This window comes from Pinus tabuliformis, chromosome 7 (assembly GCF_031772625.1).
Source record: "Pinus tabuliformis cultivar Carrire ecotype Pingquan chromosome 7, CPIR1, whole genome shotgun sequence".
Taxonomy (NCBI): Eukaryota; Viridiplantae; Streptophyta; class Pinopsida; order Pinales; family Pinaceae; genus Pinus; species Pinus tabuliformis.
Window position 1 is genome coordinate 523963937 of NC_142293.1, and position 72089 is coordinate 524036025.

Consider the following 72089-nt stretch of genomic DNA (forward strand, 5'->3'; position numbering starts at 1 on the left):
ATATAGATTAATTAATAAAATAATATGAACGATTATACATGTCTATTATGTCTAAATAATGAAAAAATGGATTATATAATTTTTATATTTCAGGGTATTGACCTTCTTAATTAAATAAATACACAAATTACCTAAGGTAACAAAATTCTTAGAATAATAGTGATTTAATACTATTATTTAAATTTAAATAATATTGAATGATAATATATATATAGATTATTATTAATAAGAAATGGATTATATAAATTTTATATTTTAGATATACCCAAATTAACTAATGAACTCTCTTAATATATGAACTAATAATAATGAATTATAGGTTTTAGCTATTTCTAAGAATATTAATAATTAAATTAGTGGTTTGACTAGGACCTCTAGTCAAATTAGCCGTTGGCATTATAGCCGTTGGAGTCTCTGCACACTCTATTTAATCAAGCTAAGCCGGATTGGTTCTTCAACTTGTCCTGACCATGAACCACACTGGTTGGTTCGAAACGCGTCGACAAAAGATTGGTTATGTGATTTTGCCGAAGATTTTCTAAACAATATCTCAAATCTATTTTAAAGAACACTACATCCCCTTATAAACTAATAGAATAGGTAATCAATTTTGGAAAATGAGTACTTGCTTTTCAATGTAACTTTATTTAGGTGCTACTAATCAATGCACAATAACAATGTGCCATATTATTTACAAACAATACTTTCGCTCCCCAAGACCACACATGGGTTTGATATACACCTCAATCCAACATTTATTTCAAATGAAACTTTAATTCTACCAGTTTTGGCATGCTCATATGATATGGATATTTTTAAAATGGCATTGCACTAGAATCAACTCAATGGAGAAGTCGATTTCCCTCTTGGGTGGAGATCACGATATTTCTTCTTTTAGAAAAACACAATTTAATTACTTTATTATAAGGTGATCTTTAATTCTCCCCTTACTTCTTTCGGGCACACTTCAGTCATATGGGCCACGTACAAGGCACACATCTCTTCTTGCTACACTTCTTTACATGCAGACTTTAGAAGTATCTCACAGAGATAAGTTTCCTCACTCCTTGAACTATTGTTTTTGGAAATACACGTGTGCTTCTACTAAAATTAAAGCTAGTGAGTTTTCGCTTTACTTCATGCATAATCCGAAGAATTATATCAATGCTTTGAGAGTACCTTTGTACTCATGATCATCATGATTAATATTATGTCTTTGTGTATACCCTATTATTGGATATAGAAAAGCCAACAAGATCTACAACTATTAAAGGCTAATTGTATTCAAACATTTTTCCATCATGAAATCTTCATTTGTTTTGGTTGTATATGGATAACTAGCAAGTTCTATATTTCTTTGGAAGCGCAATGCTGTTATTGGAAATGTGCTTCATTCTTGGTAAAATGAAATATAGTAGACATGATAGGAAATTTTAGAAGCTAAATTTCATAAATGGGTTCATTGTCCAGATTCACCATTTTCCATTTTTCCTAAGTAAGGATGTAACATGAGGTCAAGTGAAAATATTTTTAGTATAAAAAATATAATGTGTTATTTTTCATTGCTTAAATTGTATTTTTGAATGATAAATAGAGTAAATATAGGACCAAACAAAAATTTTAACCATAATTTTTTTTCTTCTAGATATATATGAATTTGATATGGACATAAATTACATGACAAATATTTTCAAATAGTTTATTTAAATTTCTTGTTGAAATATTTTTGAAAAGTATAATATTTAAACATCTAATTCACATTTTTATTTATAATTACTTTACAACACTAACAAGCTCACATATTTTAATTATAGCAGACATTATTTTTCTATTCAGAATATAATTTTTATTTTAAAGAGCTAAGAAAATTACACACCCCCACATAATAGGGTGTAGAATGAGCCTCTAGGTTCAATGATTCACCAAAATTTTGAAGACTTTGTAAAATTATTAGAAATTTGAATATTTTTACCAAAATATCATGAAATATTTTATATTTTTCATATTATTAGAAATTGGAATATTTTTACAAATACTATAATGATACATTTTATATTTTTCATATTAAGGGCTAGCAATATTTACCAAGGTTTCTCTACTTTATGATGAATACATTAGTTTTTATACATGGCTAAGTGTTTCCATTGAACTTATGCTTGGTTGATAAGAAATGATAGTCAATGCTAGTTTTTCTCCATGTTGTAATGTATTTTTTTGCAACAAACTTATGATTGTGCTAGAAGCATAGCTAGTATATGCTAGTTATCCTTAGTAGTAGGTGCTAGCTTTCCATTACCTTGTAAGGTTGTTATTGGCAATGTGTTTTTTCTTCATCTAGAATTAATGCTAGGTGTTGCCATATTTTCTTCATGATATAATGTTATTGTTCACAAAATAGTTGTGCTTGTGCTAAAAGAAAACTATTATTCACTAGTATCCTTTCATGGTGCAAGGTTGTCCTTCCGAATGAACTTCTTCCTGTATAGAAAACACATATTCATTTCATCCTACAACTTTTTAATGAAAATGTGCTTCTTTTATAAATACACTTTTTAATGACAATGTGCTTGTGCTATAAATAAAGTTTGTATGCATTAAATTTCCTTCAAAGTGTTATATTGATGTTGATAGTGTGTTTTTGTTTTTCCTAGTAGGTACTATCTTTCTTTCATGGTGCAATGTATTTATGATTGTTTATGATTGTGTGCTAAAAAGAACGATGGCGTGCATTATATTCCTTTCAAAATGAAATGTTATAGTGCATTTCCTTATGCTAGAAGGAAATATAACATGAACTAGCTTTAGCTTTCCTTTTTCCTTCATAGCGAATTGTTATTATTAGTAATTCCCTTGTGCCTATTCTAAAAAAAACTATAATATTAACTAGCTTTATCTCATGGTAAAATGTTTTTGCTTGTCAATGTACTTATGCTTGTGTCACAAGGAAATTCAATATATTCTAACATTCCTTTAGGTGGAACATTATTGTTGGGAATGTGCTTATCATTGCTAGGTATTTCATGTTGTAATGTCATTGTTCGAAATGGAGTCATTCTTGTGATAAAAGGAAAGCTAGTAAGAATTATCTTTCATTCAATGTGCAATCATTCTGATGGGAATATGTTCGTGCTTGTATTAAAAGAAAAACTAGCAAGTGCAAGCTATCATTCATAGGACAATGTGTAAATGATGAAAATTAGGATGAAATCAGTGTATAGAGGATTATTTAAGCCTTCCGTGTGGCCTTCTATTAACTATCAAAAGGATAGGACTACTGATGATTATGAAAGAAGAATTATATTCAAATATGATATTATTATTTCTTCTATATTTATTCTCGTCATAGGTGGGAAGCTAATATGTTTTATGATTCCTTAATTATGAAATGTTATTGTATTTATGATACTTTGGCTTATGATAGAGGAAAAGCTAGCTTCAATGTTGTTTTTGGAAATGTGTTTTTACTTGCAATGTTGTTGTTGGAAATTGACTTTTGTTTCGGCTACAACAAAATAACAATGCCTTAGATTTATTTTAGGCATATGAAATATGATGAAATGAGTGTTGTGGGAGTGCATTTTTCCTAATGATCACATTAGTTACTCTTTTCCCTTTTTATCATGGGTGGAATTGATTTAGAACTTATTCTAGAAGGAAATATATTAGGTTATAACTTTCGTTCATGGATATATGTTGGTTTTGGAAAGGTTTTTATGCTTACTCTAACATTAAGGGTAGCATTTATTATTTTTTCTTTACGTTGTTATGTGGTTGTTGGAAATGCACTTATAGTTGTTCTAGAAGGAAATCTAGTGGAAGCTAACTTTCCTTCATTGTCCAATGTTGTCATTAACAATGCACTTGTGCCTATGCTAGAAGGTACACTACAAGGGGTCTTATTCATAGTATAATTTTTTTATATATGGAAATAGTCAAGGGACAATTTGAAGAATGTAATTAATTCTTGAATTGTGCATTTTTTTAATCAATTCCATGTTTGTTTTTCTTTCTTTGTGTGAGCCTTTTTTTTTATATATAAAAAATTAATAAGATCTAAATTTATGGAATGAAATTTGTACTTGAATATGATGTGTTACTAGATTTACATTTTTTTTTCTCATAAATGTAATCAATAGTTATTTTTCCTTCACAATGCACTCTTATTATTGGCAATGCACTTGTGCTAGAAAACAAATATTAGATGATAAATTTCATTCATAGTGCAATGTTGTTGTTTGAAATGGGCTTATTTATGTATGTTTTCTTAATGTGTTAAGGTTGTTTCAATTAATGCACTTGAGATTATGCTACAAATTAGGTTCTATATTTCTATCACTTTATGATGTTTTTCAAAATAAACTTTTTCTTCTGCTTTAAGAAAAAATAAATTTCCTCCATGGTGCACCATTTTTATTGGTAATGTATTTGTGCTAGAATTATTACTCTACAATTGTTGGAATTGCACTTTTTCTTGTGCTATCATTTGCAATGTTTTTGTTAAAAAGTGATTGTGTTAAAAGGAAAGCTAGCACATATAATATTTACTTCATGATGTAGTGTTTTTTTGGCAATGAACTTGTGTTTTTTCCATAAATAAATCCAATGAGTACTATGTTGTGCTATATGGAAATTTAGCATATGGTAATTTTGCTTAATAGTGCAATTTTGTTGTTAGAAATACTATTCCTCTTATGTTGGAAGGAAATACGGAAATAGTGTTAGTTATAGAAGAAATATAAGGTATTTTACTTCTAGTACAAGCATAAAAGGCCACCAATTCTCTAGGCACGACTAGTTATGGTTAGGCTTTTTTTGTTTGTGTGTGCAGAAATCTAGAGCACATAAAATTTACTTCATGATGTAATATTTTTTAGCAATGAACTTGTGTTTTTTCAAGAAATAAATCCAATGAGAACTAAGTTGTGCTATATGGAAAAGTAGCATGTGGTAACTTTCGTTAAGAGTGCAATTTTGTTGTTAGAAATTCTATTCATCTTATGTTAGAAGGAAATATGGCAATAGTGTTAGTTCCAGAAGAAGCATAAGGTATTTTTACTTCTAGTATAAGAAGTAGAGGAAACCAATGCTCTAGGTGCAATTTTGTGGTAACAATGGTTATGGTTAGGTTCTTTTCCTTTGTGTGTGCCCATTTATTAGGTGTTGAGTAATATAAGACTATCCACGATGGTGTAAGAAGTGCATTTAAATGTTATATTATTTTTGGATCTCCATACTTGCTTGTGTTGGAAGGAAATCTAGTGGTTTCTATATTTACAGGTTGGAACAAGAAAAAAATATTTGTTCTCATAAATGTAATCAATAGTTATTTTTCCTTCACAATGCAATGTTATTTTTGGAAATTCACTTGTGCTAGGAAAAAAACATTAAATGATAAATTTCATTCATAATGCAATGTTGTTGTTGGAAATTTTCTTATTTATGTATGTGTTCTTAATGTTTTAAGGTTGTTTTGAGTAATGCACTTGAGATTATGCTACAAACTAGGTTCTAGATTTCTTTCAATGTATGATGTTTTTCAAAATAAACTTTTTCTTCTTCTATACGAAAAAATAACTTTCCTCCATAGTGCACCATTTTTATTGGTAATGTATTTATGCTAGAATTATTTCTAGTGTGCATTATCTTTCCTTTACTATGCAATTGTTGGAAATTCACTTTTTCTTGGGCTATCTTTTGCAATGTTTTTGTTAGAAAGCTAGCACACATAATATTTACTTCATGATGTAATGTTGTTTTACCAATGAACTTGTGTTTTTTCCATAAATAAATCCAATGAGAACTATGTTCTGCTATATGGAAACTTAACATGTGGTAACCTTGCTTAATAGTGCAATTTTGTTGTTAGAAATGCTATTCTTCTTATGTTTGGAAGGAAATATGGAAATAGTGTGAGTTCTATAAGAAGTATAATGTATTTTTACATCTAGTACAAGGATAAGAAGCAACCAATGCTCTAGGTTCAACTTTGTGCTAACAATGGTTATTAGGTTTTTTTCCTTTGTGTGCATGTGGAAAGCTAACCCACATAATATTTACTTCATGATGTAATATTGTTTAGCAATGAACTTATGTTTTTTCAAGAAATAAATCCAATGACAACTATGTTGTGCGATAAGGAAACTAGCATATGGTAACTTTGCTTAATAGTGCAATTTTGTTGTAAGAAATGTTATTCCTCTTATGTTAGTTGTAAATATGGCAATAGTGTTAGTTCTAGAAGAAGCATAAGGTATTTTTAATTCTAGTATAAGCATAAAAGGCAACCAATGCTCTAGGTGCAATTCTTTGCTAACAATCATGATTTATTAGGTGTGGAGTAATATAAGAATATCTGTGATGGTGTAAGAAGTGCATTTAAATATATATTTTTTTATCTCCATACTTGCTTAATGAAATCTAGTGGGTGCTATATTTACACATTGGAAGAAGAAAAAATATATTTCTTCTCAATGTAATCAGCAATTACTTTTCCTTCACAATGTTGTGTTATTGTTGGCATTGCACTTGTGCTAGGAAAAAGTATTAAATGGTAAATTTCATTCATAGTGCAATGTTTTTGTTAGAAATGTGCTTATTTATGTATGTATCCTTAATGTGTTAAGGTTGTTTCGAGTAATGTATTTGAGATTATGCTACAAACTAGGTTCTAAATTTCTTTCAGTGCGCCATGTTTTTCTAAATAAACATTTTCTTCTCCTATAAGAAAAAATACCTTTCTTGCATGGTGCACCATTTTTATTGGTAGTGTATTTGTCCTAGAATTATTTCTAGTGTGAATTATCTTTCCTTTACTATGAAATATTTGGAAATGCAAGTTTTCTTGTGCTCTCATTTGCAATGTTTTTGTTAGAAAGTGATTGTGTTAAAAGGAAAGCTAGAGCACATAATATTTACTTCATGATATAATGTTTTTTTAGCAATGAACTTGTATTTTTTCCAGAAATAAATCAGATGAGAACTATGTTGTGCTATATTGAAACTTATCATGTGGTAACTTTGTTTAATAGTGCAATTGTTTTGTTAGAAATGGTATTCCTCTTCTGTTGGAAGGAAACATGGAAATAGTGTTAGTTCTAGCAAAAATATAAGGTATTTTTACTTCTAGTACAAGAATAAGAGGCAACCAATGCTCTAGGCAAATCTCTGTGCTAACAATATTTATGGTTATGTTTTTTTTCTTTGTGTGAGTGGAAAGCTAGCACACATAATATATACTTCATGATGTAATATCTTTTAGCAATGAACTTGTGTTTTTTCAAGAAATAAATCCAATGAGAACTATGTTGTGCTATATCGAAACATAGCATGTGGTAACTATTATTGCTCCAGGAAACTCTCCTATCGTTGTTGCTCGGAGATCCCTGGTAACATATAAACATATAATCTTTGATATTGTTCTTAGAACTATCAGAATGGATGATGGTTTGGGTCAAGCCACATAACCGTTTCGACTATGTTTAACCCAAGACATGCATGAACACCCTCAGCCTACAAGGCTTTAGACCACTAATGCTCTATAGTTTGTAGATTAAGTGACTGAATGGAGAATACTAACCATACCAGCTGATACATACATAAACATATGATGGCCAGTTACAGAAAGCAAATGAAGCTTACAAATCTAATATATCAATGCAGAGATAAGATGACAGTTATGCGGCATTAGACATAAAAGAAACCTGAACAACGCATTCAAGTGCACGCTTAGAACAACATGGAAATTGGGATATTTAACATCTAACAGCAAAAGAAGCTTGTATTACTGAAGATGAGAAATTTGAGTGGCAGAGTCTTAACAGCCTCTGGAAGTTGAACCATGATTACATCTTACTTTGAGCTATTTATAACTCTTTACAATGCTCGAGCTTTTTAGGGCTTGAGGTGTCTTAATCTATCTCCACTATCTTTAACTGCGTGATTGCGTACAAGGATAAAATTCTCCTTCCATCACAAAAATGGTAATTTGTTCTGGTACAGGACTGCCCTGTTAGGTGGCTGGCTTGAATGTGCGAGTGAGGCTCCATGACTGTTTAATTCTATTTGCTTGTGTCATGCTATGTCCTTCCTCCTTTGGCCATACTTTCTATTAATTTAGTTTAGTGACGTCATTGTCATGATACTGACAGAGCCAACCTCCTTCCTCCTCGAGTGATTGATAAATAGACAGGTAGGAGGTGCATGGGTGGTTGGACATGCCAAATCGGAGGAGCAGAGTAATGGTGGAGTGGTTGAGGACAAGCGGGAGCGGCCCTGAATGGGGGTCATTGGATCGAATGACTTGGACAGAGGAGTTTGAGTGCACGAGGATTGAAGTAGTGGCAGGAGGAGAATAAGTCTAGACTATTGGATCTCGGGTGGACAGATCTGATGGTGAGCGGGCAGAAGAAGCGCTCGGTGGATAACAACTGGGTTGCAGTTTTCTAAGGAGGGAGTGGTTTCCATCGGGTGTTCATCAGGCAGTAAGTGGTAAAGGGTGGAGTCCACCCGGTGCCACTCACTACATGCCATGTAGCGGAGGGGGGAGAGAGAAAACCACCTTTATCAGGTGGGTACTCCTCTCCTTAGTCACCCATGCAATAAGAGCAATAGCTGTTAGATCTAGCACGAGTGATCTAACGGCATGGATCGATCGAGCATGTCTCCTCAATTGGGTAAAATGTGGGCCATCAGATTGGTGGGGAAATTGATGGTGGAGGGTACGCATGATGGGAAGGTAAGGGTTTTAAGAGGTTTTTTGGTTAATTTATTTAAGGTTGAGGCAGAAGAGGGTTTCGTTATGGAGTGAGGATTGGGTTAAGCTATGAGCATAATAGAATTCAAGTGGGAGAGTGGGGAAAGTAGAATGATGGCCCATGTGGGGCCCCTTCTAGGATAGCAAAGTAGACCATGTTCTTCCTTTAGTCTTCAAACTAGCTGCACCCCACCTTAGGGCTAACAGTAACCTTTCTTAATAGTGCAATTTTGTTGTTAGAAATGATATTCCTCTTATGTGAGAAGGAAATATGGCAATAGTGTTAGGTCTAGAATAAGCATAAGGTATTTTTACTTCTAGTATAAGCATAAGAGGTAACCAATGCTCTAGGTGCAATTATGTGCTAACAGTCATTATGGTTAGGTTTTTTTCCCTTCCTGTGTGCCCATTTATTAGTTGTGGAGTAATATAAGAATATCCATGATGGTGTAAGAAGTGCATTTAAATGTTATATTCTTTTTGGATCTCCATACTTTCTTGTGTTGGAATGAAATCTAGTGGTTGCTATATTTACAAGTTGGAAGAAGAAAAAATATATAATTATTTCTTTTGTCCTCGCATGAACCTTTAGCTCAATACCATGTGTTAGAAAACCTTATTTATAATTCCTCTACACCATGAGCCATTATTATTGGGTGCTAAACAAATTAAGGATGTAATTCCAACCTAATCAAAGTAAATATTGATATGTGTTTCTCAACTTTATGCTCTTCTTTTGCTACACAAGAATGTAAGTGATGTTAGAGTTTATTCTACCATAATCACAATATGTAATCAATTACAATCCTCATGGTTACAAGTTTTCATTTTTTTACTATTTTATTGGTTTTAGAATATTGAGAAGATCCATAATTGTGAAATAAAATAGTTTAGATATTATTTTTAATATTGGCTATTCACTTTTATTATGTTAGAATAGAAGGTAAAACTTTTTATTTCTTTAGGAAGAAAAAGCATGGAAACACTTAGTGATTCTTTTTTCTTTACATCTATTATTTTTTTTAATAAACTATTATATTTCTATTATTAAAAGTTAGATTGCATGGCCACAATCCTTTACATATGTAATTACAAAATTTCTTTTGTGATATCTACTACTTCAAAATTACAATAAATTCATAGTAGTTGTGCATTGATACCTTCAATATTTTATAAAAAAATGACCCGAAAACAAGACATACTTGCAATACATAGATAATAGAGAAACTCAATGAGCTTTTAACGGTCAACTTCATCAATTACATTTCATATGACCTCTTTTTTTTTTGCTGATGCACAAGCATTAGAGAAATATTGCTCCTCCTCGATATTAGGATATATATTTGCAAACACATATTCTTGAACATCCTCCAAGAGGCCAAATCTTAAGACCTCCACTTTATTGGACATTAGTTCAGTCTCCAACTTTGTGAATTTTCTTTCAAACTTAGCTTTAAACCCTTATAAATTTTCCTATACCAAGCTATATCTTGCCTCTCTTTCACTCTCCATAAGGTCCAAACTTTTGCAAACAAGGCCTATCCTTCCCATCAATAGTTTTAACAAATGCACCACCATTTTCCTCCACTTCACCAACTCTAGCTCCAAGGATTGGCCCTCTTCCAACTCCATTTCTAGAGGTTTCAATACCCATAGATGTGGTATGAACAACAAGATAAATGGAAGGGAGTTTACCAAAAAAACAAACTAACCCTTCTTAAATATGCGTTCCCCATAATTTCTTCCAAATAGGGGTTCTTATGTCTCTAATAAGACCAAATCTCCACACATCTCCAAATTTGTTGCATACTTATCCTTCGCCAAGTATTGGACCAACATCCCTTTGAGACAATTCATTAATAATGATGAGAGGAATTATAATTTTCCTTGCATCATTAATGTTCCTAGGTGGGATCCCATGGCTCCTAGGATCAATGCCATCCAAGTTTCGATTAGGGATCCCATAGCTCCAATGATCATTTTCATCCAACTGTCCATTGGGATCCCATAGCTCCAAGGATCAATTCCATCCAATTGTCCATTATCCTAGAATTAGTAAGCTTGGAGAATAGCCCATAGTTCCAGGGATTATCACTTACTAGTATAATTTTCATTAAGGCATCCAAGTGGTCTCTCCTTGTTTATCATGACAACTCCTTTGTGCATTCTTATATTAAATGCCTTTAATCGAAATTTCAAGTGGTTTCTACCTTTGATATCTCTTGGATCCAAGTTCATTTGCATTGGGTCATGGAACATGGGAAAATCCCTCATCATTTGCATTAATTTTGATGGTTTCACTTTCAAGCTCTACACCTAGGTTATCCAATCTATCTCCCTCTCCATTTAACTTAGTCTTAACATGACAAAGGGAGATTTCCTAAAACTTTTTCAATAGGAGTGAAATTCTTCTCACCATAGAATGAAATGAAGAGCCTTCAGATGATAGAGTCTTGGTGATCATTATAATAATAATCATCATAGTCAACAAGAATTTTAAGCTTTCTTATGCCCTTATTCTTAGCAATATCCAAGCCTTTCCACCATATTAGAAATTCTGTTGTGTTGTTTGTAGTTTTTCCTAAACCCCAAGGGTATCTTATCTCTCCATATTCTTCTAAGAAATATATCACCCTTCCCCTTGTGCAACCCCTATCCTTACATCTATATTTAGCACAAGTAAATATATCCATTTGACCATGCATATCCATAATTCTACTAATGATTCTCCTACCCTCATGAGCCATAATTGTTGGCCCCACACAAAATAAGTAGTTGATTAGGCCCTCAAAAAGGATATATTTCTTATGGAAATATCATCATTTCCCTTATTTTTTTAATACGAGGAAAGCTAGTGCTTACTTGGTCCTCCTAGATTTTCTTTTGGCACACTAAAAAATGCAATCACCATGATTGGATTTTATTCTATCTGTTAGATCTTACTTGTTTTAGAATAATCTAATAAACTCCATGATGGAGAAATATGAAATTTACATAAATATGTTGTTATTGCTTAAGTTTCACTTGTGCTTGATTTAGAAGGAAAGCTAGTGGTAGCTAGCTTTTCTTCATGAAGAAGAGAAAGTATACAACTATTAGTGCTACCTTTTACATGAAATGCATATTTAATGAAAAAGGATGTATGAATTTGAAATTTATTAGCCATAAACCTAATCTTGATCTGGTCCATCACAAGGAATGATTATGGTTTTTTGAAAAAGTAAGGAGGTTTTTCCATCCTACTAAGGCTAGTCTTCCATATTTCTTGGTGGCAATGTACTTGTTCTTGTGCTAGAAGGAAAGAGAGCTGCTACTATTTCCTTATGGCATAAGTAGAAGATGAAATCAATGTTTTTAGGGTGCCTATGTTTAATTATCATAGTTTCTATATTTTTTCCTTTATTTGTTCCCATTTATTGGTTCTTTAGCATCCTAAAAATATTGATGATGATCCAATAAGGTAATATATAAATTTAATATTGTTGTTCTCTCTAAATTTGTTCTTATATTGGAAGGAAATTAAGTGGTTTTTATATTATATTAACAAATAAGCTCAATTATAAAATTATTTATAAAGGCTTCCTTTGCCACCAAATGATCCTTTAGTATAAGTAAATGTATCAATTCATACATTATTACCAATAACCTTAGTTTAAATTCCAATGTATGATGAGACATGATTAATTTTTGCTAGGCAAAGTAAGGAGGTGATTCCATCTTGACCAATGATACTATTATGATATAGTAGTAGAAGTTGAACATGTGCTTATCCTAAAATGAAAGCTTGTGGCTACCCAATTCCCTTTTGGAATAATCACAGGATGTAATGAATGATATATGGGTGCTTTCATCTTGACAATTATGGAAATTAGGGGTTCTCGTTTGTCTATGTGTTTTATTCACATTCCTTTTTAATTTAAGATATGTTGACAACTAAGGATTCTTGCAAGTACTAACACCATAAATTGGAAATTAAAAAATGAAACAATTAGATGCATCTATCAATACAATCTCCTATTATATTTGAAATATGAAATATCCTATAATTCTGATAATTAGTGTCACTCAACCACAATATTGTTGAAGATGTGAATGAAAAGGACATACATCCATCTAATATTATGAACTTGAACACCAACATAGGTAAATTATAACGCAAAATCATGTGTTAAGTTTTTTGATAATATATTGAATGAATACTCTGTTTGATTGTGTACACACATGCAAATGTGAGAAAAGATATATATTTTTCAAAGGGGAGTGTTGATTGTGTATAAACAAGGAAATGTTTCATCTACATTTTCTACTGGCAAAAATATCTTTTTTCAATGTGGAGTGAAGGGTGAGGGCTTTGTATTCATATAGAGCTTGCAGGTAAGGTGCATGGAAGGATGATAAAGGAAGGAATAATATTGGCTAAAAATTCCACCTTACCAAATCTAGTGGGATTTAGACATACACTAGGAGAGCATTGGAATGGTACTGCATTTGGAACCTCATTGTCATGATCATCCCAAAAATATTCCTAATACAGGGTTGCATTTCCAATGAAATGGTAGTTAATGTAGATGAGAATGACATGGTTGAGGCCACTTTGAAACATTAATGAAATAGACATAAGTATTTGCATGGAAGATATACATAAAAATTATTAATGATGCAAGGTTTTTTATAAGTGTATACATTTCTAGGTTAGATGGCCAATAAATAAGTAGGTGAAAAACAAAATCTAAATGTTAAGAGTCAATGAAAAGTTGAAGTAGCAACCAAGGGAAATAGAGTGGTGGTATTTATATTGAAAAATATATAGGATAAAAAGATATGATGTAATAAGGTCATATAAAATAATTACAGAAGTTATAACTAGAAAAAAAAAGTTGGAAAATGTGAAAAGTACAAAGATGAAGAGAAATGAAATGTGAATTTTTGTAGTGAATTATTGTTGTCAATAATATATTCATGAGCATGTGCATAGGAAGGCCAAAGTAATTGTGAGAATGGATTTTGAGAGCATAAATGAAAATGATATAGTGAAATTGTCCTAAATTTCTTCCTTTTAATACAATGTAGTTTTGAAAAATAATATTAAGACCATAAATAAAAATGGTATAGTGAATTTATGTTGAATTCACTCCTCTCAAAATTAGTGATGTAAGAGAGTCATGTCCCTCTTATGTCTCCGTTCTTAGAGATATAAAGGACATTATATTTAATAATAATATTATTTCTAGGAAGGCATAGTAGAAGACAATAATTTTCAAAGAAATCCTTATAACTAATGATATTATTTCCAACATGGACAAGTCAAGCCAACACATTAGTAGCCAGAAAAACACTACGCATTAATTTTTAGGCAAAGTTAAATAAAATGGAACATTTTCATTTTTAATATTGTCTCTTCCAACTTAAACATAATGTTGATCTTTTTCAAATAAAAAATTTAATAAGCATAGTGAATATTTTTTTTCTAAAACAAAGACTATATAAGTATTTACAAAAATACAAATAATCCATTACTAATTTTTAATGGCTTGACTAGTGGAATATAGATATGGAGTTTGACAAAGAAACCATTCTTTTTATGTCTCAAAGTGAATGATCTCTCTTGAAGAAAAACTAAAGGAAGTAATAATATAATATATAAAAAGGTAAAAAGTGACTATCCATAATGACAATACTCTTAGGGAGGAATCTAAATAGAAAATAAAGTATTGGAAAATAGTTCTTTATACATTAGATGAAATATATAATGATTCATTTTGTAATTATTTATAGCCTTGGAAAAGGAAAATTGTTGGTGGCTATTGTTATGGGCTTGATGTGATATCTAGTGTTATGGACAGGAATGAGACTTTTATAGAGTGACATAGAAGCTAATATATGTTGAATCCAATCCCAACAAGTTAATAAAAATATATTGATATTAAGATCATGAAACAATTATGAAGGAGAGATGACTTAAAGGAAAGGGCCACCTCACAGATATTCTAAGCTAATGGAAGTGAGTGTCATATAAAGACTAGCTCAAATATTTTCCAAGATGATGAAAGTGAGTGTCCTTATAAAATGGCTATCTCAGAGATTTTTCAAGATGATGAAAGTGAGGAAGTGAGTGTCCTCATATAAATGTTGATCAGTGGAAGTGTATTTCTTAGAAATGTAATGGAATGATACCATAACAAAATTGGGCACTAAATTTTGATAACATGGAGTTCTATCTTTCCAAGTTAATATTATAGTTAAGGAAGTATATTGCAAGAATCCTAAGATAAAGTAATGTGTGTAGAAGTTTCACTTGATCTAGTTAAATCAATAACATAAAATTAGGTAGAAATGGTTTATCAAATGTAATTTTGTAGTTTGTTTTGAGTGTTTTTTGCATATCAATATTGTCTTTATATTCATATTACTTTATAAATAATTTTATATTATTTGTAAATATATTCAAATTTTGATTCAAATTTATGAAATCAAATAACAATACTTTATACAAATTACTTGATTAAGTATTTAGTTTTTCAATACTTTGTTTTAGATGGATTTATTTAATCACTCTATCAGATATGGATAATCAAATAACATAATGGAGTTGTGTTTTAGATTTAATGTATTAAAACAATATAATAGTATTAAAGGGTAAAAGAAAAATTTTAGCTTTCTGTTAGACTTAATTTTTCTCTGTAAAATATTTAGATAAAAAAATTCATACAAACAAATTTCTACCTATATTAAATAATTAAAATAAATTTACAATTACAGATAATTTAAATATCTTACTTTACATTTATATAAATAAAAATGTTTAACCAAAATAAATAAAATTTATCAATTTTTTCCAATCAAAATCCAAGAAATTAAAAAAAATTGCCATGCATGATTACTCTTGAAAAGTTCTATGTGACCTGCTAATTTATTACCAGAAAGATGACTATTGTGTAGCTGAATATGTGAAATTAACTTAGCGTTGAACAAACCATAGGCCCAGGGAAACTATTAGCACTGAGCAAAGCATAAGATTGAAGAGAAAAAGAACCATAGTGGGGCTTTCAGGGAGGACTATTAGCACTGAACAAAAAATAAGCTCACGACAAACAAAGCATAAGATAGAAGAGTAAAAGACCTACAGTGGAGTTTCCAGGGAGGATTAATACTACGCAGATCAAGAAGAATATGGTGACAGAGGCAATTGACAACAAGCACTAGCATGATAATCTTAGGGGTTCCAATCTATTTTCTCTGGAGAATTTGATGGCATTTAATTGTTCAGAGGGCCTGCCTCTCGAACAACTTGGCGTAGGCGACAATGTTTGGGCAAGGTCTAACATGATAAGGAATAGCCCTTCTCATGTCAGCCCCGTCGTTCCTCGTGTCAGGCCTTGCCCAAAAATGATCAGAAATGCCAAACTATTGCAAACGCAGGCCCTCTGACCATGTACAAGCCAGCAAATTTTGCCGAGGGGATGGCATGGAAAGTCCAAAATCGTCATCCTTCCGATTTGTCCATGTCACCTGCTTCTTGTTAGGCCTTTTATTATCAATCCTTAGTCAAAGGAAAATTGTGATTTTCTAAATTTGCGATTAAGATTTAGGTGTGGAAATTATAGAATCTGTCCATGTCACCTGCTTCTTGTTAGGCCTTTTATTATCAATCCTTAGTCAAAGGAAAAATGTGATTTTCTAAATTTGGGATTAAGATTTAGGTGTGGAAATTATAGATTCTACAGATATGTTGTGATTTTTTCAACACTTTTATGATAGGTAGTTTTGGGAATAGAACTTAGAATTTGGATTCAGGTTATGCTATAATGAAGAAGTTTAGGGTTACACTAAAATCTTAAGGTTTTAGTAAACAAAGTTTTAGTAAACTTTTTAAACTAATAACTAGGATCCCTAAATAAAAATGGAGACTTTTTGGACTTTCCCGTGGAAAAATTTGAGGTGAAATCTTGAATCTTGATTTGTGTTATTCAGCACCCTTGAAAGCCCCTATGGCACTTGCATTGCAGAGAATTGATCAACCTTGTGATTTCAATAAATTCCTGCCACATTTTAAATAAATTTGACCAGAAGATAAAAACTTCCAAAAAATAGCACTAAAGACAACTCCAATAAAAATTATAAATTCCATAAAAGTGACATAATTCTTCCAAAGTTTAGGTTGTGATACCTTGAAAAAGTTCCAAACCAATAATTAAAATCCCCAATAAAGATTATGGATTCCATAAAAGTAAAATAATTCCTCCAACATTTTCTATAATTGGTTGGGCTATTCCGAAAATCCCTAATTCAACTACAGCGTAGCTAAACCCGACCTGAAGCCTCACGAATGATGACTTACCATGCTGAGCAACCTGACTTGAAGCTTTAGAATTATCCATGCCAAAAATGAAATGATTATGAAAACTTACCAGACTGAAAACCCTAACCGGAGCTTTGCATGGAATGATGGAATGACCTTACTGCGAACCCTAACTCGAATGGATCAGACAGAAATGCATACGGGATTAAGGTTTTAAAATCTCTCGCTGCTAATTGATTATTACTTGATGCGTTGCCAGACCAGCCGACCCTAATTTATAGTCGCTGGGTAGGAAATAGAGCAAATCAAAGTGGTCCATATTGTGCCAACTCAAGCACTTTGAATTAATTAGTTGTAACTGACAATTTAAAACAATAGTTTTCATATCATTGATAGTAGGTTTTAGGTAGTAGAGAGTGGTTCTCTTATCATACTTTAAAATAGAAAATAATTAATAAAATGATTCCTTAATTAAATTATAATTTCGAAAAATAAATTATTATTTTAATTATAAATATTAATTAAATAATAATTGATTTAGAATTTAAATTATTATTATTTTTAATTATTATTTTAATTATAAATTTTATATTTACAATTTTATGAATATATTTTTTTATTATTTATAATTTTCATTAAATTAATTGAGATTTATTTAAGTTTACATTTATTAAGTGTTTATAGGGATTAAATCTTTTTTTTCTGACAAAATGTTTGCACTTTAAAAGATTTTGATTATTAAAATAGATCAAGAGTAGTTTAATTATTAGTTATAATTAATTTATAATTATAGTGATAATTATTATTTTTATTTATATATGATTTCAACATATCAAAATGTTTTGTTAATAATTATAATTATTGTTTTCTTAACTCATTTTAAAAGAGGTTTGCATGTCAAGAAATTTGATCCCTCTCAGGTGCTTGGTAGATCCAAAATGAATCTAGGGTAGTTTCATTATTAATTATAATTAATTATAATTATAAATATAAATATAAAATGAAGTATCTAGGTTAGTTTAATTACTAATTATAATTAAAATTATAAATGAAATTATTAGTTTTATATTATTTTATTATTATTATTTTTTTTAGTCAAAAATTTAAAGATTACAACATGTGTACCACACTTTCATCCAATGTTTAAATAGGAGTTAAATGCCATACTTTTCTACAGCTAATTATGTATGTAAATATAACATTAAACTAAGATGGAATTAGGCTAGTTTAATTTCCTCTCTAAATTGGTTATATTCCACTTAAATACTATGGGTCAATACCATGGATTCTTAATACCATGTTTCAATATCACCCATCATTTTTATTTTATTATTATTTATTTTTTATAAGGTCATTTTTATTTTATTAACTCTGAGTTTAGATGTTTACATTTAAGTTACACAACTCTACCATATTTTAATTTTAATTTGTCAAGTTTAAATGTTTACATTATGTTACACATCTTTAACATACTTTGCTAGAGATAAACTTAGGGACACTCGAATTCTATAGATTAAATTAAATAGAAAAAATTCCTTGAAAAGGGTCAATTTCTTTATAAGTTAGAAGACACCATTAAATAGATAGGCATGCCAATCCTAGAATTTTAATTTAATTATGAGTAATTACACCTACATGAGGCTCTATTTTGAAATGAGAATTTCCTAATTTTAATTAAATTATCAATGATTATTAGTAGCAATCATATAGATACTTATATTTACTTCAAAGATAGTTATACCTCTTTTTTTTTGTAAATCAATTTGTATTACCTTTGAACATCAAGCAACATCCTTGTTTTCATAAGCACACTATACAAGGATGCATTTTCTTCCTTCATAGAATCAAGTAGTAGGATTGTTCATGGATATTTCCTTCTTTCTTTTTCTCTTCTCTATGTCCATCCATCCTAAGAGGCCATCATGAAAAGATGTAGATGAGACAATGATGAAATTTTCTTGAGACACTTCCATAGTCAAATGATGTGGCACATTTGTTGTTTCCTTTTCCCAATCTATGATCTGATTTGTGGGTCTGTTTGTGCCCTCTTATTGATGTTTCCAAAATTATGTCTAAGTCTCTTACCACATTGATTGAAGGATGGCTCAACATGAGGCTGAGCTAAGTTTGAGGTGCATATTTGGCAATAGGTGATTGTTGTTTCTTTTTGTGAGCCAGGATGGTTAAATATCCTTTGCTTCTTTTTATATATTTCCATCTGCCATTCATTTTATTAGCATCTCAAGTCCTTGTGGATAGGGACACCTATTCTAAAAATGACTAGGCTACTAACAAGTCCTTCAATGAAAATACGTGTTGTCATAATCCATCTACTATGAATACACATTAACTCTCCATTTGAGAAGGATCTTGTCCACAAATCATTTTTTGAAGTCCACTTCAACACATATGTGAACAAATGAGAGGATTCCTTTAGCAATCTTATCAATGTTAATTTTGATGAAGCTACCAAGTAAGTTTCCCACATTTTTTGAGATATCTTAGTGTGTCATAGGGATGGGAAAATTGGGGAGCCTTACCCATACTAGAGTTTCTAGAGCACACATACAGAGAGGATTAAAATCCAAAAACGAAGGCTTAAAGGAGAGGTTGGATAGGCCCCAAACCCAAGTTCCTTGATCAAAAACCTTCTTCTAGTCTTCTAAATGGCTAAAGAGCACAACAAAAATCCCATTTGGGCATAAATGTAACATACTATTCTAAGACCAATTCTAGTCTACCCACTCATGAGGAGTAAATGTTATAGGTAGAAAAAACCATTGAAACCTCAATTAATAGCTTGTTGTTCATAATCCACAAATATGACCGTACTTATATCAGTTTTCATTTTAAGAGAAGGGGTTTCTAGTGAGTGCTTAGGAGAAATGCTAGTCAAAGATCCTTGGGGTTTGGAGGTGGAGGTCTTAGTTGAAGAAAATCCTTAGAGTATTTGGTTTGGGATGAAGAGGATACACATGAGACTTTGGTTCCACCTAGCACTCTTGATACCATATGAATAGTGGCATCCTTGATCATGCCATATCCATAGAGAGATTGTTGATCTCAAAGCTGCCAACCTCTACATAAGAGCAGAAAACTTCCATATGGGATTCTTACCTACTCATGTATCTTAGATACTAGTGACGAAACAAGATCTATAACTTTGGCTTGCAAACAAAGGGAGCTTCCTCAAATTGGTTTCAAAAAAGGTTCATGAGATCTGGGGTAAAACCCTCATATTGAGAATAAAAAGAGCCTTTCCCAACAAGAGGCCTTAAGGTTTAAGATTACCTCAAGCCTAGTGAAGGGTCTCCAACTCTTCTAACACAAACATCAAAGGCTAGTTTCGCCCAACCCATGGGTTCTACAGGGGTTCTTGACCTAGCTCGGGTCCTTCCTCTTCCATGTCATTCCTCATCCAACTTTCAATAAGAACAATAGATACAAGATCCCTTGTATGGCCATAAAAAACCATAAAGACCGCCATTTCTGAAGGGAGTAGACAACATCAAATACTGTGGAACCCATGGTCATGATTGTGACTTTCAAGAAGAATACCTAGAATCTGAGTGGGGAAAAGAGCGCAGGTCTCTGCCCGAAGGTCGATGAGAGACTCGATGAAAATTATTGTCTCGATCATCATGTGGAGGTAACCCATGAGCCGGGTTCCCTTGCCAACAAGAAGCACAATTATCGCATAGATCTAGGGTTTTTAGAGCTTCACTATATGAGGGTAATTATGTCTTATTTTCTTTTATATTTTTTCTGTAAGTTTGGTAGGAGTACATCATGTCTAATTTTTCACTCAGATGGAGGAGATAACACACTGTTTGAACCCAAGACTTCTTGTTCAGTGGCACTTCATTTCCATGCCCATTGCCAATTGAGCTACCCTAAATAGACTTATTTGCTTTTAATTTAATTAAAAAATGTTATTAAATTAAATTAAAATAAAATATTTTAACTATGAAATGACCTATACTATTTTGCACGTGTTATTGATAAGAGATGGTGTTAGCCCATAATATTGTAACATGTCTATTTGTAGATTAGGAATGTCCATAGTAAAAGTAACTCTCATTCTTCATAGGTTACCATTTCAATTCTCTCTACACTCTTGGGGTAAGGTTCTATGGTTGATCCTTTCTAGTAGATTTTTCTGTGGATTAGTACTCAGAACTATGAACCACATAGAAAAGGAAATGAAGATAATTATTACATATATATTTTATATAAAAAATAATTTTAAATTTTTTCTATTATAATAATTCTTTAATTAGTATGAACAAGTTATAAAAGTATTAATTTGCTTAAAATTGATAACATTATAACTATCTCACCTATATAAATTAAATGGTTGGTAGAAGCCCATAGGCATGAATCCATAATACCCATCAAAATCACATGACATATCACATCTTTAATACTAAAAACCATGTAATTTAGATAATTACAACTTTATTTTACATTATTATTAATTACTAAATAATCAATACATTTAAAAAAAGAGGTGACAATGTTTTTAACTATTTATATTATTAACTTGCAAATATAATTTTTTAAAATACTATGGGTGACCTATACAACATGCCCAAAAAACCATAACTTGTTCCATATGAATTTTTTTTAAATTATTCAATTTAATTAGAATGATACACTATATTTTGACATAAATCTTAACCTTTAATCTATAACTACTATTAAAAATATTTTAGAATATTCTACAAAGGCTAAAACCCTACCATCTAGCTAATACTTACTCATAATTAAATTAAAAATATATTAGAATTAATTTTATTAAAATTCGTAATATTATAACTAGCACAATTGTACAAATTTTATGGTTAGTAAATGTCAATAGTCATAAATCCATGACACATATCAAAACACTTAAATCCAAGGAATATTTTAGGGCTAATATTAGTAGGTGGGCTAATTTTCCATGCTTTTTCAAATAAAAAGATTTGCCCTTCCCTTTTTTCAAAAAATAATTTACCCAAATTTTATAATATAAAATTATTTCAACTTAAAAATTTCCTATATAAAGCTATATAAAATCATTAGAAATTTGAATATTTTACAACTATGTTTTCAAACATTTTACAGCTTGCATATTAGGGTGAATAAAATTAGCCAAGTTTTATAAACTTTAAGGTAAATGAAATTTTCCATGTTTACTTCATCAATCATATCACATCCTCAAATATAGTGATATGTGGGTAGGTTTAGGTGGTGAAACCAATAAGACAGCAATTCAAATCCCATTGAGTATATGGCTTGCCTTGTATATGGACACAAGGAGTAGACTACCCACTTTGCAAGAGTCTTGGATAGTCCAAGAAAAACACTACACAAATATATTGTGAGAGGCATGCCTTCCCAAGGACTAATAACGATTAGATAACCATATTTAAATTAAATTAATAAGAACATAACTTAATACTTACAATAAACTTACAATACTAAAGGTTTGTTAACCATGCATATGAGATTGTAAATAGGTTTTGTTACAATACCATTGGTTTATCAATACCATATACCAAAAAACCATAACTGGTTTCAAAAAAGAAATGTAAAATGTTTTAGACATTACATATAGTATTGACTACATAGAGTGTGGACAAGAGAGAGAGGAATAAATAGAGAGAGGAGGGGAGGGAGGAAGAAGGGGAGGGAGAGAGATGGAGTTCGAGGGCGCTGAGAGGGGGAGAAGAAGAAAGGCATAAAGGGATAAGGGTAGAGAGAGATGAGAGACAAGGGAGAGAGGAGAGGAGGGAATTCACATAGAAGGAGAGGAGAGGGAGGTAGAGAAAGGGAAGAGAGAGACGGAAACATAGAGATGGAGGGGGGAGAGTGGGAGAGAGAGAAGGAGAGAGAAGACTCGAGAGAGAGAGAGAGAGAGAGAGAGAGAAGGAGAGAGGGAGGGAGATATGGAGTTGGATAGGGGGAGAGAGAGAGAGGAAATAACAAATATATAGAGATATAAAGGTGTAGAGAGAGAGAGGGTGTGATAAGGGAGAGATAGAGAGAAAGTGAGCAAGAGATGAGAGGAGGGAAGAGAGATAGAAGGAGAGGAGAGAGTGAGAGAGACAAATATTGATGTGCAGAGAAAGGGAGAGAGAGAGAAGGAGATGGGGAGGGAGATAGTGACATAGTTGGACCACATAGAGGGAGAGAAAGGGAGGAGGGGAGAGAGTGATGGAGAGGAGAGAGAGATGGAGGTAGGAGAGAAAGGGAGAGAAGAAGGAAAAGATAGAGGACTTGAGAGAGAGAAGGAGAGATGGAGGGAGAGATATGGAGTTGGATGTGGAGAGAGAGGGGGGGAAGAAGAAATACATAAAGAGATAAAGGTGGAGAGAGAGAGAGGGAGAGGGCGATAAGGGAGAGATGAAGATAGAGTGAGGGAGAGAGTAGAGTGGGAGGGAAGAGAGGGAGGGAGAGATAGATCCAACCAAGATATGATATGTGTGTATATAAAAACTAACCTAGATCCATCTTAACATTAGATCTATCAAGCCCTCACAGTGATCAAATATATTTTGACTTGAAAAGAGGTTTGTGTGTCAAGCTATTTGATCCCTCTCTGTGATTGATAGATCTAGAGTTAAGATCCATCTAGACTAGTATATTCTATCAAATTATGAATACTCATTATGAGTTCAATGAAGGACTGCAAATTTAAATTTCAAGAGATGTAATTTAATTAGTAATTTACATAATTCACATTTATTGTACCAATATTTTATTTGTTTTAAAATAATGTGAGTTAAATCTGATATGTATTCACAATAAGTTTAGAAAATTATTCACAGTATAACAATTATTTCTCACTTTCTCAAAGGGTTTTGGAGGTGTGGGAAGATTAATTTGTTTGAATTGATCTCTAATGTTTTTTATGAAGATAGGATTAGAAAAAATCTCATTTTAAAAAGTTCACATAAATTTACTTTGATATAATCATAGTGTTCATCTCAATGAGAGAATCGTTTTATCTAAATAAGGTTTCAAATCAAAATTTATGTTTGTTAGTAGTTTTGGCCTATCAAAAGAGGCAATTCCCTAGTGGTACCATCTTTGATTGCCAAAAATGACCTCATCAACATTTACCTCATCAACATTTGGGAACAGCACCTGGTCAGATTTCCAAATCTCCTACCAGTTCTATTGAGTCTAGTTAGCCGCTCACCCTCCTTGTTGACTTGTGATGTTGACACCTGATTGCTTAAAATATATTATTATTCCTTTATAATTTTTCAAACAATTAAAATTAGTTAGCATTGTTGGCCTTCCTCTCCTTCATAGAGAGAAAAAGGGACTAGAACCCAATAAAGGGAGAGGAAATGAAACTACAGGCAGGACTAAAGACTCTTGAGCTGGGCTTTGAACCAATGGATAGCTTAAGTTGATTATTCCTGGCTGAGTTGGGAACCTTGATGTCACTGAATAAGACCTGAGTGGTCAATGTATTGTAAAGCTCTGGAGCCGGGATGCTCCAGGGAGAGCAACTAGCTTTATAGCTATGCTGGTGGTTGGGTGGAGAGCTTCCTTCATCATTAAATATTCCTAATTGGATTACAAATAAGTGTGCATAAATTATTTGTTATTATTGTATGTAAATAAATTTCTTTTTAGAATACTAGTCAAGAGTCAATTCTATGCAGAATTTACAAATTAGTGTGTTGTTATTAAGTTTGAAAATTTACCTGTGTATGAATAAATGGTTTTTTAGAACAATAGTGAAAAGTTTCACTATGAGCACAAGTGGTCAATTTGGTATGGTTCTCATAGTGGTAAATTTGGTATGGTTGGTGATGAAGAAAGTTAACCCCATAAATAAATACAAGCTTACATTAATAGAAAAAAACTGTAGCAAAAGACCATTGGATCACTGGACTCAACACTAAAAGAGTAGGGCTTGAAGGCAAGGGATAGATTTAAGAGAAACCCTGCCCTTCACCAACATTCATATTGTTTCTTGTTTTTAAAGAATACAATCAAGTTACACTATAACGAAAATAGCAGAGAAATTATCATAAATAAAACTGACTGGTTGAAGCATGCAAGGGTTGGTTTAGCCACATGGTAGACCGACATGAGCCAACAACCCTAAGATTGCTAGAAAACTTCATTAGTTGTGAGCGATAGAATGTAGACTCTAGTTAAAAACAACTTCTACTATTTCACAAATACAGGGATACATTTACATCTTTCTAATTCAGAAAAGGAAATTTTTCTTTTAACAAAATCTTTGGTGTAAACACACACATTACTGTAGATAAAGACAAACATTTGGTTAACATAATCCCAAATGCTCATTCATACGAGAAAACCAACTGTGCTTCATGGCAATTTCATTTAAAATCTTAGCAAGTTAAAAGGACTGTTGGGTGCAGTAATAAGTTATCCAGTGTCGAAAGTGTCTAAAGGAATATGGAGAATGAATAGTTCAATTTAAATACCACAATAGAGTGCTCACGGTAGAAACCCTTGAGCCTCATAAAAAAATTACTCATATATCTTTTGGGTCTAGATAACCATGACTTGTTAATAAAAACCCCTACAGAGGAATTCGAATCCTAAAGCCTAAACCATCAAAGTAATGACTTGGCAAAGATGAACACCCCTCAGAGACAATATTTCTACCTGGATGAGAGAAAGTGGAAATAAAAAGAGACCTTTGAGAACGTGAGGGGTTGCTTGATGGACAACTCAAAATGATGGAGGGTAGAGTTAAAACCTGTAACATTAACACATAAGTGTATGAGTACCAGGTAGAACTAATAAACCATTTGAAAACCCTGTTAAGTGTGAAATGAGAAGATAACCGGAGGGTGAAGGGTGTTGGTCCAAATCGATTCCTTGCAGCAGGAGTCACTGTTACTGATGATGGGTCAAGCAGCAAACAAAAAAATTAGTTGCTGATGATGGGTCAAGCAGTAAACAAACAAGAAGCTCATAACCAGTCTTTATACCTATCTGAGAGCATATATGATTTTGAGCGTGGAAGGGTCTTTCTGGGAAATGGACCAGCGATTGTCACCTCCATGTGTAACATCGATACTGGAAATCTTAAGTGAGCTCGTAAAGCCATAATTGTTCAGTGAATTTGGTAACTTGGTGCTAAATCGTATCTAAACCGGCTGAGAGGATAGCAAAAGATTAATACGGTGTCTGAAGGGTATTACAGTAGTGCCATACGGTCTGACTGCATGTCCTCACCGTAAACCAGGCATTAAAGACCCGTTAATGTTGCTGTCAATCACCTAAACTGATATTTAGATAAGTGGGAGATCGCAAGCATGTGCTAATGATTTAAATAATAAAACCCTTAAACAATGAGTTAATGCCCACCCAATTATCATAGAAAGCGACAGTGTGGTAGCAAAGGAAGGCGCGACTCAAAAATGAAGTTCGAATGGTATAACATATGAACCTAGAATATAAACCACTCAGAGTGCACTAATCAGTATGTAAACATTGTTAAGACTAAGTGTGATTAACTGTGTGATTGTTGGTGAATGATTTGGTAATTAGGATAATTGCTTGTTTTTTTTTTTAAATCGTAAAAAAAAAGTTTTGCAATCTTTTATTTTATCTCATTTTCATAAGTTCCATAGCTATACCCCATTAATCAAAGGATTCATGAGCATGTGAGTGATATCAAATCAATCATGGAAGGTTCACTTTTTAGGCTTTGGCAAAACATAAACTAAAGGCATTGCCAAGGTTGATTGATCATTTTCATCAATAGAAGTTTAGGGGCCTTGGAAATTGAAAAACCCCATGTGAATCTCAATAGAGATGAAGGTTGGAGTATTATGTCACTGCCAAGATTGATTGATCATTTTCATCAAGAAGTTTAGGGACCTTGGAAATTGAAAAAAGCCCTGCAAATCTCAATAGAGACGAAAGTTGGAGTATTATTTTATGTTTTTTTCTTATTATTATTTATTTTGTTTATAACTTTTATTATTTAGAATATTAATGGTTATATAACAATATTATTAATTTAATTTAATAGTTTTTCTTCATTTCATTATTTACACTATTTTATTCATTTTGTTATTTGTTTTTATTAATTTATTATTTTTATTTATTTTAAGTTTTTTGGTTTATTTTTGCCCCTATTAATAATAATTAACTTAATTTCATTGTTAATTAAGTTTTGAATCTGAATATTTTATTTTTAGTTTATGGATTTTTTTTACTTTTTCTTTTATTCCAGGTAATTTTATTATTATTTATTAATTGGATTTTCAACTTTTTATAAGTTTTACCTTGCTTTATTATTAATTTTGTTCTCACATATATATATATTCCTATTAACTTTATTTCATTCTCATATATTTATTTTTTAATGTATTCAGCTTGATCTAATTCTGAAAATTTGACTAAAACTTAAAAATTATTTTAGTTCCTATTTAGTTATATTATAATCTAATTCATTAACCTTATAAATTAAAATATTATTAAATTAATTTAATTCTTATATTTCAATCTAAATTTTTTGACTTATTTTATATCTTACTATTTTGGCCCAAGTCCTTTTACCATTTTAAAATTAATTTTCACATTATTAAATTAATTTAATTCCTTTGAATTTTGACTTGATCTACATCTTAATTTTTCCCCGAGTCCCCTCTAAAATTATTTTTCAAAACTAAAACCACACTAGAACCCTTCTAAAATTGTTTTTCAAAACTAGAACCACACTAGAACCCACTAGATGGTTAGAAACATGTCCACAAAAGGTTTCCCATGTCATTTTCAAGTAAATATAGCTCAACCATTAAAATAATTATTTTGGTATTTTCATTTTTAGTGAGTGCTTTTTCTTTTTTTCTTTTTTGGTTTATATATTTTTGAGATTCCTTTTCTCCTATTTAAAGAAGGATTATTAAAACATTTAGAACTTTGCTAAATTAATGTCAATTATAGCTAAGTTATATACATAAAATGAGTGGAAAACAATGGCATAATCAAAATATTTCTATTATGATATGGATATACCTTATCAATATAATAATTAACTAGATTATAATTTATTTTATTATTTTTATAATTAATTATAAAAAATTAATATATGAAGAAGATTTTTAATTATGGAGATTCATGTCATTGTTTGCAATATTATAGGCTAATATCATAACTTATCAATACTATATGTATGAAAAATGATAACTCATTGGACAATGAAATATATGTCTACTTTACTAGTACCATAGATTATCAATGATGATGATAATAATGTTTAATGTCCACTAAGGCCAATGTACACTATCACACCTTAACAAATATGAGTTAAAAATCATAGCTCATTTCACCATAAAAATACCTTATATATATTTTTTATTTTTATTTCACTTTATAACATTTTTATTAATTAAATTGAAAGGTGAAAAAAACATAACTAAAAATGTAGATGAATGTCTACCCTTTATCTTTCTCTCAATATTTTGTAGACATTAATAATTATTATATTAAAATTGAAATAAAGTTAGATGATTGAAAATCAATTAATATGAAACCATTAAATTGAATATATAATAAAGTCAAGAGGATAGCTCCAAGATAAGAAGGAGAGAGAAGGGGTGGCAAACTTTTGATAATGGATAATATTATTTTCTGGGTTTAAATAGCTATGGGGATTTGAAATAGATTAACAAAACACTCATTCGCCATCAATCTAAAACCTCATGGACTCTATAATTGATACTATTATTAAAATACAAATATTTAGTTTCAAATATTTAGGTTTTCATATAATTTTTATATAAAGCATTGAGATTTGTATTTGATATTATTTTGGTAATGGAATCAAAACTAGTCATGTTATTTGTAAGTTAAATATTTTATTTAAAGATTATTGATTATTATAATAAGAATAAAATATAGTTATAGATTAAAAATAAATTATTAAAATAGGAAAAGTGAGGGAAACAAGGAAGGTAAGAGGGTGAGAAAGGGTGAGAAAGAGAAAATGAATGGTTATATGAAGGAAGAGAGATGTTTTTACTGCTAGTTGTGTGGGTCTTAAGGATAACATGTGAGAGATGTTGGAATTCCATGTCCTATAAACATTTTGACTCTATCAAATTACAAAAAAAATTAAATATAAATATAAATAAAATAAAATAAAAGTTGAATTAAAAAATAAAATTAATAATTAAACTAAAACTCACATAAATAGCAACATTTTGATTCATTCAAATTACATAAATATAAAAACAAAAATAAAACAAAATTAATATTGAATTAAAAATGAATTAATAATTACAATTAAAATTGAGATAAAATAGTGAATTAACCATTAGCGAGGTTTTAAAAACTTATGATTTTTCCAATGGTATATATATATATATATATATATATATATATATATATATAAAATTTACCAACCTAGATCTATCTTAACTATGGATTACCAAGCCCTTAGAGGGATCAAACCTATTAAGGTGAGAAACCTCTTTTAGGATGAAAAGTGATTTGACGTTTAAGTGTTTGGTAGATCTCAAGTTAAGAGAGGTGTAGGGTGTTCTTAATATTCATTTAAAGAAATTCTATTACTCTTAATATATATTATAAGAGATAGATATTAAAATAACTACAAGTAAGCATAAATATATTAAACTCATACAATATGATTGTTTTATGAAATTACATGTATATATTATCATTTAAAATATAAGTAATATAATAATGTGAAAGATAATTATATTTTTAAACTAAAGTGTTATAAATTTGTATTAAAAAATCTTAGATTACAAGGATAGGACCTTTACATATTCCAATATTCCTTATGGGTTTGACATTGAGCACAAAAGAGTTCCCATGACACAAATTATTCACTCCATATTCAACTAAATATTCTCCAAAAGACCCCGAGAATACAAAAAAAAATTCATTTTGTTTTTCACTATAATTTTATTTTGATCTAGAATGACTTCTTCTTTCTCTTCGAGAAAAAAGTTTTCCTTTCTACCCACCATGAATCCAACCCACATTTTCTACAAATTCCCTTGGGTCGTTCTTCAACAACTGCATGGTATTTTTCTTGAAACCTTCCTCATCCACCTAATTTTCCCAAGAAGTTTCCTTTTGAATAAGATTGCTTGTGGTTTCCATAGGTAATCCATTTTCGATGAGGGTTTGGTGCCTTTTTACTAAAGTTGCATCTAGGGAATCCTTAATGGGAACTAAAGGAAACACATTGGCAAGTAGATTTTCCTACTTGGATTCTCTCGGAGGAATGTGATTTCTTTGAATGAATTTGCATCCTTCTTGTCTTGTGGTTCTTTCTTGCCCTGAAGCTCTTCTTATTTGAATATCATATAGTGGTCATCTTGTGCACCTTCCAACCACAATCATTTGTATTATGGGGAAGCTTGGGGAAATTTTTATTTACATGCCCCATTTCATAGCATTATCTACACCAAAATGAGATATTTTCATAGTTGATATTTTGGACCCAAACATAGTTTTGAGTCATCAAATTAATCTTGGTGGGAAAACCCTTGCTAAAATCAATCTTCACACAAATGCCACCATAAGTAGTCTTGAACTTTTATTCTGTTTCATGACTGATAGAATTTTCCAAATGCTTTCCCAATGCAAGAAAGCTATGTGTGATTAGAGAAATGCAAGGGAAGGTTCAACGGTCTTACCCAAACTAGGGTTTTATAAAATGATGTAGTTACTAGATCGAAAGTGAGAGTAGAGGGCTACATGTAGAGGAAGCGTGCTCACCCATAACCATGACCCAACTTCATAGATAGCCTTCTCATCTAGAATATTTTAAAAAACCACACTGAATAAACCTGTTGTCAAAAGGGGCTTCCATGTCTCATGGATCCATTTATGCAAATTGGGAAGTTGTAGCTTGAACCCATTATACCTGCAACCCAAACCATTCTCTAAAAAATATTTTTCATAGCAGAAAACATCCACATTCACATAAACATTAAGGGAAGAAATTTCTTACACCATGGTAAGACCATAACCAAACTTCAACATAGCGATGCACAAAACCTAATAAAAAAAAGAAAAAGAAGAAAAGAAAAAGGTTTATTCCCTAAATCCCAAGGATTCACCACTGAACTATCCACACAAAATACATGCAAACAAGAAAAGGATTAAGTAGAAGCAAGGGTTTCTAGAGCTCATTCCATTCTCTTTGAGTAAAATAAAAGAAAATTGTTTTTCATAAAACTATATCTAAAAATTTTAATAAATTTATTTATGAGTATTAGAAAATATTTATTTTAGTAATTTTGAAAATGTTGATAATAGATTATAGAATACTAATTTTTTTACAATGAATAATATTATTATTTAATTTTAATAAATTTTTACTTTTGTTATAACTATTAATATTAAATAAATAATTAATATGAAAAACTCAAATATACTTTTATATATTAAATAAAGTCATTTTAAATATTTCTCACCTAGTTAATCATCCTTTCACATAATTAATGGATATGTAAATGTAAACCTTGTAATAATAAAAGAAAACACACTAAAATAACTATTATTATTCAAACCTAACTTGTAATTATAAAAAAATATAATTTAATTAATTTTATATTTAAAATATGATATAATAAAATGTTAATTTTTTAATGGGTAAATAAGATTATTTATGATCTTAATTTATTTGCCTCAGGAAAAACTGAATATTACTGGGTAGACTAAACTGAATACTACATAGGTAGATCAAGTTGCATATGGAAAGGTACATCGTTAAATGACTTCAAAAAGGATTTTTATATAGCTAACTATGTATTAATTCCAAGGATTTTAGTGTTCACTTTATCATTTCCATCAGGTTGAGAGTGCAAACAATACTTTGTTTCTAAATTGAGAAGGGTGAGTTAAGTATATGTATGAAAGACATTAAAAACAATTTTTGTATAGTTAATTAAAACTAATTTTCCCTTGAAAATCATAGAAATTCGAGCAATATTTTGAAAAAAAATGAAAGGTGTTTTTGTACGATTGTACTCCTTTGGGAAATTGACGAGCAATCGTCACCTCCAGCGTTGGAATTTGACGGGCAGTCACAGACCAGTTTACCCGTAAAATACGTTGAATTTTTTTAAATAACCTTCTGCCCTGACATGTTGGGAGGGATGCAGAACGTATTTTTTTTAAAACGTTATCAACATCATATCCTAAGAGTGATACCTTTCCACTTCAACTTGGAAGGCTATAATAAATTGATAATCATCTTATCAACAAATGAAGTTTAGAAAAAACGGAGGTGTTTTAGAGGGCAGTTTCCTCGACTTTATTTTACAGAAATGTTCGGCTGAAATTAAAATTCGTTTGCATAATAAGTTCTGTGATTGTGGTTTAGACCAGACTCAATGAAGGATATTATTATTCATATTATTAAGTATTTTAGTTTGCAATAGTTTTTTGGGATTGGAATTAAGTATAGTATTTTTTAAAGAAATTATAAGAAAATATAGATGTGTGTGGATTAAATATTTTTATTTTTTTAATGTATAAATTAATTAAGTATATTTAAAATTTTCTTAATTTTAAATAATTAAAATTTGATAAATATAATTCTTTAAAAAAGTTTAGTGTTTTTTTTATGACGTTTTAATTAAAAATATACCTGAAATATATTAAATGAATTTAGTGGTTTGCTTTCTATAAAATTTTAATATTTTTTGTCTTTTTTTGTCTTTTCTTTTAAAATATTGGGAAAAATTCACATTGGGGACAATCATCACTGGCAGCTATCCATAATGCACGTTGAATCATCATGGTTTCACTGGTAGCTATCCATAATGCAGTTTGACTCGTCACCATCATTATAGAAAAACCACTCCCGAGAATTACCCTACTCAGAGTTCGAGTTTGACTTTCACTCCTACCAAATATCTCTTAGTCTTGGCCTATTAACCTATTTCCTTACATTCCATGAAATCAAACTCTAAGCCAAACAAAACAAAATTTAAGACATACCATCGAACTAAAAAAATTGTCAACAATTCCAATTTATAAACACAATTCTTTTAAAAATTTCTAAGAAGTGTGTGTATATTTAATGGTTTATGTTTTACTCTATCCATCACCAAGAAGGTGTGTTATTGAAACACATATTTGTAATACATTAAGTGGGTTCAAATAAAACAAAAGCTAATTTATTAATTGTACAATACCATTAGAATGAAACGAGTCTAAAATATCACTGCAAACTATTTTTTAATTTATTAGAATTAATAAATGTAGAAATGGTGTTGAAGAACTCAATTGTAAACATGATAATGTAGATATCTTACCTTGGAAACCTTTTTTGACAAAACCTTCTAGAAATGACCTTTGTTTGGCTCTTTTATAGTTTAGGAATTATTACAAATAGAAATTATAAACTTATAGATAACAATGTTGTGTATTTTTATTCCTAGGCTTCACATTCTCAGCCTTTCTCTATTTTCTTTTGTGCCATTAATTTTGCAAGATTTCAATTTTCCATGGGTAAATCTATTTAGGCCCTGATTTCACCTTTCATTGATTTGCTTTCTTGTTGATGAGCTTGAGGTGCATGTGAGTGGACCATGCCAATTGAAGAGAGCTTTCAAGTGAATTCGAATATGCACGCACATAGAAAGTGAAACATATTTTTATTAAAGTAGGAATTACGATACTTACAACTGGCACAAAAGCACCTAAAGCCTAAGGACACACAACTAGGAAAATGGATTTGAGACCATTCAACAAAGGTTATTACCTAGTCTCCTTAAATATATGTCTACAAAACTAAGTGATCAATAAGCATCTAGTCTAATAGAGACTTTATATCAAATAATGTCATATATATATATATATATATATATATATATATATATATATATATATATATATATATGCCCACAACACAACAAATTTGGCTTGGTTTGAAATGTTTTGTTTATGATGAGATCTCTTCAGATGCTCATTCTTATTATGATTGAATTCCCATACGTGTCACCTAGAAGGTACAAGGGGAAGAAAACATAAATATTTCGTACTCCTTAGAAGGAATGTCGTTCAATAACTCACAATTCATTCATTTGATTAGGGTAAGTTGGATTAGAATCTAAGTCCAAATAGTTTCCTTGAAATCCAATGAATATGTATCTACCTCTTATGCAAACATCATTAAAATACTCATTTGAATGAATCAAACAATCAATCCATGAGTGTGTTAGTGTATCATCGAACCTACATAGCTAAAAGAACAAAACCTCTTCCTTGTCACAATAATTTTGGACCATAATCTTGCTTGTTCTCACTTACTCTCCCTGAAGTTGGCCACCCACCTTTATTGGATTGTTTGGGCTAGAGGTCTGTCACAGTGTCACCAACTCACCACTCACTTATGAAAGTTATCCTATGTCACAATATCACCTATGGAACAGTGTAAGTGGTGCTTCGACTACAATCTACACCAGATATTGAGTGTCTCAACATATCACTTAAAAGATATGAAAGATATGGCTCATGAAGCTTATGAAATACTAGAACACTTTTTATACATTATACTTACTTGACTACAAACTCTCTATAGTGGTCCCTCACATTGATTCCATGTGATTATGATCATGGAGAGGATGCAAAGATAGTCCATCTCATAGTTTTACTTTGTTGGTCATCTTATACATCCCATAAGAACTCCCTAGTAATATCATGTTATGGCATGTGAAAGTCAAGCACATTTGATTTCAGAGTTATGGAGATTTTATTGTGAGTGTTCCATATAATTTCAAACCAAATTTCAGAATTCAATAAGTCATTTATGTGTTATGGTAATTTTATTTTTTCTTTTCTTATGATAGATATGTGTTTTGAATGAAACCTTTATTAGTGAAGCATTAATTTATTATCAAAACATCCCTTTGGAAGGGCAAAATTTTAAACATAACGTTTCTTGAATGGCAGCATAAAGACCTAAAACATCAAAAAAAAAATTGTACGATGGGTAAAGAGGAATCCAAATTCCAACCCTCGTCACCTCCATGTGTAACATCGATACCTAAAACACTTAAGTGAGCTCATAAATCCATAATTGTTAATCTAATTTGGTAACTTGGTGCTAAATTGTATCTAAACCAACTAAAAGGATAGAAAAACATTAATACATTGTTTGAAGGAAATTACAATAGTGTAATATGGCCTCACGACATGTCCTCACCATAAACTGGGCATTAAAGATGGGTAATGAGGATCTAATCGTGTTAATGCTCCTATCAATCACCTAGATTCATATTTAGCTAAGTGGGAGATCACAAAATTTATAGAAATGTGTGAATGATTTAAATAATCAAACCTTTAAACAATGAGTTAATGCCCAACAAATTATCATAGAAAGCCATATGGTGGTAGAAAAGTAAGGGTGACTCGAACTAGATCTAATGGAACAAAGAACAAAGTTCGAAAGATATACATCTGAACCTACAATATAAACCACTCAATGATTCAAAGTGCACTAATATGTATGTAAACATTGTTAAGATTTAAATTGTCGGCCATACGTGATTAACTATGTGATTGTTGGTAAATTATTAGGTAATTAGAATAACAATTCGCTTTTATTTCTTAATGGTAAAAGAAACATTTTATTGGTTTTTTTGGGTGTGATGGTTACACTTATTAATTGAATGATTCACGAGCATGTGTCTGATATGAAATCAATCATGGAATGTGTCTCATATGAAATCAATCATGGAATCAATCATGGAAGGTCAAGGTTATTATCTTTCATAGAACATAGAACATGAGTAGAAGAAGAACAAATCATCATATATGCATTGAATAAGCTAAAGTCATTGTGGTCCAAGTCACTAGTTTTGGCAGAGCATAGACCATGTAGAGAAGAGAAACAAATGTAACACCCCTCCCTTGTGTACTACACTATTGTAAACCTAAGCTAAGTTAAAGCTAGGTATGATATCCTCCCTTGTATGTTAAAGGTTGTAGACCTAAGTTGAGGAAAGCTAGGTTTGAAACCCTCATTTGTGGGTTAAACAATTCTACCCCTAAGGTTAGGAAAACTAGGTGATATGTAATATGAAAATAAAATGTATTATTAAATGAATTAATAAAACAAATCACTTGGAGAGTGGAGCACCAATAGAGAGGAGATGCCTGCCAAATCTCATGAGGAATAGAGATGAATCTTTCATGATAAGCTTCTAGATGTGATTCTAGATAAGCTTGGATGGATTGAATATCCATCAAATGGATGGGAGATAAAGATCCATCAGACATAAAAGTTTTGTGGTTGATAAATGCAAGATTTTATGTGGAAAAGCGTCATGGGAGATAAAACGAGCTATTCTGGATAAGACCTTGGCAAATGGAAAAAATCCATAAAGTAGTACGTCACTGATTGTAACTAAATCATGAAAGAGGGTATTAATTACCCGATTCATGGTTGGATGGTGGTGCTCCTCCCTCCAAGTGAGGTTTAGTTGGTGTTATTTGGATGGAATGGGCATATATTGGTTTCTTATCCTTCTTATGGTTATTATATTTGGATCAATATTGGTTATGTTACCTGTCTTAGCTTATGTATTGGTTTGATGCTATTTGTAATCATGTGATGGCTTCCATTCAGATGCATGAAATTTTTAGTATGATAATAACTCTCTCTCTCTTGTTTAATTGCATGTGATTATGTGAAGATTTTCTTAAGTTTCATCGCTATGGGAATATTGCATGAATTACTTATGCTTGTGTGTTAATAGATTTAATGGTATTCTCCTCTATTCTCACAAGATTCATTAGCGTGATTTGGGTTTTATTTTAATTCTTATTTACTATGAAATTAAATCATTTAAATACGTTGATGGCTGATTTCTTATCTTTTATAACTCGAATGGGTAAATCATTGAGCTCGAGAGTATAAAAGAGCTACATAAATAATCTTCTTCTTAATCGTATTAGATGTAATAAACCCAAAGTAATATTTTATGCTCTCACTTTGATACTCGTTGGGGAACAGTGCAGATATTCTCACCTCTGCATGATAGACAAGACAAAAGTAGCTTTAAATGCCCGTGTTATGAGAAGTAGATATAAGAAAAGTTTCTTTCATTGTTGCATGAAGACATTAAGGATATTGTAAGGATCACATGTCACGAGAGTATGTTCTTTCACACTGAGGATATATGACTCCACCTTGATCTGTGAGTGTAGTTATCATTCTTGGTTCACAAATTTCATGGTGGGTGTGTACTCATAAGTGTAACTAAGACAAAATTTTAAAATTATGGGGTCTAAAGGTTGTTTTTCCTAGGTAGCCTAAGGAGGTTCATTACAAATCGTATTAGAGCTAGGTTCAAATAGTAAGGTCAATGGATTCATCCACCTTCGAAAAAGTTTCCTTGGACAAGTTAAATATTGAAACATAGAACATGACTTAATAAAATTAGATTAATTAATAATGAATTCAAATATGAACAGGGTTATTGAAGAGTCAATAATATATAAAGGTTTGTATAATATATTATTAGATGAGGTTTTTACAAAAACCTTATAAATTGATTAATCATGTTGAGATAAAAACCGAATTGGTTTTAGTGCATGAGTACTGATTGCATGTATGTGGAAGCACTAATATTCTAATCCACTCCACAGAAAATATATATATATATAAATATAATGATGTTATTAAGTACATAAAGTTGATTTCCAAAGCTAGTGGTTTCTATACCTTGAAAGAAGAGCGGTCCTTAACCAATGAGGGTTTTAATGGTTGATTTCTAAGACTGCTAAGGCTCTTTCCTTTATTTTGAAGAAATGAATCAGGTTTCGTTAGTTTCAAGATTCTCGTGCTAAATCAATTCTAACACAGTAAACGAGGAACAAAATGATAAGCAGAAAATTAATCCGCTTTGTCTTAAGATAAAAGAATGAATTAAGGAGTATTAGTCTTACTCGTCCCTTGAATAAACCTTCAGTATTAAGCGGCGGTAAAATACGCTTCTTAAAGTACACATTCAAATGCTGCATCTTTGTGAGAGCTAAATATATATTGACTTCACAAAATCAAAGAGGGATTAGAATTAAAAGTTTGTGCCTGAAAAAGGAACGAGAGATGTAATATCCAGAAATGATCTTACACCTTGAGGGAATGAAGAAAAGAATGGCGGAACATACTATAGTGGGATAAAAATAAATAAAATAAATCGAATTTGTCCAATCTACTCAGTGGAAAAACGTTCATAGATTGGAAAAAGTAAAGGATATAATCATTGTACTAGATCTAGAATCTATTGCATTTCGTTGACTTGGCCATACTTCATTCCTTTTCAAGAACAGTAAACGTGAAATTTAGAAAAATCTCGACATCAAAGTTGGTTCAATGATATTTAATTATCCAATTACCTCAATACCCTCCATGCATGGTGTAACAGTAAGTGCCAAACATGGTTATGGAAATAGTTAAAAAAAAATCATTTTCCAAATTTGTAAGACAACTTTTTACTTCCAATCGATTCTCGGTTTTGCTTAGCAGCTCAGCTTTCAGTTGTAGAAAAATAATTAAAATACTATTCTTATGAGAGTCCTACCCATGCGTCTAGACTATTTCCCTTTCAATATGTTCCTGATTGATTTTTTCATGTCTTATCTCTCGCATTCGATTGGGGCAAAAGAAGTGAGTGAGATAGTTGAGCTCAGTGTCGACACCTTCACCAGGGGTTGTAGTTATCTCAACCTCTTTGTCTTCAAGGGCACATCGACCACACTTACATGGAATTTGTTGTCCTCGGTGAGGTGCTACGCCAGATACAATGACCAGTGGTTGTGTACAACTCATGCCATGGGAAATTATTGAATGGGAGGTCTGGAGATCGAACCACATCAGATATGGTTAATGTGGAACTGGTGATGGAATTATCGGCGCTGGGGGGACCTACTAGCTGTCACTTGGGAATGCCTGCACGGAACCCACTGGTGCGGGAAGGGTTAAGGCTAGTGCCGGTGGATACCTGACAGTTGCGCGAGATGTGCGGGGAAAAGATTGCTAGTCATGCTGCTTATTTAATGATAGGCCACTGGGGAAAGTAGCTTTTTTTCTTGGATTAGAAGGTTTCTCAATGTACGCTGATGAGGTTGACTGTAGACTATGGTTCGAGGATAGCGTGCAAACAACAACACAAAATCCTTGCTACCAATGTTTCCTCTTTTTTGTAATGCTGCCTTTCGAGTGCCTTGTCATAGTTTGGAGGTACTAGTTGGCCGCACCGCAAAGCCAATGATACCGTTCTATGAAAGATCGCAGATAAACAATAACCGCTTTTTCCTTTGTTGACTCAAGGTAAAGGAAATAGGTGGATAAGTGAATTGCACTGCGAAGAGGTAGGAAAAAGAGAGATCTCATTGATTGCATGTTGTTTACCATGGAATAAAATTGAACGATTGGTTGTGTCTCTAGCAAAAAGTCTTAACACTGTTTATTTTATTGGATGGGGCATCTATCCGTCGAAGGGAGGAATCTAAGTTGGACGGGAAATCTCTATTCTCATGGACCTATGGAACCACACCTCCGTTGATGGTCACATGACAGTGTCAAGGCTTGTTATTATCATTGTCTTTCATTCGACGTGGTGGTGGGCTGTGGCCTTTGTATGTATAATCGTTGAGCGTCCTTTCATCAGAGACAAAGAGGAATTGTATAACCATGTCGCCATTACTCTCAGAATATTAGTAAACAAACTTACATCATCTAATTTTATTACATTACATATTAATTCACTCGGTTCATAGCAAGTTCTGTTGTATGGTCGGAGTTTGGGTCTTGACCTAGTAGAGGAATCCGAGCAGGAGCGAGGAGGATGCACATGTGTTGAATTGTCGATATATATATATTTCTTTTTCTATTCTGTATTACGCTGTGAGAATTTTTAGCGAGATAAGTCAAGATACGAATGGAAATGGGTTTTGTATTTACCATTTTCATATCGAAATTGTTGTATCGTATTTGAATTAATTAACAAAATTTTCATCCTAGTTTCAAACAATTTCTTTAGGAATTTTATTGCGTGTGCACTGTAAAGAAATGTTTTGTTGTGTCTATTTATCTTGGCGTAACATGGTCTATCATTTACTCCATTACTATAAAAGTCTTCTTTGGCAGCATGTTGGAAGTGCTACTAGCCTCACACGAATAATGCAAAAGGATTTGTCTTTCTTTTGATTTGGAGTTGGTGAATTAGTTGCCCACGTTCTTACTGTGTCTTGGGAAGTATTGGTTAAAGTAATGTGCTACGTTTAAATAGGACATTGATAATGGCCACCCAACACTTGGAATATTTACATGTATATTTTTCTGCATTCTCTTTTAGGTGGATTGGTTAAGGTGGAAGTTGGTCAATAATTCTTCCAGGTGGCACTTTAGTGGAATATTGAACCTTGGGGAGAATGAAATGAATTTTTTCTATTGGCACCTTTATGGACTTGGTTTACTAATTAATGTAACTTCATTGTAGAAAAAAGTGGCAATAGTTATTATTTTGTATTAGAGGGTTCTTTGTTTTATTATTGACAAATATATAAATTATTTCTCCAAAAGTTTATTACCGAGATTGAACCACAACAAATATGCCCTAAGTAGTAGCTCCAAGTTTAATATGTACCTCGTGCACATGTCGCATCATGCATTTTTCCTTGACTTTTGCAAATACGCCCTAAGTAGTAGCTCCAAGTTTAATATGTACCTCGTGCACATGTTGCACCATGCATTTTTCATTGACTTTTGCTTCTGGGTCATCAGATGTTGCTAGACTCAATAGTATGCTTTACTTTGATTAAAGCCAATATTGAAAAAAATATTGATTGATAATGAATTCAATGTGTTATAGGCTAGGCAGTGATAGAGACGAAGAGGTGTGTACATGAAATGAAATATAAGTTAGAGTTGTTTGGCTATTTATCCACGTAGAGAAAAACAATGTGGGATAAACCACATTCACGAGATTACGTGTTTCCTGGTTTTAAATTTTGGGAATGGTGCTTTTAAATTCTGTTAGGGAAGTTCCATGGTTACCTTCCTAATAAGAAAATAATAGTTAAGAATACTAAAAGACAACTACAAGCTAACGTGTTGGTTAGCTTGAAAATATTGAACCTTAGTTACTTTACTATCAATAAGTGGAGTGGTAAAATCTGATTATGTGTGTGGAAGTTTTCAAAACTAAGTTATTGATGAATGCCTTGGTAGCACACCAAAAAAAAAAAACTCTATGCCATAATGTACAAATGATTTAAAATAACCATGAAGGACCATGTTTTAATTAAATATGCTTATGGTATTAAAGGATTGAATCATTGATTTGTTGGTTTAGAATGTGTGATGGTTTCCTTGAGTCAGAAAGATGAGGATTGAGACAATTACAGAGTCTCACATGTAATATTGTTGATATTTCACCTATTACTGCTATCATATAGACTCTTTAGCAAATAGGTTTTGATTATAAGTAATGATCAAATGATGATCAAAGGGGAGCCTATCTCGTATATGGTTACGAGAAGTTGTTTTGGTATGTTTACATGCATAAAACATTGCTAAGTGAAGAAGTAACATGTTATTAAGGTTAATAAGCTACTTTTATTGAGTCCCCTTCTAAGATAAGGAGGTTAAAATTTTATCATATATTCTGAAAGTTTCAAAACATAAGCTATAGTTGAACGTTCCTTTGTGGACACAATGACTATATGTCATGATTGGAAAGTGATGATTGTAGATATCCATAGAGAATAATTAAACAATTGGTAACCATGATAAAGCATCGCCATCATATTTATGCATACTAAATCTTGATAACAAATAATACATGTAAAAAAAATAATGAGTACTTAAGTACACAAATACATGGATGCCTTGCATATAGAACTCATTGTGCAGGTGAAATGAGCTGCATGGATATGCTTGTATATGTGGTGTAATTGAGGTCAAATAGTAAATTATGTTTATCTTCAAAATCATTAAACAAACCTCTAAATGAATGCCTATGTATAAAGGCAAAATGGAGAATTAATCATTACACCTATGTTAATGGCATGATTAATTAGTGAATATGGTCAACATTTTACTCATATTTGTTCTGAGATGGCATGGATGCTATGCAAGGGCAAAGGGTAATACAATACAAATTCATTGAGGTAAATTAGTAATATCATCACCTCATTCTAATCATATTCAAAATCAAATGATGAGTTGTATGGTTTCTAGTTAAGAACATAACTCAAGAAAATTAAGTTATGCTTACAAGATCTGTAAAAGGGATAGAGGATGTGAAAGACAAGTCTTTTATAAGACTAAATACCATAAAGTTGTCTTCCGAATTTAATGTGGCTATGTTGATCAACTCACATGGAAAGTAATGATGTAAATTAATTTGGATATGGTTTGTGAATAGATGAATTATTTTAGTAAGAAAATGTTCCAATTACACATTGTTTGAGGAAACAAAACCTTATCAGGACATTATGCATAAGTAAATAAGCATGCATAGGTTGGAACTTGAGGGATTCTAGTTAAGTAAGTTAATATCTTAACCTAGATATGAAAGAGGCATAAAGAACATATCAATTCATGGGATGAGATTGTGAAGTGGGTGCAGAGATGTAATACAATATATTGTATACGTATTAAAAAAGGCATCATGCATTAATAATGATCAACATCTTTTTAACCAAGTAAGGTATACTTGGAAATTGAACATGATGGGGTTGATGCATTAGAACAATTCAGGGTGGCCTAATGATTGTTTCATAAACCACGAATTCATAACTGATCTCTTGGTTTAAGGGTGATTTAAGGCACTAACATGTAAATACCCTTGGGTCACACCTCGCATAAAAATTTAAAGGGTGTGAAGTGATGAATAGTATAGATTTCACTTATAACCTCTATATGGGAGATGTATGTAGATGCATATTATTTATTGAATGAGGTCATACCTACACTAAAGTATGCATGACCAACAAGATGTAGAGGTATACAAAAGGAAAATGGTCTATCCTATGACATAATTTGTCTAAGTGTGGAATAATTGTTAAGAACTAACCAAATTCGTTCTCATGATCATAAGACTTAAAATATCTATGATAAGCTGAGTATCATAGTCAATAGTTTTCCTTATGGTACATTTCATTGTTGTTAAAACCTAGTACAGGTGATAGATTTAATCCAAAAATTGAAATTTATGTGTGAGTTATAGTGTTCATGATGATTGTTATGATACTATTATTACATGACATCTGGAATTGATTTACACATGACATGGAACTTTATTAATTACATAGATGAACCATGATAAATGAATGTTGGTATGATACTAACATGGTGGAAAAATATACAGATAAAGTTTATGTCATGCAAGTGATACCATGAGGATGGTATTATAGGGTGTACCATAGTTGAAAAATGTACAACAATGCATATAGGACCATATGACTATATATGTTACAAGTTTGAAAAATGAAATGTGCATTGGTGTGTATAACATACATTGTGTGTAGGTATACAACAGCCACTAGATGGACGTTTGGCCAGGTAAACAAACTTGGAGATTACCCTGAAGAAGGAAATTAAGTTTGGTATAAGTAACTATGGTTAATTGCAATTTGGAATACATACAATTACAATGAATATATGTATATGAATATACATTGTGATGTGAAATAATTTGTTATGACTTTGTAGGCATATTAATGTTGAAAATATGCTAATTGATGTATTGTATGTGGAGAGACTGCAAGAAGTAGGTGCTTGACAAGAACACAAAGGCTTGAAAGAATACAAACACAGTAAATGCATTCTTCAGATAAAATAAATGATAAGAAATAGTTTCTTTAATAGTAACATATTATGATATTTATCATAGTTAAAATTTTCATCGTTAAATTCTCACAAATGGTTTGAAAAAAATGTGTGACAGGTAGCTATGGAAGGAGAGATGTTGGGAACACTCCTTGAGACTGATGTAGCCATGGAAGGAGAGATTTTTGGAGCACTCCTTGTGACAGATATACATAAGAAATATTGCATTAGTTGTCAGAGCCATGAGAGCTGTTGATTTGAAACGAGCTACCTATGAACGAGAACATGATGCAGTGATACACCGAGGACAGTGTAAAATTTAAGGGGGGGAGTATGTAACACCCATCCCTTGTGTACTACATTATTGTAAATTTAAGCTAAGTTAAAGCTAGGTATTATACCCTCCCTTGTGTGTTAAAGGTTGTAGACCTAAGCTAAGGAAATCTAGGTTTGGTATCGTCCTTTGTGGGTGAAACAATTCTACACATAAGTTGAGGAAAGTTAGGTTATATGTAGTATGAAAAAAAAATGTATTATTAAATAAATTAATAAAATAAATCACTTGGAGGGTGGAGCACCAAGAAAGAGGAGATGCTACTCAAATCCCATGAGGAATGGGATAGAGATGAATCTTTCATGATAAGCTTCTATATGTGATTCCAGATAAGATTGGATGGATTGGATATCCATCAGATGGATGGGAGATAAAGATCCATCAAACATAAAAGCTTTGTAGGAGATAAAGGAAAGCTTTTATGTGGAAAAGCGTCATGGGCGATAAATATGATATTTTTTGTATAAGACCTAGGCAAATGGACAAAATCCATAAAGCGGGATGCCACTAATGGTAACTAAATCATAAAAGAGGGTATTAAATAAGAGTGCATCGATCAATTGAGGATGGTTGACCTTGGCAAGATCTTGAATGGCTCAGGGGGAATCAGTGGTGATTCATGGATGGGTGGTGGTGCTCCTCCCTCCAAGTGAGGTTTAGTTGGTGTCATTTGGATGGAATGGGTGTATGTTGGTTTCTTACCCTTCTTGTGGTTATTATATTTGGATCAGTATTGGTTATGTTACCTATCTTAGCCTATGTATTGGTTTGATGCTATTTGTACTCATGTGATGGCTTCCATTTAGATGTGTGGAATGTTTAGTATGATAATACTTACTCTCTCTCTCTCATGTTTAGTTGCATGTGATTATGTGAATATTTTCTTAAGTTTCATCACTATGAGAATATTGCATGAATTACTTATGCTTATGTGTTAATAGATTTAATGGTATTCTCCTCTATTCTGATGAGATTCATTAGCGTGATGTGGGTTTTATTTTAATCCTTATTTAATATGAAATTTAATCATTTAAATACATTGATGGATGATTTTTTATCTTTTATAGTTGGAATGGGTAAATCATTCAGCTCAAGAATATAAAAGTGTGTTGTATAATAATATAGTATTGGTTATGCCTCGCTTGAGCTACATCAATAATCTTCTTCATAAACATATTAGATGTAATAAACCCAAAGTAGTATTTTATGCTCTCACTTTGATACTGGTTGGGGAACCATGCAGATATTCTAACCTGTGCATGATAAATAAGACAGAAGTAGCTTTACATGCCCATGTTATCAGAAGTAGATACAAGAAAAGGTTCTTTCATTGTCGCATGAAGACATTAAGGATATTGTAAGGATTGCATGCCAGGAGAGTATGTTCTTTCACACCGAGGATATATGACTCCACCTTGATCAGTGAGTGTGGTTATATTTCTTGGCTCACTAATTTTGTGGCGGTTATGAACTCTTAACTATAACTAAGACAAAATTTTAAAATTATGGGGTCTAAAGGCTGTTTTTCCTTGGTAGGCTAAGGAGGTTCATTACAACAAATCATCATAGATGCATTGAAGAAGCTAAAGTCATTGCGAGGATTGATCATTTTCATCAGTGCAAGTTAAGGGAGGCCTTGGAAATTGAAAATGGGTTGGTGAACCTCAATAGAGATGACGGTTGGAGTATTATTTTATGTTATTTTTCTCATTATTATTTATTTTTTTTAACTTACCCCTTTGGGCCTACCCTGAAAAATAGCTACTAGGCTCCATTAATTAGAAATTTCTTTTATCTATAGTTAAATTTCAATTGACTCATAGGTGGAGCTAACCAATCATTACCTTCACACTAATCATCTATGAAACTATACTCAAAATCTTGGCTACTGAATACCACTAAGATAATGAACCATATTTCACACTCTTTAGATTAGCCTTAAGCTTAATCTCAACTCGGAGAAAGGGAAAAAAACATGACATGCAACCATCAAAACTCTGAAATAACTCTTGCAAGCATTAATGGATATTAATTTAAGTTTACTATAGCTATCATGACCGTACATCATGATCATAGTCCTGTACACATAGTCAATATCTTATTGGCCAAAAAATCATTCACATGCATAACTAGATAGAATTAGCCTAAGTGGAGTCAATCTTATTGACAAAGAAACACAGATAATTGAACCATTGGTCATACAACGAGAAATGTTATTTCTGCAATTGTTCTTCTTTCCTAAGCAATTACCAACTTAGGAAATTATAAGCATACTATAATCCTTTATTAAATACAAGATGATTTGGTATATGTATATTTATCTTTGATCTCCTCATAAACAAAATTAGTATTTACAGCTACATATTATGCTTTCGCTATTAACTCGGCTCTTGAATGTAAAAGGATTTACATCTATAAAACTACAATCATTCTTATAAGAAACAACATTAACATAGGTAATATATTTATGAATAATTATCAGATGCAAATTCTACCATGAATGGGTACTAGAACTATTACCCATTGAATATACTTCTACCGTTAACTTCACACTAGAATGCAACATGCATAAGAAAATCCATCATTCCCATAATAGAGATAAATTCAACCATCAGTATACCTGAGCTAAATGATTTAACCTCATAACAAGTAAGGATTAACATAAAACACATACCATGCAAGTGAATCTCAACACAATAGAGTGAAACACCATTAAATCTATTATTATATAAGCATATGTAATTCACTCAAATATTGTCATGGCGAAGAAACTTAAGAAATATTCTCATAAACAAAGTGGAACTATAAGAGAGATATATTGTAAGAATCAACATAAAAAACATTGCACGCATGTGAAACCAACTAAAACCTCACTTGGAGAGAAGAGCACCACCACCCAACCATGAATCACCTCTAATTCCCCCCATGTCAAGGTTCTTGGCAAGGATCAACTGTCCTCATTTTATCAATTCACTATGTATTTAATTCTCTCTTTCATGATTTAGTTTCCATTAGTGGTGTCCCAATTTTATGATTTTTTTCCATTTGCCTAGGCTTTTTTTGGGAAAAGCACGTCTTTATATCCCATGAGGCTTTTCCTCATAAAAGCTTGCCTTTATCTCCCGCAAAGCTTTTATGTTCGATGGATATTTATCTCGAATCCATCCGATGGATCTCCATCCATCCAAGCTTATCTAGAATCACATCTACAGGATTTATCATGAAATAATTAGCTCTATCCCATTTCTCAATGGGATTTGGGAAGAATCTCTTCTCTTGGTGCTCCACCCTCCAAGTGATTTCTTTTATTAATTTATTTAATAGCATATTTTCTTTTCATATTACATATCATACCTAGCTTTCCTTCGCTTAGGTATAAAACAGTTTAACTCACAAAGGAGGGGTATCACACCTAGCTTTCCTCATCTTAGTTTTACAATAATTTAACACACAAGGGAGGGGTATACGTACTCCCCCCCTTAAACTTTACAACATCCTCGATGTATCACTGCATCATGTCCTTGTTCACAGGTAGCTAGTTTTTGAATCCAAAACTCTCATGGCTTCGCTATCTCATGCAAATCTTCTGATGTAAATTGGTTACAAGGAGTGCTCCCAGCATATCTCCTTCCATAGCTACCTGTAACATTGTTTTTAAAGCATTTGTGAGAAGCTATAGATGCATAAATTTAACTATGATAAATATCATGATCTGTTACTCAATATTACTAAAGCAACTATTGATCCTTTTTCATTTTATTTGAAGTATAAAAGTTCTCTTATGGAATTCTTCCAAGCCTTTGTGTTCTTGTTGAACACCTGCTTCTTGCAGTTTCCATGAATACAATACATCTATTAACATATCTTCCACATCTATATGACTGCAATGTCATAACATGTTAGTTCACATAACCATATATATTCATTATATATTTTCATCATAATTGTATGTATGTCGAACTACAATTAACCATGGTTACTTATCCTTGAACCACTTCTTAATTTCCTTCTTTTGTATAACCTCCAAGTCAGTTGCCTGCCAGACATCTACCCAGTGTCTTCATGCATACCTGCACACAAGGTATATTATACGCAATGATATACATATCCTATTTCAATCATGTAACACACGTAATCATATGAGTATCGTATGTACTGTTGTACATAGTACCATCTTTGCTACAACCCCTGATACCGTCCTCATGGTAGCACCTGCATGGCATAAATTTTAACAACATGTTTCCGCTATGTTAGAATCATGCCAAATGTTCCTTTAACTATTTCTGATAAATAGAACAACCATGCTTAGTTTATAAGGAATTCCCATGAGCATGGTTCACTTATGCAATCCAAGAAAATTTTATGTCAAGTGTAGATCATTTTCAGGCTTCATTTGGTTGTAACACAATATCACTAGCATAGTATTGTATTCACGCATCTTTTCATCTTAATCATACCTTCTGCTTAATGTTCTAAAGGACACTAATAACACATGGCTTTTTAAGTTTAATATTCATCAAAACATACTTCATTCTTAATTAATTCATCTCGTATGATTTACTATTTCCCTTTTCATGCCTGAAGCCCCAATAAAATAGAGGACACAGGTGCCTAATTGACCGTTGAACTTAGAAAACAAGTTGTCCATGCATAATTTACGGTATATAAAATCTCATTTACCCTTCATGAGTTATACATGAAAGTGTTACTAATTTCAATCTTGCACACTTTTAGTTATAGGTACTTATGATCTTAGGGTATTTACATGTTAGCTCCTACTCTTTAACATTAAACCCCACTTAACAAAAAGATCAGTTATCCATTTTATGAATTCTTGTATGTATTATGCAACATTTCTTATGCTATTCAGAAACATTATTAATGCAATCCAACAAATGAACCTCCGAAAATTGCTTGGTACTAAATATCCATTTCAATTGGTATGACATCAGTCTAATAAAAATATATTTTTGGATACCATTTAATTTACCGAGTGGTCCATAACATTTAATCATGCTTTTTTCCAACTGAAGAACAAATCACATTGTATGTAGATGCATTGATCAAAGGATTAGATTGAAAGACAATTTGTACAGTTATATAGTCTTATACAATAACATGTTCTCACCATCATAACACTATTTCATGGAAGCATTTACCATGGTATAATACTTAGGGTGGAAGCCACTTATTTAATCCCAAACCTCCCATGAAGTATATAATTTCCCTTTGAATTTTTACTTATGAAGCAATTACCTTACCAAGGTTTAGCATTTTTTTTTTTATATAGTCACCACATCAAGTATTAGATGGGATTTTTATTTATGTATGTCCTTTCATAGAAATTATACCACTTATAATTTTTTTTTAATAAAATGATGACCATATTTTAATCTTTGACGGCGATCAATTAACCACATATTCTCTAATAAGCATGGTAAATTTCTTTTTTGGTTTTATTGTAGTCTAGTTTTATGAGAAAGTGTGATTCTTTCACACATGAAGGCAACATATGTAAGTGTGCCACTCAAGCAATCATATCTTCCTCCTATATGAATTACTTGTTATTGATATTAAACAAAATCGAACAACATTCATTTCAATTCATTTTTTCACTATGACACATAGCATGCTATAACAATTTAGTTATAATATATATATTTTTTTCTCATGATAGTAAGGATTAATATCCTTCAGTTTCTTATCTCGCCTGATTCTTAAACATAATCATAAGTTTTTTATGAATATTTTGCCTACATCCCATGCATATAGTTCAAACAACTAAAAATTCCATTCATGGTTGAAAATGTCAATTATGCATGCTTGCATGACATTCCAAGAAATAGATAATTCTTCCACAATTCAAGGTAGATATAAATACCCATCTTTAATTATCTAATAGTACTGTCTTGTGAATAAGACTAGAACATAATCATTGTTGATTCTCAATTAGAAATCTTGTCTAAATGAGAAGTTCAATAATGATTTTTCTAATGTTATAGTCAAGGAGGTGTCTCAATTCCTAAGTTGGAAAGATTCATGTCTGTTAGGTATTACCCCACAACCTTATCTATATCTCCACAAATATATACATTAAGTTACACCAGACTATAAAGGTTGGCACGTCTTTTTCTGCAAGTCTACAACAAATTTCCCAATGTTTTCAAAAGAGTAAGGGCTATCAAACATAGTGAGAATAACCCAAAGAAATTTACTAGAGTATGGCATATTTATTTTGATAAATTTCACCATCTTAGGTAGGTTTTCAGTATGGATTCCTTCACGTTGAAACGTCGAGTGCTTCTGAGCATCCATATTTTACTAAACTTTCCATTTTTTTTATAGTTGGTCTTTCCTTGCGCTACAAATTCCTAATGTAAAATGACTTTTACAAATAATCTTAGCAGAAAATGTGAATGTAATTATGAATCACTATACATTTACGATGGAAATTTTAATTGTCCAAGTATTATTTCTAGTTGAATGAAACATTGCAACTTCTCCACATAGAAGGAAGAAAGAAAACAATTTTTTGAATCGAGGCTCATTAAAGACCACTCTCAAGACAACAAATTGGGTATATCAATAACAAGAAGAGGCTTTCAAAAAGAAGTTTGTTAATCCACCTATCTAAAATCGGGCTTATTTAGATAGAGATACATAGTCATGTGAACATACTCACAACTCTGCAAGACATACAATGTTGATAAAATCGCTTGCTTTGTGCTTGCACATATATCTTTTGATCTTCACAGAATTCACCCATCCTTTTCCCTTGCAAGGATCACAGAGGATGCCAACACCCTTTACTTCCTAGAATGTAAATCATGATTCAAAAACTAGTTAAAAATCAATAAACTTATATGCATTTTAAAATACCAATAAGGAAACAGATTCAAGTATATACTATTTTTGCATCAAAAGCTCACAGGGAACTGTAAGTAAAACAAGCATAGATATATGTATGTATGGACACGATCGCATGGCCTAGAGAAAATTCTACCAATCTTACATAAACAATATTTTTCCAAGTAATATCTTTTTTTCTTTCATACATACAATCATGGTAAGATATTATCTCCATGGCCAAGCTAGCCATAATGAATTTACAATGATACTCTGTTCGTGTGTCATGGTAGGTTATTATATTCTTTCTATTTGTTATACAATGGCTGAGGAGGAAGTACTTGCATAGAAAATCTGAGGGCATCATTGACAATACAACCAATAGTTCCGCTACACTCCCTCTCAACGAACTTAGAACCAACTGTTATATTTTCAGTCGACTAGCCAACTTTGTCCTAATGTTCAAGGTTGTTCACTTATTTATGTGCATCAGAGGAGAAAGTATTTGCTTGGAATTGGATAGCCATTATCCATTCTTCTGCCTCCAATGATAAGCCTTATCAATCCAATGATCGATCGCCTCACATCTATGTTAAGGAAAATCAAAAGCAGGAAACATTAGATACTAACATGATTTCCTAAAAAATCAAATGAAAGCTCTTGGCTTTTATAGAATGATTACAGGCACATCCTATTCCCCTAATTTCTATCCTGATCCATACCCTTATTTACAAACATCGTGCCTCTTTTTACTTAGCATGCCACACATATCTAGAACAATATGTTTATCATTTGGAAATTTCATGGAAATATCATTTTCCATGCAATGCCCTGCATAATAATACCATAAACATATAACTGTTAGAGCATAAGTAAACATAAGAAGATACTAGTTACCTTACCTTGTCATACTAATGCCAAACATGTTACCCTACAACTACTAACACATGTCAACCAAATGTTCCAAATATCAAGACAATCATATCTATCTATTTGAAATCCACCTTTAATAAGAACAAAAATCATATTTTAATCCATAGTTAGCTCATAGTCATTAGACATAATGGTATAGTTATTACATAAGTACATGTCAACTGTGTCAACGCATATGTGTGAGTAAAATCATCTTTAAACAAGATCATTTCTTGATGAAATCTTATAGACCCATACTGATATCATGCGATTAATCAAACATTCAAGAAAAAATAGACAACATAATAGACACCAACACTCAAACAACAAATAGATGACATAATCAAACATTCAAGCACAAATTAGATGGCATAACTAAGATCATACCTTAATGTATCTAAGAGGAGGCTATCTTGTCTGCACAATCAATCTAGTTAGCACGATATAACTTCACAACAAATCAAGTCAAACAAAAATAACATCATGATATCCATAATAGTAACTAACTAACATGTTCACATCATAAGCTCATAACCATTTGCATTCATGCATAAAAATCACATATGTATGATCAGTATAGCAAGATTAGTACAACCACGAGTTACTATCATTCATGACTATCTCGCACATATGTATATGACTAGACTAATCAACTATAATTTATCATATATGTAACGATAATAATAATAGAATGACAAACATATAAGTAACCCTAATTGTTACAACAACAATGAATCACATACCTTCATGCCATACATACAGACTTGTATGATGATATTCTATTACCCCAAGGTTTAGTGCTACAACCTCACTCTAACAGTTTACGTTTTCCGCTTTACCTCATTCAACACGTCAGCATCCTAACATACCAACAAAATCATGATGACTTGAAATGCATACAATGACCTCATGAATGACAACCATGCCCATAATAATGCATGCATAACAACTATAGACACTGACATACATAACAAATTCATATACAGCTGACATGCATTCATGACTAACACATCCTAACAAAAAAATCATCAACTTCCACATGGAAACACAACTATAACAATTACCACTACCATGGATACATAACAAGCACATATACAACCAACATGCATGCATGGCAAACAGATTCTACCCATCCAATCCAAGTGTTGAACCATGCTCTGATACCACTCTATGGTATTAGATATAGCTCAAAGAGAATGGAAATTAGGCATCACCTGAGAGAATAGAACCCGCTTTGATACAACTACAACTATGTGGTATCAAATATGATCCAAACAAAGCGAAATGCACTTTGATACCACTATGTGGTATCAAGTATGACCCGCAAAGAGAACAACCCATTCTAATACCACTTTGTAACACCCTCCTCCAACATATACCCATGTAACTGCACAACTGAGGTAACCATGTGATGAGAGGTTACCATGATATTCTTTGACTCCCTATATGTTAGCTAAGGAAGTGGAACCAATAAAACACATCACACTTACCTTCCACATCAGCAAAAAAACTCCCAGGAGCCATCTCAACCACTCAGGTAACGAGCCCTTGAGACCAACTAAAGTTTTAGTGAATCAAACCCCTGGAAACTCCCTTGATATGGACTATGCATCTAGGAGGATCCAAAAGCTCCCACAACAAGGGAAAGGGAACTTTCGGGGACTCGTTTCCCTAGTGTTGTGCCTGAAACTCCTAGATTTGTGCTACGTTTTTAGGTCCAAAGCCTAGATTACTATCCATAACTGAATGACACCTTCAAGGATGAATTTACAAAACAATACAATGATACATTTTCAAAAACATCAACAAGCACTAGACTGGATCCCTACTAGCCATGATAGGCATTTCATCAAACATGTCACAAACATGAAATCTACACGTATTAACAACATAAATGAGCATAGGGGTCTCATACTTATCTGAAAATCACTATGATGCAATGATGCCTTAACACATTAGTTGCAATTTCATCTATTAGGTGATAGATACATTGTTCGTTAGTTTACAAGTAAAAATATGATCTGAGCCAAACGTCATGACAACCATAAAACACATCCATAACCAACATATAAACATCAGAGATGCTAAGCATACAACAACCATATAAGCCACATAATAGTAAGAATGTTTACCCATCAATACCATAAGAAAGAGTTTTTATGGCCATACGTCATATACAATTTAGCGCAGACTTTAGGAATTGAAGTGAGGATTAAGAGTAGTAGGACATCAGTCCCGATATGTCCGTCATCATCCTGGAAATTTCCACAAGCCGGTCCCTAGTCTCATGTGTAGCAAAGAGTCTACGTTGCATGTTGTTTGAGGGGTGATGGGAGGTGAGGAGGGGTGGTGCGCTGTCTCTCCGGTGAGGTTCCCGTCAGGGTATGGCAAAGGGATGATGGTCTGAGCTAGGATGGTCGGGTGGGTTTCAGGTGGAACTCCCTGGCTTTAAGCAGGAATGTGCTGTGTTGAAGTCTAAAAAATTTAAGCCAAGGATGGAAGGCTTGTTCAGGGAGTGTTAGAGTCAGGAGATCAAATTTTAATGTCCGTAGGATTAGGATGTCGAAGGAAAATATTTGAGTCAGAGTGGTACTGTAAGAGTTGGATGTGCTGAATCCATCATCTTATAGAAGATAAAGGTTGGAGTTGATTGTCTGGTCTGGAGTTGATTGTCTTGTCAGGAGTTGATTTTTTGGTCTCGAGTTTTTGTTCAATTTTGCCGGGTTTATCACTTTCAGGCTGTTGGCGGGGTTAAAGGTTTAGGGACGTTGGCAGGAACAAGCAGATGTTGGCGGGTAAAGGATTGGAGTTGTCTTAAGTCAAGATCTCTCATCCTCTATAAAAGATAAGGTTCTTGGAGTGCTCTTTTGGATGTTTGGTTTGAAGGTGGGGTGATGGGGCTCCATCAAGGCTGGCCGAAGGTTCAAGGCTCAAGGCTGGCCAAATGTGGTTTAAGGCCTATTTAAAGGGCCAACCAAGTATGGGACTTCCATGTACCACGCAATCATAAACATGGCTAAGGAAAAACTATCTTCAACGAGTCACCCTCATTACATCTTGCAAGCATGAATGTGGGATCTCATGGGACAATCCATTAAAACCAAACTAGGGCTTCTAGAGTCAAAACCACCTAAACCCATCAAATATTGATTCCACCTCATGGTCAGAAATCAAAAACCATCGCTAGATTGGTCTCTACCCAAGCCTTATAGGGCTTAAGAGTGTTTTTTCTAACCACAACTTTGACGACTAGTAACTTAACCCATAACCACCTTCGAGATTCAAGAGTGTTTGTCCAACCATGGCTTCCAAGACTAGCAACTCAACCAATCGAGGGTTTCCATAGTGCTTTTCAAACTAAGGCTTCTAGGACTTGTAACTCAACCGAAGCTATTATAGGGCTTCTAGAGGGTTTTTCCAAGAAAGGCTTCCAAATACTAGTAACTCAACCAAAGCTAAATAAAACATGAGAACCAACTAAAATAACACAAAAATGAAACCACAACACCATGGTTATCCTAGAAATGGAAAGGCTAGGAAAATCCACTCTCAATCAAGGCAATCCTCCATGCCAATGATAGATCATGACCAATAAACCACATGCATATGCCATGCATGCCAAAACTAGTGTGGAAAACATAAATGCAACTTGGTACATACAAGAAAAACTCGTTGTAGTTGTTGATATCGATGTCCTCTTACACTTTATTTCTCTTCCTTTTCCTTCTTGCTCCAAGAATCCAAGTATGCCACACTCTCCAAGAGTGCTCCAAGGAAACTCTAACTATCCAAGGGTATGAGAGATATAATAGAATGAGAGCTCCAAAACTGAGCTGGCAAAAGTCTAAGCAAAAGCTTTCCAACTGAACATTAGAAGCCCTTGTATCAACGAGGCCCCTATTTTCTTCATTTTCCATTATTTTCCTTCATTTTCCTCCTGACATGCAACATGTGACCTTTCACCTTCATTTTCTCCTAATTTCCATTATTTTCATCAATAAAATTTTAATTAATGCCTTTTTTCCTTTCCAAATCCTTTTCCATTTCCTTTGCCAATTTCCTTAGCCATAATAAACCAATGAACACCCACACTAAGATTTTTTGCCCAATGTTTAGCTTGGAATAAGTGTCCCATCAACCGTGGTTATTATCTTTTGCTTTATTAACTTTTACATAAAACTTTGACTAGGGTTGTTGCACTTCCATGTTAGTTTGATTACAAAATTCAATGAACTATCTATAGTCCTGAAAAGAAAGAGATATATACTGTGCAAAAGTTTTGATTTGGAATTCCAACCACTATTTTTTGATAAAGAGGGCATAAGGCTTTGATGGTTGTCTACATTGAAAGACTACCATGGAGAGAATTGTTAGAAAATTATATATTACAAAGCAATAGAACACATAAAATATTGTAGAAATATAAACACAGAAGATGCATAAAACAAGAGAGACACAGATATACGTGGCTCACCCAATTTGGGCTACATCCACGGAGAAACAACGAGTCCTTCCTTTTATATTATCCAACAAATTTTAAAGAGATACAGCCTACAGCAGATCCGCTGTAACACCCTCTTCGCTCTCAATCTCCTCTCTCTTCCTCACTCAGAATATAGATATACATAAACGCAATACAATTCCCTCATATATAGTGAGGGGTTGCCTTCTGGGGTAAAAAACCCTAAATTAAACATAACTTCTACTGTCAGATCAACCGCCTAATGAACGGCCCAAATTGACTAGAAATTACTAGACTTTTACAAGGTAATTTTTCATCGATTTTTAGCTTCAAGGGCGCTGCCCCCAACCTCCTGTCAGGGGACCACTGGCCCTCAGACCCCCCAGCCGGATGGGATTAGCCGCCCCCCCCCCTCGAACCCCCCGAGGGGGACAAGTCCCCCCCGCGTGGAGGGGTGTACAGTCTTCCTAGGGTATACATCCGGCTGAAACCTTTGAATACAGAAGATAATCAGGCTCCACACCCAACAAGAATTTCCATGGTGGAAAGTTGTGTTTCTTCCCCTTGTACCCTCTCTCTCAACCTCATGTTCTTTTCCTATAGTTTCTCCTTCATCATCGACTTTCTCATTATCAAAACACCTAACTCTTTTCCTATTTCAATGAAATTTTCTTCCATGAGGCCCACATACTCCACAATATTAGATTTAGCAATTTGAATCCACTTGTGGGTTCTACCTCTCACTATCCCTAGCTCATAAAGGAGTGTCATTGTCAAATTTTAAGGGATAATTCTTCATCCTTCAATAAATTTATGGTAGGATGCTAAGCTATCGTGTGAGCTAGATTCTTGGAGCTCTTATAGGTCTTTTCCAACAGTCTTTGAGGTGGTGGCTTCCTTTTGTAACTCCTTTTGCTTATATAGATTTCCCTTTCCTACTGTAGTAGACTCTGCCCCTCCTGTAGAAAACCTTGCCTCTCTTGTCGTAAACCCTGATCCTCTTGTGGCTTCTCATTTTCTTCTTCCTCAAAGGTAGATTGTGTCTTGGGCTTCATGAAGGTGACTAACCTAGTGGTAGGCCTACTCAGAAGTGCTATAGCTAACTTGGTTTTGGTTTTAGGAGGAGTGATCTCCTCAATTTTTCCTTTCCTGGGACCTATTTCGTCCTTTCCGCTTAGTGACTCATCAATAATTATAGGAAACTTTGTAGGATTTTGTGGCCTCCCTTGTCTAATTATCACTCTCTTCATAGTTCTAAAATACATTTGAATTGGTCTCAATTTCTTCCTCTTAAGAGTGACATGAGTGATAAATGTAGCTAATGTTGCAGCTACTTCTTGTTCAATATATTATATTCCTTGGGACGGATAAGTATCCTTAAGGCTTACTATTTCTTCTCCTAATTCTCCACCTATTTTTCTTTCATCTCTAATTCTCCTTCCTCTATATTTTCTTCCACTTTTTCCTTAATTTTGCTTTCTTCTCCTCTAATACTAGAGGTTGGCATCTCTCCTGGTGTGAGGGCTTGTGTTTCTAAGACATTCTCCCTATCCATGTCCAAAAATTTGTTCCATATGATACGGATTCTAAATTGGTTCAAAGAATCCACCTATATAAACATAATGAGGCCATGGTGAGCTAAATGCTGGTGTTTTCCTTCCCTCGCCTTCTAACTCATCTCCATGATTGATTATAGGAGGAAATGAGGGACACAAAGTCTTTGAGGAAGGGGTAATTCTACCTTGAATCTTGACTCCTGGAGTAGCCTGTAGTGGGAGGTATAAAACACACTTAATCTCCCTTCACAAGAAGTAAGGGTAAGTCAAAATTTCTCTTCCACTCCATTCTTGTCTTCTACAGGCTTCTCTTTTGAAAGGAAGAAGTTTTTCCTAGCTATGACACTTACTTGTTTGTCTTATTTGCTCCACATAATTCCTAAAGGAAAGGTGTCCACTCTATTGATGGTTTCAGTACTGAGAGAGATGGTCAATCCTCTAACAATAGTTGTAGAAATGTCTTCCCCTTGTGAGTGTAATGCCATGGAAAATTCATGGGAAAGTTCATCATCATACCCATTTAGCAACTCAAAGAACCCCAACCACTACTGTCTTCTAAATATGTCAACTACATGAATTTGTTGGTGAATTCTCCTAGAGTATGAGGGTTCCCTTCTATTAAATACCCATCCCCCCACCCCCCACCCCCCCCCCCCAAAATTTCTTCTCTATTAATCCTTGATGCTATGTAGATGTGGAATTCAAAAAAAATTCAAACAGTGCCAATGGTGAAACAATAGTAAAGTGCTTGGTAGTAGTGAGGAATAAGGGTGATCCAATTGATATTAAAAAAACTATTTTCTTTTCTCTTAACCATAGAAAACTTCAAAAATACCTCCAAGTGATAAATGGAATGCTATAGGCTCTTAATTTCAAGAAGAAGTCTCACGAAATTGGGTGTAGAAACAAAGAAGGAGGGTGTCACTTACTTCTTGTCAAAGAAACTCTAGGTGTGCATGAAGGTTTTGAGACAATATATAGCCATTGTTACTCATTTTTTTCTTCCAAACCCCTCTTGTATCTCCCCTTGGCCCTTCTATAGAGATTGGAGGCTTGCTTGTAGCTTTCTCCTATAGCACTTGCAGACAGGGCTGAAAGCTCCTTAGTGACACTCTAGGCTGCTTGATGCACTAGCTCATCCTTCCTCTACCTATTTTTTTAATGAATGATGGTTCAATTAAAGTTTATCCAACACATAATACCCTCTTATGGTTAAAATCTTAGAGAACTCTATTGACTTGGCACTAACACAAGCTTCCTCTTTTGGATTGTTGTCCCCACTATCTATAATCATTTTTCTCTCCTCGTGATTATCACCCCAATCTATAGGACACAAATTCATTTTTAGTTGAGATTTCCATGTTGCATGGGTGATCTAACTCATACTCGGGCTTACTAGACAAGGGTGCCCAATTCATAAGCCACCTCTAGCCTATTAAAACACCTTTTCTCACTCAAAACACATTTTAGTCATTTTTATGTAGAGGGAGGAGGTTAGGGTTACCACACCTAATCCTACCTATGGATCGAACTGCTACATAGGTTTCCATGCTATAGTTAGCCCATAAATCATTATAATCAAGGGAGTTTATCTCTTTGACTTATTTTTGCACATATATTCATTCTTGAGGATACCTTGACTATTTCTTTAGAAGTGTGTGTGTAGGTTTCTGTTCTGATGTACAAGATGTTGATGGTGGAAAACCTCCCTGAGAATGATTTGTCTCTTCGTAGCTACAAATAAATCTTCATCATCCCTTATTCTGATGGAAAAAAATAATCTCAATGATTGTTGTTGTGGTCGCAGAGGCTGTTACAAGAAGAGTTTCTTCTTATGCAGTCTTTTGACCTCCCCTTCAAGTCTTCAATTTGCATGAGGGAGATGAGGAAGATGATCATAAGCTATGAGGATAGGGTTAGAGTCATGGAGGAGTATTTTAGACACTCTAGAAATAGAAAATAGTAGCTTTTGTGTTTTTTTTAAGGTAGGATAGAGTGGAAAATGGAGTAGATGGGTGATGGATGGTGTTATCCCACACAATGTCCCACGCTGAGAGGAATTGACAGAGGTAAAAACAGACCAAGATTTTAGTTTGGTAGCTATCGAAACCAATCGAGAGAGGGATCTCTCTATTAAATTATAGTAAAATGATCACTAATATATAAAGGATTTTAGGCTATATATGTTTAGATCAAGGTTTCATTCAATGTTGATTATTTGCTGGATGAGGGCTTAGGTTTAGGGAGCTAGGTCTAGGATTTGAGAATCAGATTTATAGAGATGTAAGGGGACAAGGTTGGCACACACTTTAGCACTTAAGGGTTGTCATTGTGTATATGGGAGATAGGTAGGGTTTCTAAATGAGCATGAGTCTCATGAATTTGTTTATATCAGAAGAAAACTGAACAATAATGTGAAAGCTTCTCCACAACAGAGAATTAAATTAATGAACTATGTTTATTATCTTAGGAAATGAGCAAATGAGACATGGAAATGGAAGTCGAATATAAAATACATTCAAACTTATGATCACAGAATGAAAAACATTGTTAAAACATATACCACAAGAATCCCACTATAATAGTTGCAAACTCTGTCTATTAGTTCTTGCCAAATTCTCAATTACACAAGCATTCAAGGCTTAATTCCATTGCATCCAACCCTTGAAAATGATTAAAAAATGCCTCATACAGGCTCTCAAGTCTAAATACTCCATAGGAGGTTGAATTTCCAGCAAAGAATGCCCAATACATGGACCTATCTGATCACTGCTACATACTAGGGATGTTACTCAACCATTTCCTCTTTGATCTAACTATCACAAGATACTTCTCCAAAGCATTAAATGAGGATAAGACACCTATTAAAACATATAGCAACCCATTTACATTTACATTTATTTGACTTTTATCGATCATGAAGTAGTGGATTGTCCTAAGTTGATCGTACAGATGTGCGAGAAAGGACTACTTCATCTTACTCCGACTCAAAATATTCAAATGATGAGATCTGAACCGTGCAAAGAATACCCAAATGTGAATATGGTGCTCAGAAGTGGTGTGACCATAGGAAAAGATAAGGGGAGGTAGCCCAAGGAGGATACATGGGTTTGAAAGGCTCTTACAAAGGAACCTAAGTTTGACTTGGAAAGTGTAAAGGAGATGTTTATAGAAGCTAAGAAGAGCTTTGCAGAAGCCTCTACTTCTGGTAGTAAGGATCAACCAGAGCCAAGGATGGATCCTTCTATGCTTGCTACCTTTTTAAAGACATGCATGAAACTATTGCATGATAATAAGGTAGTTAAGGGACTACAAGAGTTGATCGCTAGGTGCGCAGGATCAAGGGAACCATGCGTATTCTAGAAATTGGGGAAGCATGCATTGTAAACCAGGATGGAGATGAGGTTGACGACGCAGATTGGTGAATATGAAATGAATCAGGTAATCTTGGACTTGGGGTCCAATGCGAATGTGTTACCAAAATAGACATGAGAACGTATGGGCAAGTCTGACTTGCAGTGGTCCCCTATTCAATTACAAATGACAAACCAACAAAAGATCCTACCCATGGGGAGGTTGCAAGGGGTAATAGTTGATATCAAAGGCACAAGCACGTAGGCAGACTTCGAAGTGATAGAGATTGTGGATGACAGTGATCCTTATCCTGCATTGCTAGGAATAGATTGGGCCACTGATATGAATGGAGTCATCAACCTGAAGAAGCAAAAGATGATATTCAAGAAAAAGTCCCTACGCGTGGTAGTTTCGCTAGATCTAGTCGAAGGAGCGTGCTACACTGAACCTATGCTCAATGATGATAGTGACGATGAGCTAGATTGCATTTATCATATAATGGTGCAAGACCAGGATTGAGTAAACCTAACTATAGATGGGATAATCTTGTTGGAATGTTACAACTCCTGTATTTCGGATTCAAATGAAGAAGTACAAAGCTAGTAGAACCGGTTGCATGAAGTGACAATGTTGAATTTCAACATGATGATCAGATCACTGACTTGCGTGATGATGGAAGCAAGGGAATTGCCAACATATGATGGGGTAACAGTAGTGGATGAATTCTTAGACAAACTTGAAAGTGCAGTACTGGAACAACAACAGTACGGTGCGCTGAAATAGGTGTTGCATGTGACACCTACATGGTGGTGGAGTACACATTAGAAGACTATTGGAAACTAGCACAAATGTAGAAGACAGATGCAATTACAGTTTGAAAACCCCCCAACGTCAAACAAGAACCAGGCAGCCAGGATGACACAGTTTGTGCGCCCACCTATTTCGATGGGTGTATATGTATTGTGGAAGCACATCCCGAACTAAGGATTGACATTCAGAATTAGCAGCAGGAAACGTGCTAGGCACCAAAAAAGTTCACATAGAATCATTCAAGAGGATACGTGGGACTTGGAATAAGGTTCACCAGGCCAGATGGACTGATTGGGACTAGCACGTACCAGTGGTTCAATGGGCCTCTAGGGCCATGTACAAGACTTTGAGCGCAGAAATGATCTTAAAGATGGTGGGCAGAGTTGAGGCCATAGGTTTGGGGGAAGGATTCCTCGCATAAGTGGAACGAGTCATAAGGACCAGGATGAAGGAATTTTGTCGTCACATGGGGCCAAAAATATGTAGATTTAGGAAGCCATTCGGCAAGGGCACTTGAAAATTCGTGAACTCGAAGAAGATCGAGTACGGCTAAGGAAGAAAAGAAGGATCTTGGATGAAGAAATCAACAAGTTGGAACCTAAAATTATATAGGTAGGCCACGTCGAAAAACTAAGCCTGACAGAACAAAAAGTAGGTAGCCACACTACTGCATTAGAAGGATTTGGGGTTTTGCTACCATTGCTATGGCCTCACCTCACTAGACAGACGGATTGGGATCATGCACCACATAAAGGAGAATGTTACGCACTGACTAACATTAGGGTAATTGTGCGGTACCCGTGGACTAGGATGGAAGGTACAAGGAAGCCCTGCATAGGTGGAGTAACCACCTAATTAACCGTAGAAAGGACAGTCTCAACACTCCAAGTAGTTGGAAGAAAGCACGGGACTATAAAAAATTCTGTAGGGGAGCTACGTGACACAGAAGTTGCGTGCAGGAGTAATATGATCCACGGGCCATGTACGCGTAGAGGGCGTCACGCTGTCACGCAGGTAGACTGGCAAGTGACCATTGGGGTCACTGTTCATGACAAGATATATCATTTAAGACAACAAGGAGTGGGTAGTTGGCAATTAGGACATGAAATCAACACTTGATTTGAAATTATATGCTGCCAATATGGCATTAATGACCCAAAAGAGGGGGGAATGGTCGAATTTGAAATTTGGCAGGCTTATATATCCCAGATGGTCCTCCACCGAACAACCTTTGGCATCTTGAGAATTCAGTTATTAAGTATGGACTTTACGGCTTTAGAGGCTTTGAAAGAAAGTTCAATGGTTGAAGGATTGCCCAAAGAGAGGCAGGACCTTCTAAGCAGAGCAATTTTGACTGCCAAGTAAGCTGCACCGAGCCCTATGTCGCCAGTGTGGGATGTGGCGAAAATCCCAAAATCTCCCCGAATGCTGAGGACTGAAAAAGACCCACAGGAAGTAGGACCGGTCCGTATGTCTCTGCGCAACCTGTGGTTTGGTGAGTTATCTATGTAGGATAAGGGGAAAATGGTTAATATTGAGAGCGATGATGAGGGGGAGGATTTCCAGGCATTCGTAGAAGAGATTGAACCAGAGGTAGAAATGAGGGAAGACATCCCACTAGTACGTGCTGCAGAAAATCTACCCAAGTATGTCCCTCCCTGGAAAGGGAGGGTAAAGGTACCTAAATATTTGTATGCCATTAAAAGTGCACTAAAAACCCCATTCCTCCCCCAGGGAATTTCGTCTGAAGGTTCAGCTGTGGGTCACGTACCCACGATGAAGTTTGAAGACTGGGACCTCGTGGATAGTGAAAAGTTCCCTCATTTGGAAACTAGCCAACTAATGAAACAAAGCAAGGAGGAGGTATTTACAGAGCTGCAGCCATGGAAATGGTTGCGTGAGGTGGAGGAGGTTGGGCTACTCCACCTCCTATGGATTCCACACTTTCATCGGGAACCAATCACGATATTTGTCATCAGGCAACTTCTTTGCCTGGTGCACAATGGGTAATTTTGGCTAGAGGAGCCCACTTCCATCGCGATGGAGCTTATTCATATGATTTCTCGACTTCCTTGTATGGGAAGGGACCCCATGGGAGTAGTTGGCACAAGTGGAGACTTGGAGCTTGCAGAGGCCATTAAAAGAAATATAAATTGGAGAAGAAGCATAGGGGTTATGTTATTAGTAGCATTCAAAATAGAGGAATCTGAGTCGCTACCCAACCATTGGCAGGAAAAGTGATGAGAAAATGTGAGGGAAATGAGGTACTAACAATGGTCATCACACTAGCTGAGCAACGTGCAGAAGGGGTACAGTTCAACTGGGCAGAGTTCCTCTGCGAGGAGTTCCTAACGAATTGTAGGGAGGCCTAAGAGCAGGGTAAGACCTTCCACTATGCGTGGTTGCTCTTATCCATCTTGTTAGTGGTAGGAGAATTGCGTGAGGATAGTCAGTTTCCTCCCCTTGACCAGGACTTACCAGAGGCAGCAAACTATGTGTCACTCTAGGTGACAAGACATGCCACGTACATTTGCGAGATCAAGATCTTCTGGATACCCATGGAGGTGACCATATGTTTAGGGATAACAAGAGGACACACCTATCACCCTTAGTGTATGACAATCTGCGAAGCTTTGCAGACTTTAAAGCCAATATGCACAATGTGTATATTAGGGCATGGAAGGATCTGGAGCAGAAATGGACCGCACTCCCCTTCATTGCAATTAATGACGTTGTTTTCACAGTGCTAAACTCATGGCCACTGGAAATGGCGTGTACTAGATCTGGAGGCGTGTGATGAGACAACGATTAAAAAATAGAAGGATGTCGTGAAGTTGCTAGCACAATAGAAGCAGAATGAGTAGCTAGCTGCAAAAGCACGGGCTTCCCATGAGTCAGCAAAGGCCACTGCGAAAAAGGCAATAGCAGCACCAACATCTGAGGCCACCACGATGCAAGAAGGAAGATGCTCAGAACCGACCATAGGACAAGGGACAGATTGCACGGCGGTAGGTGCGAGCCCAAACACATCATCAACACAGCTAAGGTAGTTGCACAATACAGAACGTACAGGGCCCCAGGAAAAGATCAAGGCTTCCAAACTAGATGGGGAACCTATTACACTGACCGAGGGTGACCTATACACATCGGCGATATAGTTTGTGAGGTCATTTAGGAGGCAGTCCAAGAAGCAATGACAAAGTAGCAGAATGCAATGGAGGAACTCATGATGCAACTCCAGGAACTTCAGGTGTGGCCCCTATAGTAAGGAATGGTAGCCATGGGTACATTAGCGATAGAGAAATTGCTGCAAGCGAAAATGGCTAATACCATCATGCTGCCAAAAGGAGCACTTACAGTGGACAACACGGAGGACAGAGCCGTGGTAGGCCAGCTCAAGGGACTTCGCCTAAACTTGGTTGCCCTTCTGCGAGAGATATTATACCAGCTACAATATGGAGCAATGATAGAACTTTGTGCTAGAGAAGGATGCATAGTACAGATGCTCAGTGAATAGAGAATCAACATTGAGCAACTGAGCCTACAACACGATGAAGCAGTAGCACATAATCAACAGTTGGAGCAAATCTTCGAGGAAGCATGTCACTATGTCCCCGAGCTAGAGATTGCGACAGACTTACTAGTAGGTATGCGGATCCATAAATTGGCTAGTGGATTCTGCGAGGCCAAGGAGGAAGCAACAAGGATCTAGTAGGACCTCAACCTATAGATCGTGGAACTGTGGCTAAAGGCACAACCCTCTACACCCCTAGAAGTCAGAGAGCAGTGCCACCGCACCATTCAATCAGGGTTGGAAGCAATAGAGTGAGCCATATAGGATTGCACAGGCTTGTTAGATTAGTCACTCTTCACCCTCACTTCACTACAGGAAGACCCAACGTTGTAGCCTGTAGAGACAGAAGCACGGGAGTTGTAGCAGGCCTATGGCAATGTCCGAGGGACCACGTAGACGGTTGTCCTTACTCAGCGACTAGCCAAGATGAGGGAGGCCCAAACTCTGAAGGAACAGATGGACGCTATGCATTAGAAAGAAACATTGTTTAAAGCACGCATCCAGCCTTGGCTCGAGGAAGCATTCACTGTCATCACCAAGATCGAGGGAAAGATGGCACAGATGCAGGGCATGTATGCACACAGGTAAGGAATTGCACTGACAATGAGGCATCAAAGAATTGTGCACAATTGATGCAATGGGTAGCAGAAGAGTGTGTTGCAGACATAATTGAAGTGGAGAGGTTGCTTTCTGGACTTCGCACGAAGATCACCGCACCAACTGAGTGACTTGGGACGAGTCACGATGATTATGTTGGGGGCCCTTTGGGTAGTAAATCCCCGCATAGCATTGTTTTGGGGCTTAAAACACAATTTTTGGTCAATGTAGTGTAAAGACCTCACAAAATGCGGTCACGGTACGTGAGAGTCTACGGTTGTCCACCCTAAAATAATGTAATTTAATATAGAATGTGTCGGCCTACCCATGGTTCGTGGACCATGGGATTGTATAAATAGAGCGAGGCTCTAAGTGTAGAAGGTACTTTTCTGAGTCTTGAGAAATAATAGGGTTTTTGAATGAGGAAGTCACTATGAGTTTGTAAGTCCGAGTCTTAGGTTGTAGTAGTAGGAAGAGGCTCTACAGCTGTGTGCGTAAAGGCCTGGTAGAGTCCACAGTTATGTGCGTGGGCCCCTACAGCTGACTGTGCATGACAGAGTTGGGATTGTATCTAAGCAAAGGATTAATAAAAGATAAGTTGATTCTGAAATATTGTGCGTTTGATCATAGATCTGTGTGTTTATGCTTCTATTAGGTTTATTCATCACTTTATGGTTTTATGATTGCACGCACTTGGCATGAATGTTGAATGGTTAGTAAGAATATTGGGTATGCACAGTTAAGTCTAGATCTATAAGAATAGTATAGTGAAGATCAAAGATCTAGATAGCACATCTTCGTGCTCCTTACAGAGCTGTGCAGAATTAGTCACAGTAGTCGCGAAGGTTAGATGGCTACATGGAGTAGTGCAAGCGTGTAGGTTAGGCTCAAGAACTTCCTAAGACCTCATCAAGGCAACCCTAGGGTGGAGAAACTTGGTTCCAGCACCCTCCGATACTACCTAGGGTGATACCTCAGTCTGTGCATCGTGGACTATTGCCAAAAGGGCTGGTAGTTTCGGGATTTGTTTGGCTAAATCACTTTTGAACCTAGGTTAGGCCCCAACAAGCCAACACAAATCATCTTACCCATTTAAACTCAAATTTGGAACCTTTACATTTTTCCGCCCTCGTTATAAGGCCTCCATTCCTTCTCCATAGTAAACTTGTGAGTGCAAACCCTAAAGGGAAAAAGAGGGGAAGAGTATGAAGGAATAGAATGAAGGATGGGTGTAGGAAAAATTTACTAGATAGAGAGGGATGTTAGAAAACTTAGCGAAGTGGAGGGAAGTGCATAGAGGGAGGGAATAGATCTAGGGAATTTAAACACAGTCCCACCTATAAAGGCTGTCAAAAATGCAATGTAGGGCTAGGTTTTAGGTATAGGTTTTAGGAATGAGAGTGAGGCGGTGTGAGGGTTTTAGGAGTGTTTTTGAGTGAGAGGGAGGATAAAATCTATAGGAATAGGGTTTTTAGGCTTGAAAATATGAAAAGGAGGGCTTCTCATATAAAATGCAACACAATAACTTGAGACCAATGTTTTGGAATATCTTTGGCCATAAAAATGTCTGGGAACTGGTTGATGATGAAGGAGATCCCTTTAGCAATAAAATGAGTGAGGAAATAAGTTATGATGAATGATAGGTCCCTTGAAAATGTGATGAATGAGAGGAATGAGAGAAAATTGGTCATTATAGGCTATAGAACTCAACTTTGTAATGGTAGGGTGGTCCACCAAAATTTTCATTTTTCTTTTTGATGTAAACTACGTAGCTTGGAACCTTTTCATTCTACTTTGAAACATAACTTGTTACATCATTCTAAAGTGAATTACACTTCAAAATAGAACTTTTTGATCAAACCCTACCACCACTCCTTCATTTCTTGGTTTATTCAGTGAAATGACAACCTTGATGACTCTAACCCTAATGACCTAGTGGAGACACTGAGATGAATTAATACCATGATCGTGATGACTGACATGATGATGATAGTCTCTTAATGATGATACACTTAACTGAGTGATGAAAGTGACCAGAATGTGCAATTCTTGAGAGAGTGGAAATAATCCTAGACAAACTAACGAGTGAGCAAATTTTGTTCTGAAAGCCCAGTGACATGATAAATTGGACTTTGAGACCCCTAACAAAAATTGGTAAAATCATATTTGATCACTGATGACAGGAAGAACTGACTGACAATAACATATGGATGAAGGAAAAATCATAGTATGATTGTCTTTATAATTTTTCAGAGTGATATTGGTCTTTTGGGTTGTTATCCTCCTCGAATCTCCCTCCAATAGTTCCACAGGCTCCTCCTATAGCATTACATGGCCTTCTTGTAGTAACATAGGTCCTTCTTATAACATTAGAGAGAGGAGGTGAAATTTAGATTTCTTGATGATGTGACGGTGGAGAGAGATAGTAATATGAATGGAGAGGATATATAGGAGGTGTATGGATGGATAACTAGATGATAGCTTGTAGGTATTGTCCATAGCCATGAAATCTACCATTTTGCATGATTCTGAAAAACAAGAGAAAGGTTAATAGACATGATATAAGCTTCTTATTTCTTCTCCTTTGCTTCCCTTTTTTTTCTTCATTCTTCTTCAGACACACAAGCTTCCTCAGAGGAGGTTTTCAACCTACATATCTTCAGTAGGTGGCTCAAGGGATGTTTTAACCTAGGGATATTTACTATCTTTTCTTTTCCTTTTTTTCCCCTAGGCTACCTCGGAGAGGTTTTCAATCCTAGAGTTGGCCTCATATGCCTCATAGAGGTTTTCATCCAGGCCTTTTTATTCTTTTATATTTTTTTTGAATTTCTATGAATGTCATGGAATAGAAGCTATGAAACTCCCAATCAAAATTAATTATTTGTTGACTGAGCTGATAAATTCTTGCTTGGAAAAACGTCTTTTGTATAACTTCAACCCATAATCATTTACAAGTAACATAATTCATTCCTCATTAATGGTTCTGATCTCAAGAGATCCATTTTCATGACACTTTTCTACTAGGTATGGACCCAACCTTCATATCATTAGCTTCCCTTTAAAATATTTGAACCTATAATCATATAACAGGGCACAATCTCCTTCTTGAAATGTATTTTCCTTGATACAATTTTCATGTCAGATGTTCCTTTATAGTTGTATGAATTCAACGTGTAAGAGAACTTACATTATGAACTCATCTAATCCATTCAGTTGGAGCAACCTTTCTTGTTGTACTGTGGTGACATCTAAGTACAAATGAGATTCCATTCTCAAAGTCTTATATTCAAACTCAATAGAAATAAAATATTTCTTCCCATAAACCAAATCATATGGAGTGAATCGATTAGTGGTTTTCCAAGTGGTATTGTAGGCCCAAGTGGCCTCTACTAGTCTCTCTTCCCAATATTTCCTGCTGCTACTAACAACCTTAGTGAGCATGCTCTCCAATGATATGTTTTTCACATCTACTTTTCCATTTTATTGAGGTTGATAGGAAATGGATATATTGTACTTGATATGGTGTTGTCACATGAGATATTCAATCAATTTGGATGTGAATTGTGCCCTTGGATCAATGACTACTTCCCTTGGATACCCAAGCTTGTAGAATATGTTTTCTCTTAAAAATAATTCCACTTTCTACTTACTTTCTACTTTGTTTTCCTCTATTTCAGCCCACATTGTCAAGTAATCAGTCCACACAATGATCTAATTTTACTGTCCTGATGGTGGATCAATTCACCAAATGGAATCCATTTCCCACTTGTCAAATGGCTCTAAGGCCAATTGATTTTTTTCAATGGCGATGGACCTACAAACATGTTAAGGGATCTCCCCAGTGAGAATTCCCAATTAGACCTCAGACCATTTGGTGTATGAGTCCCAGCAGTGGGTCATATGGTAATGCCTTGACCGTGATTTTGCACAGAGGCAAGTATGATAAATCTGATGGTAGTAAGGGTGTGATAGCTACAGTGAGTGAAAAAAGCTACATGAGAGGCTCTAACACATGGGGATTGAGATGAGTGCACCCCTTGGAAACCTGTGATAGCAAGAAGTTAAGAAGGGAACACAAAAGCAAAGATACATCACAACATGAAAGGAAAGTTAGCAAACAATCCAAAGTGATGGTTAAACCAACAACACATTTTAGAAAGATTCATACGTACATACATATATAGCTATACATGCATGAGTAAGTAAATAGATACATATATCATTTAGAGTAAACTAGATAGCATATAATACAATACAACATATGCATGAAAGATGCTGGATCTTGTTATATTAAGAAGTGCAAGTTCCAATCATACAATACATCCATGTCCAACCACTAGTTCTGATAGTGAAATGTTATAGCCGCAACCTCTTGCTCCTCCAAAGAGATGTACTAGCTCTATGCGGTGGAGAAGCCAAGGCTCATTACAATACTGTCCAAGTTCTCTCCAATATAGTCTTATCGGAAGCTTCGCTGACCAAAAGCCTTTACAATGAGTTATGAGGGACTATTTATAGCAAAGGGTGGGGTGGGCCTTGACATTCCCCTTTGTGACAATTCAAATACCCTCATGACTCTTCATCTACTCTATGACTATTACATCCAACTATCACAACTAGATTTACACTTGAAAAGACATTGCATTACAATGCACATGTACCCATGTGAGAGAAATGGATTGAGCAAGCCATGTTAAACATCACTATAACTTAGACAACCATGGAAGTCCAACTCCTAAACATCTTTGCATTGATCAATAGTAACATACTAATGCCAAGATTGGTAGTTCGTGATGGTGTCTGTGTGCTCTAAGGTTACATCTTTCTAGAACCTAATTCTTGCGTCCATAACATCCAGGTACACTGATCGAGCTCCTCTATCTAACAAGTCTGTAAGCATGCATATCATTGTCTTCAATGCAGCCGACCAGGAAGATACTTGTGTATGATGTCTGCACTAATGGGCAAGTCTAGGCTGGTGGAAATGCACATCAACTTGTCGAAGTATGAGTCAAGCTCTATTCATACATGTACCTTTGTCTTCGCTCGGGTGAGGGTCCCAATAGATGGGATTGCATGTGTGTACACCACAACATCCATACTCTTGAACACACATGCATTGGAAGATTCTATACTAGTGATGAGCTCTCAGAGCTCTTCATAGTTATGGATCTAACTTCGGATATGTGCCTTCAACTCGACCTTATGTTATTGGCCAACCTTTCATTCACATGCACAACTAGCTAGAATTAGCCTAAGTGGAGGCAGTCTTATTGACAAGAAAACATAGATAATTGAACCATTGGTCATACAATGAGAAACATTATTTCTGCAATTGTTCTTCTTGCATAAGCAATTACCAATTTAGGAAATTATAAGCATACTACATTCCTTTATTAAATACAAGATGATCATGTATATGTATATTTATCTCTGATCTCCTCATAAACAAAGTTAGTATTTACAACTACATATTATTCTTCCTCTATTAACTCTACTCTTGAATGTAAAAGGTGTTACATATATAAAACTGCAATCATTCTCATAGGAAACAACATTAACACAGGTAATATATTTATGAATAATTTTCACATGCAAATTCTACCATAAATGGGCACTAGAACTATTACCCATTGAATATACTTCTTCTGTTAACTTCACACTAGAATGCAACATGCATAAGAAAATCCATCATTCCCATAATAGAGATAAATTAAACCATCAGTATACCTGAGCTAAATGATTTAACCTCATAACAAGTAAGGATTA